General features: G+C 38.1%; 1 protein-coding gene across 3 annotated transcripts; it reads right to left on the reverse strand.

The window, feature by feature from the left end:
• Positions 1-33,864: 33,864 nt before the first annotated feature.
• LOC132621419 (katanin p80 WD40 repeat-containing subunit B1 homolog KTN80.4-like) lies at positions 33,865-58,494 on the reverse strand. 3 transcript variants are annotated; one of them, XR_009575509.1, is made up of 19 exons: positions 58,072-58,493; positions 57,373-57,503; positions 56,956-57,073; positions 56,625-56,851; positions 55,979-56,081; positions 54,834-54,904; positions 54,617-54,691; positions 54,385-54,528; positions 54,055-54,283; positions 53,357-53,884; positions 52,360-52,416; positions 52,157-52,278; positions 46,227-46,352; positions 35,253-35,327; positions 34,972-35,084; positions 34,770-34,886; positions 34,615-34,683; positions 34,349-34,511; positions 33,865-34,245 (listed from the first exon to the last, which is right to left on the reverse strand). XR_009575509.1 is itself a non-coding variant. In XM_060335680.1 (18 exons), the coding sequence occupies exons 1-18, from the start codon at positions 58,100-58,102 to the stop codon at positions 34,448-34,450; spliced, it is 2,397 nt and encodes a 798-aa protein (XP_060191663.1). In that variant the 5' UTR covers positions 58,103-58,494; the 3' UTR covers positions 33,865-34,447. The 3 variants fall into 3 exon arrangements, 2 of the variants coding, with proteins under 2 accessions (XP_060191663.1, XP_060191662.1); XM_060335680.1 differs by having other exon boundaries at positions 33,865-34,508; positions 58,072-58,494; XM_060335679.1 differs by having other exon boundaries at positions 33,865-34,511.
• Between the last annotated feature and the right edge of the window lie 7,702 nt (positions 58,495-66,196).

Genomic DNA, 66,196 nt, shown 5'->3' on the forward strand with positions numbered 1-66,196 from the left:
AGTTGTTGTTGGAGCAAGGAAAGTTCAAAATCATACAAGTTGCCAAGAGTAGACAAGTGAAGAAGTTGAGGAAGAAAGGTGAGTTTCAATCTTGTTTATGGGTTCTATATGGTTTATATGTGTTGTAGTATGCTTAAATAGATGAAATCCATGAAGTAGAGGAATATAATATATAGCCGTGTGCATGTATATAGTTGTAGGGGTTATGTTTCAATTATTTTGCCTAGTAGTTGGTTGTTGTTGTTGTGAATACTATATTGAGATGTGGAAAATGAAAGTTGAATGAATTTGGAAAAATTGTGGTATACATGCATGTTGGCCGTGTGTTGTAAGTGTGTGTATGACCGTGCATGTGTGTGTAAGGTGTGGCCGTGAGCTTGTGGTAGGGTATGGAAGGGAATTAGTCAATTTTATGTAGCGTATTGGTTGTGGTTATGTTGCGGGTTCTGTGTTGTTAATGAATGCATAATGACTCTAGTGAAGTTGTTGTAATTAGGGACTTGTTTAGGAGCTATGTGAATGGAACGGGATGTCTCTTTGTATGTATGAATGACAATAACGTTAGTATGGTGTTATCGGAATGTATATTATGAGGTTGATATTGTATTCATTGAAGTTGTAAAGTTTTGAGGGAGGTAGCAAATCGATATTATGTGCCTTGATTAGAATATGTGAAGCGCTAGTGTAATTGTCGAATTATGTTAACCGTTTGGCCGGGTTTGAATTCCCGGGTTGTGTTTGATGAAAATTTGACGAAATTGAATGTTGAGGAGGGTATATTTACAGAGGAAATGCTGCCGAAATTTCGGTAGCAAAGTGCTTCCTTAAGATTCTAACTCAAAATGTACTAATGAAAGTTTTGGTAAAAATGACCAATTCGCAGATTTCGACGAGATTGTGATGTGAATTTGGAGTAGCTAAAGGAGCGGAAAGAGGTATGTAAGGCTTCGCCCTTCGTTCTATGGCATGTCTTAGATATAATGAGTCGGGCACGAGCCTCGGGGACAACCCGGTTCCCCGGAATCCGTACCTAAAGTTTTCAACTTTTCGTTCAATTGAATTGAAGTAGAAAGTGTGCAAAATGATGAAAAGACCTCCTAGACCCCTATAACTTGCCTAAGTGGGACCCGATTACCCTAAGACTCATACAAGTAACTCTATGACACGTAATATGGGTAAATTGTATACGCTACCTCGTCCGGCCCGAGGTGGGCCCGATACTCTCGGATGTTCCTATAGTCTTGGTTAACGTACTTGAAGTGAATCTAAAGGGGGCCTTTGATCCCGATTCCGTCACCAAGTAATAAGTGCTATGACTACCCCAACGGGAGTGCCCCTATGATGATAATGATAATGACAATGTCGGGCAAGAGAATGTAGCTATGATAAATACGACCGGAACGACCCTATGACTAAGCCAAGTACCTTATGTAAACATTAAATTGATAAACTAATTTTCTAAATCGTATTTATACCTTCTAGTTATAATCTTATTTTCTAAGATTCCAAAACCTATGACTGTCACCTAAAATGCCTGCAATTTCATTTTTGGTTACTGTAACACTATTCTCCGTTAATAATCTCACTTTAAAATACTTGTTCCTTCTAGGTGAGACAAAGCTATCACTAGCATTTCGTACTGTAATCGGAGGTTACCGACCTTACGTCACTCCGATGGATACATGATTTTCCTTGGCTCTCTTGTGTGCTTATAGGATATATGTATATAAAGCGAGTAAACGTGTATGGATATGTATGTATATTAGATAAAGAAATTGTATATGAGACATGTATATGCATAAAAGAGGAGTAAGCGCATATGTATGTGTATATGGGGAAAAAGGGAAGGGCCACTGCTATATCACCACCTGATTCAGTTGGATTCCATCCTGGACGCGGGATGCCCGGACGCGGGATATGGGATGAGCCGTACGCGGCGTCTGTATATATATATATATAATGTGTGATACATGTGTGATGTAATATGTTGGGTTATCGTTGGGGAGGGGATTGGGGGAGCCGATTGTATTCGGCGTCTGTAAATGTAAGCAAAAGATACCGTTACTGAAACGTACTGTTTTATTTCTGTACACGAGAATAAGTAAGATGAAAACGTTGAGTCCTATGCCTATGAAAAGAAACGTTTCAAGGATGGAAAGGCAAGTCTACATGACAGCCGGCCCGAAAAGGGGCCTCCCTACTTACAGGTTACGTTCTTGCCTCGTTATACGCGCTATGACTCTGTGATATTATTATTGATCGTACTTTATGTTACTGCTTGAACTGTTTTCCATGCCTTACATACTCGGTACATTATTCGTACTGACGTCCCTTCTTGTGGACGCTGCGTTTCATGCCGCGCAGGTTAGCAGGTATACGGACCAGATTCCTAGTGCCCTATCAGCAGCATTCGACAGCGCTCCAGTTGTTCCGGAGCCTTATTTCACCGGTACTATTTTGTGTATGTATTTTCGGGCGCGACAGTACTCGGCCCTTTCTCTGTATAAATGTACTATGTCTAGAGGCTCGTAGACAGATATACACAGTCAGCTATGTACAGTTTAATGTATTTTATTCCGAATGGTCCGCGTTCTGGTGTAACGCGATATTAGAAAGTTTACTGCAAATGTTAATGTTTAGAGAAAAAAAAATATATGGCACTGCTTATACAGGATAGATAAGGGGTGCTCGGTACAAGTATCGGGTACTCGTCACGGCCCCTAGTTGGGTCGTGACAGAAGTGGTATCAGAGCAGTTCGGTCCTAGGGTTTGTCTACGAGCCGTGTCCAGTAGAGTCTTGTCTATGGGTGTGTAGCGCGCCACACTTATAGACGGGAGGCTACAGGGCATTTAGGAAATGTGACCTTCTTTGTATTCTGAAATCGTGCGATAGAGCTATGTTACCAGGCTTCCATGCTCCTTTTCTAAAACCGATGTTATGGTTTCAGTAATGCCGCCGAAGAGAAAGGCTACGACGGCCGAGAAAGCCAAGGGGGTGGCGGCCCGCAGAGTTGAACAGGAGCTAGACGAAGAAGAATCTCACAATGAAGCTCCCCCTCAGACTGTTCCTGCACCCCCTGCACCGGCAGAGCAGGGAAGAGCTCCAGCTCCAGCCCCCGCACCTCCAGTTCCACCGCCAGCAGCTCCGGGCCAGCAGATGGCAGAGGCCATCCAGTTATTGACCCAGCTAGTCGCCGCACAAGCTCAGCGGCAAGATGTGGACACAGGCGGCAGGGCGGTAAGCGCAAGGGCCCGAGACTTTATTACCCTGAAGCCGCCAGAGTTCTATGGATCGAAGCCAGAGGAGGACCCGCAGGGTTTTATAGACGAGATGCTGAGGACTCTGAGGATCATACATGCTTCTGATACGGAGTCCGTAGAGTTGGCTTCATACAGGCTGCGGGATGTGGCAGTTCTGTGGTACGGTAACTGGATATCATCGAGGGGAGCAAATGCACCCCCTCCGGTTTGGCAGGAGTTCACTGAGGCATTCCTACGACATTTCCTACCGCCAGAGGTTCGACGGGCTCGAGCCGATATGTTCTTGAACCTGAGACAGGGAAATATGAGCGTTCGAGAATACAGCCTCCGTTTTAACTCATTAGCCAGGTATGCCCCAGCCATGATAGCTGATAGGGGAGACCATGTGCACCGGTTTGTAAGTGGGCTAGGGCCATATTTGGCTAAGGAGTGTTTGACGGCCTCACTCCAGGACGGGATGACTATTACCCGCATCCAGGCCCACGCCCAAAATCTGGAAGAGCAGTATCAGCCACGGAGAGAGGAGAGCTATCCAGAAAGGGGTTCCAGAAAAAGAGGCAGATTTTCCAGGGCTAGAAGCGAGTATAGAGGGGGGCAAGCACAAGAGCAATCCAGGTATTCAGGCCAATCAGCGGCCAGTGCCCCACCTCGATTTGTGGATAGGGGATTTGATCGCCCTACTTATTCAGGACCAGGTTAGGGTGCCAGAGCTTCGGATTCCCAGTACAGAATTGATTCCGGCAGGACGGGGATTCCCCCACCACGATGTGCTCGGTGTGGCAAGCCACACTCTGGGCAGTGCTACTTAGACACCGGTGGTTGTTTTTCCTGTGGTCGGACTGACCATTTTGTACGTGATTGCCCGCTAAAGGATGGAGGAGGCCAAACTCAGCCAGCCGGATCAGCGATCGGTTCGACGTCGACCGTGCGCCCTCGTGGACAGACTTCTCAGGCTCCAGCAGGCCGCGGCCGAGGTAGGGGAGGAGCACCTAGTTCAGCCGGTCCTCCGCACCGCCTATATGCACTGACAGGACGACAGGACCCTGAGCCTTCCGCAGACGCGGCCACAGGTAATTTTTCAGTATTTTCTGTGATAGACGTGTGTTAATTAACTCAAATTTTATTTTTCCCTATACTGTCCTCTGTATTACTGAACACACTGAGAATTTGGACGAAAAATGGTCATACGCATAGGTAAAAAGGCGAATACGGGAAATTGCGAAGGTCAGAACCGTAAATGAAGGAAAAGACGTGTGACGCGGACGTTTCGAAAACTGCCGAGACCTCAACTTGTTCCATATTATGTGACATAAGTAGTACGGGGAAGCGGAAGTAAAAATATTGACGCCGAGATATCGGAATGCATTAAAGTTCCAAGGTTAAGCGTGCTCAGGTGGGAGTAATTCCATGATGGGTGACCCCCTGGGAAATATGCTGAAAATTTCATAAATGAGGAAACAAGAGACGAGTGTAAAATTAGGCAGCCCAGAGTAAGTTGGGGTGTGGAAAGTGGTTAGAAACCCCATATGAGCCATATAGGTTGAGACGGATGAAGCTAACAGAAAAAGAAAAGCCATGACAACAGAAAGCCTTGGGAATGAAGGAGAAAAGTACAGGTGTCGCAGGGTGGGACCAATATTGAGTCCACACTGTCTAAGGCAAGGAATTCCGAATATGGCGACATACAGTAACATGTTTAGTGAGGGGATAGACGCAGCAGACGCCACAAGAAAGAAGCACGACTGTAAAGATCGCAAGTGGGCAACCTAAGCCTCTAAGGTGGACATGCTAAGCGACATAAGGTGTCTACAAAGGAGACCTCCCCGAAGTACTATACTGTGTTATGAGGCCAGTTTAACATTCGAGGACGAATGTTCTAAAGGGGGGGAGGATGTTATATCCCGCATTTTATGCAATTGGATAATTCAAGACAATCGCGGGAAGACGACAAGCAAGGCCCCATTTTATGATTTCTTGGCACATGAGTTGGTTATGAAAAATTTAGAAGTGAAGACAATGAGAATGGTTAAGAGCATAAAGGGGAATTCGCGACATGACTCGTGGAAATACGAAGGAAGACGTAGGGCAAATTGGAAGTCGGAAAAATTGTTTTCAAGAATTGCAAGAATTAGCCAAAAGACAAAGAGGGCTTGACATTTTTTTTAAGGGAAAATCATAAGCCCAACCGTCCATATTGATGGGCTAGGCCCAAAAATTGAATATATTGTGAAATAAATAAGATGAATAAGTCATCTTTATCACCTTACTCTCTAGAACTTTCAAGAAAAGAAGAACAATAGAAAGGAAGGGCAAAAACCCCAAGGCATTCGGCCATAAGGAAAATTCCAAGAAAAAAATTGTAAAATTCCTCCAAAAATTGTATTCAACTAATTAGAGGGTACACAACAAAGTGGAGTTGTTGTTGGAGCAAGGAAAGTTCAAAATCATACAAGTTGCCAAGAGTAGACAAGTGAAGAAGTTGAGGAAGAAAGGTGAGTTTCAATCTTGTTTATGGGTTCTATATGGTTTATATGTGTTGTAGTATGCTTAAATAGATGAAATCCATGAAGTAGAGGAATATAATATATAGCCGTGTGCATGTATATAGTTGTAGGGGTTATGTTTCAATTATTTTGCCTAGTAGTTGGTTGTTGTTGTTGTGAATACTATATTGAGATGTGGAAAATGAAAGTTGAATGAATTTGGAAAAATTGTGGTATACATGCATGTTGGCCGTGTGTTGTAAGTGTGTGTATGACCGTGCATGTGTGTGTAAGGTGTGGCCGTGAGCTTGTGGTAGGGTATGGAAGGGAATTAGTCAATTTTATGTAGCGTATTGGTTGTGGTTATGTTGCGGGTTCTGTGTTGTTAATGAATGCATAATGACTCTAGTGAAGTTGTTGTAATTAGGGACTTGTTTAGGAGCTATGTGAATGGAACGGGATGTCTCTTTGTATGTATGAATGACAATAACGTTAGTATGGTGTTATCGGAATGTATATTATGAGGTTGATATTGTATTCATTGAAGTTGTAAAGTTTTGAGGGAGGTAGCAAATCGATATTATGTGCCTTGATTGGAATATGTGAAGCGCTAGTGTAATTGTCGAATTATGTTAACCGTTTGGCCGGGTTTGAATTCCCGGGTTGTGTTTGATGAAAATTTGACGAAATTGAATGTTGAGGAGGGTATATTTACAGAGGAAATGCTGCCGAAATTTCGGTAGCAAAGTGCTTCCTTAAGATTCTAACTCAAAATGTACTAATGAAAGTTTTGGTAAAAATGACCAATTCGCAGATTTCGACGAGATTGTGATGTGAATTTGGAGTAGCTAAAGGAGCGGAAAGAGGTATGTAAGGCTTCGCCCTTCGTTCTATGGCATGTCTTAGATATAATGAGTCGGGCACGAGCCTCGGGGACAACCCGGTTCCCCGGAATCCGTACCTAAAGTTTTCAACTTTTCGTTCAATTGAATTGAAGTAGAAAGTGTGCAAAATGATGAAAAGACCTCCTAGACCCCTATAACTTGCCTAAGTGGGACCCGATTACCCTAAGACTCATACAAGTAACTCTATGACACGTAATATGGGTAAATTGTATACGCTACCTCGTCCGGCCCGAGGTGGGCCCGATACTCTCGGATGTTCCTATAGTCTTGGTTAACGTACTTGAAGTGAATCTAAAGGGGGCCTTTGATCCCGATTCCGTCACCAAGTAATAAGTGCTATGACTACCCCAACGGGAGTGCCCCTATGATGATAATTATAATGACAATGTCGGGCAAGAGAATGTAGCTATGATAAATACGACCGGAACGACCCTATGACTAAGCCAAGTACCTTATGTAAACATTAAATTGATAAACTAATTTTCTAAATCGTATTTATACCTTCTAGTTATAATCTTATTTTCTAAGATTCCAAAACCTATGACTGTCACCTAAAATGCCTGCAATTTCATTTTTGGTTACTGTAACACTATTCTCCGTTAATAATCTCACTTTAAAATACTTGTTCCTTCTAGGTGAGACAAAGCTATCACTAGCATTTCGTACTGTAATCGGAGGTTACCGACCTTACGTCACTCCGATGGATACATGATTTTCCTTGGCTCTCTTGTGTGCTTATAGGATATATGTATATAAAGCGAGTAAACGTGTATGGATATGTATGTATATTAGATAAAGAAATTGTATATGAGACATGTATATGCATAAAAGAGGAGTAAGCGCATATGTATGTGTATATGGGGAAAAAGGGAAGGGCCACTGCTATATCACCACCTGATTCAGTTGGATTCCATCCTGGACGCGGGATGCCCGGACGCGGGATATGGGATGAGCCGTACGCGGCGTCTGTATATATATATATATAATGTGTGATACATGTGTGATGTAATATGTTGGGTTATCGTTGGGGAGGGGATTGGGGGAGCCGATTGTATTCGGCGTCTGTAAATGTAAGCAAAAGATACCGTTACTGAAACGTACTGTTTTATTTCTGTACACGAGAATAAGTAAGATGAAAACGTTGAGTCCTATGCCTATGAAAAGAAACGTTTCAAGGATGGAAAGGCAAGTCTACATGACAGCCGGCCCGAAAAGGGGCCTCCCTACTTACAGGTTACGTTCTTGCCTCGTTATACGCGCTATGACTCTGTGATATTATTATTGATCGTACTTTATGTTACTGCTTGAACTGTTTTCCATGCCTTACATACTCGGTACATTATTCGTACTGACGTCCCTTCTTGTGGACGCTGCGTTTCATGCCGCGCAGGTTAGCAGGTATACGGACCAGATTCCTAGTGCCCTATCAGCAGCATTCGACAGCGCTCCAGTTGTTCCGGAGCCTTATTTCACCGGTACTATTTTGTGTATGTATTTTCGGGCGCGACAGTACTCGGCCCTTTCTCTGTATAAATGTACTATGTCTAGAGGCTCGTAGACAGATATACACAGTCAGCTATGTACAGTTTAATGTATTTTATTCCGAATGGTCCGCGTTCTGGTGTAACGCGATATTAGAAAGTTTACTGCAAATGTTAATGTTTAGAGAAAAAAAAATATATGGCACTGCTTATACAGGATAGATAAGGGGTGCTCGGTACAAGTATCGGGTACTCGTCACGGCCCCTAGTTGGGTCGTGACAGTTTCAAGCTATGAACAGTAGCCGCGAATTTGGTGAATATCTATAGCTTATTGATCATACAAGCCTCAATTAGATGTAGAATGATTCTTTGAAGCGTGGAGCTTACGTTTAACATATTTTTAACGGATTTAAGGTATGTCTCTTTTGAACATACTCTTTCGATCGGTTTTTATGAACTCTTTGGTTGTGATTTGTATGTCTCTTTTCAAAAACTGTTTTTGACTACGAAGGTGATTTGTATGTTTCTTTTAAAAATCCTTTTTGACTATGAAGGTGATTTGTATGTTTCTTTTGAAAACCTTATTTTGGATGTATATCTTCTTTTCAAAAGTTCTTTATTGAATAAAAAGGTGAACTTTTCACACTTTAAAACCCTATTTCATGCTTTGATTGTGGTTGATGTGCGTGAGGGGACAAGCCCATATTAAACCTTTATTGTATTATCCTCTATATATATATGTGAAATCATAATCGTTTTCTTCTATAATAGATGGTCAATAAGGATGGCTAAGGGTTGGTAACAATGTTTTCATATTGAACTATGACATTGAAATCTTGGTTAAAGAAGTGTAAACATTTTCAAGACGTTTTTGAAATGGTTTATCTTTACGATATGGCATAATGAACTTTAATGCTAATTGATGGTGTGACTACTTTGAGACAAATTGTGAATCGGCTTCTATGCTATGAACTTTATTATTGTGTTTGGCCTAGCTACTCGGGAGGAAGGGCAGCTACTATGGATCCCAGTGTGGTAATTGCCTAGCCATTCGGGAGGAAGAGTGGCCACTGAAAAGTTCACTACCCGGAGTGCGGTTTATGCCTACCTATTTAGGAGGAAGGATAGCCACCGAGAATTACATATTCCGGTGTGGTGCGCTGTGTTTAGGGAACCTCTACGGTCATCCCTTCGATGTGATTGATTCTTGGGCCTGTATTGGCATGTGTGATATTCTTATTCTTTCATGGAACTGTTGTTGATAATCGTGATCAATTTGAAAGGCATATTTGAAAGTTGTAACTTGACAAGAGGTTTCTTAATCGGTTTTGATAGTCCTTACCGAGATATACAAGTTGAATAACTGTTTTTACATTGATTTTACATGGTTTTCAGGACTGATTTCTTTAAGCATTATTGTACTCTATTTTTGTATTACTTGTTTTCCCCGAGGCACTCACTGAGTACGAAGTACTCAGGCATACCATTGTTGTTTTTTATGGTATGTTAGGTAACGGGGAAGAGCAGGTTCTTGATATTTCAAGCGCGTAGAAAGGACTTGCTGTTGCTGCTGACTTGGTGAGGCCACATGTTCATTCGTGGGACACCCTCATTATATTTATTCATTATTTTAGCATTTTAGCGGGCTGCATCCCGATGTATCAGACTATTATTCTTTATCTTAGAAGCTCCATAGTATACATTCCTGTGGGTAGTTGTTGAGTTGTTTAACTCTTGGGCACGTGTCACGTTTTGATTAAGCTTTATAATATTAAAGAATTTCGCTGATTGAATTCATATATCATGATTCGTTTGAATTTATTTTATAAACTATTGGAGGTGAATATTGAACCTGGCGGGTTCAAGTGTTATTATTGCATCTTTTAGGTTCTTCCGATATTGTTCATGACGTCAGATGCTGGTCACGTCTAGGGTGGGTTTTGGGGCGTGACAGTTTGCTCACGCTTCTATTGCTTACGCGATGCGCACGACGATCTTGGTTTGGCTCGAACGGTTTCTAGGATGGGAATAGGTGGAGACACTATTAAGGGTCATAGTTGTCGTCTTCCTTTGAATTTCACAGTAACGACGAAACGGTTCATTACATATATAAGTTGGTGCTAGTTATAACTGTGTTATCTCCATTGAAAAATGTGGAATAATAACTAAAAGTTATAAACTAGTGTTGAATGTTTTTGTAGAGGGTTGTTTGGACTGTTCTTGTGTTATTAAAGGGTTCAACATGTTATTGTTGGTTGTTAATGATGTTTTGTGTGTTGTTGGGATGTTATGAACTTAGAAATATGTATTGAGTATGTAAGGCATGAGGAGCAACATAATAATGACATGAAGGTAACATGAGATAAAAGAGAGTCAACCTGTACATCTGAATGCCTCTGAGGGCATATGACATGCATGCTTTCTTTTAAAACATATACATATATATAAGCCACACTGTGGGACTACATCATCATCATTAAGTCGCTCTTTGGGGCTATCATCATCATACCGTACCTAACTACAGTGGTGTGCACAATAGGTGTTATACCCAGCCGTCTAGCGCAGCTTGGTGTCATAAAATATATACTTATATATACATAATGCATGAATGATAAGAAGACAATCTGAATCTATCGGAGTGACGTAAGATCGTTGCACCTCCAATTAACATTATGGAGCTACATCATCAACATACATACTCTGGAAGATCCGTGAACATGAGACACGATTAATACCATCATAAGGAAGTCAATAACATAAGCTGCCAACATGTCTAAGAGTAGAGTCATTATGAATGGCGTTCATTTATGTTCGTTGCATCTAGATCATGCCAAAAGAAGGAAGAAAACAGTCGTAGCATAACTGTACCATAAGCTTACAACTCAACCGTCTATCCTTCGATCCCTTTTCAATCTACAACATGGGCAAAGAACCATGATTAACTATAAATTCACTTCAAAACTCAACTTTAAGCTAGTAGGTGAACTACCGAAATTTGGGCAGCATTTCCCCTATAATATTGAATTCCATCCAAATCCAAATTTAGTCCACAACAACCATACAATATTAGCAACAAGATATACACATGTTAATCCATCAAAACAGTACCAAAATATTCCATAATCCTTATCAAATACAGTCTGTAAGTGTACCATCTTAGCTTCACTTTCTAGCTTCAAGTCAGTTATGCTTTCTCTATCAATTTCTTTTATAGACTTATGAGCATCCATAACAACATCATGATCATGTTTCTATTATTTTCCATGATTTCCAGCCACAGCAATATTCATATATCCTCCCAAAACAGTCCAACAACACAAGTAATGCAACAATCAACTTCCACAAGCTACCTTGTACTTCTTATTATCCAAACAACCAATCCAACACTTGTAAAAGCTTAAGCACAACAAGGGGAGTGATTAGCTTACCATATATAGCACCCGCAAACTTTAATCTAGGCTGCCCATATCTCACAACAACCCTCAACATCATCACAACATCGTAGAAGTGTTGTTCTTCACCACACCTAACTTTTGATGTTGAAACATGGTTAAATCACTTTGGAATCACCCTTGAACCTTTGCAATATGTTTTGGAAGTGGAGTTTAGGGACAAAATTGGGTCAAAAAATGAGCAAGAATGGTCGTCCAAATCGTTTTTAAAATGAAGTAGGTCGGCCCCCACCTAAGTGAGTCCCAAAAGGGGTTGCCTGTGCAGTCTCGCGAAAACGCAAATATCTCTCTACTCCAATGTCGCATCGATGAATGGTTTAATGTGTTGGAAATTAGCCTCATAGATCTTCAATTTTATGGGTGGATCACTCCATAACTCCAAGTAAATTGGGAGAAAATCTCAGTCACATTGTAGCCAAATTTTAGCAAAAATATGAACACTACTTGCAGTAACTTTTGCCGACTTTTGTTTTACAAATCTTTGTGGATTTCCTAGCTCAATTAAGTAGACCATCATTTTATTGTTTTGACAGCAAGTTATGTCCCTTCAGGACATCCAAATAAACGGCAAGATATTCTCGAGTCAAACCAAAAGTATTTCTATGAAAATGAGGAAATATTAGCGAGAAAGTCACCTAACTATGCAATGTTAAAATAAACATAGCAGAATTTTACCATAAGAATGAATATATCAATTATAACCAAGTAAAATTTATCTTCTTAGCAAAAGCCTGCCAAAAATGGATTTTCCCTCCTCAGCCTAAAATCTCGCAAATGCATTAGCAGATACCCATAATAAAACACTCCACCGTTTTTGACCGCATATGTCTCTGCCATATCAAAAAGTTAATCCATTTCTTCCATCATTAAAGAATCATATTTAATTTGTATATTAAAATAAAAGCAAAAGCTTATTACTTTTTTAGTAGTAGTAAATAAAAATAATACACATATTGTTAAAGGTGTTTTCCAAAAATATAATAGTTGGGTATTATACTTTTATATAAATTTAATATTATTGCATATTATTGGCATTTGTCATATTCACTGAAATACTATTGGTATACAAATATTTAAAATGTTGCATACTCTATTATATTATTTAAAAAACATAACGTGCATTAAATTGTTAATTGTGATATAATTAAAATATATTTTAAATTAGGTTTGGAGCTTTTTAGCAAAGTTTTGAGCCAAATATATATAAATGTACATATTGTGTAATGTGCTTATAAATAATATATATTTTTCGACTTTTTGTCATTTATAAACAACTAGTATAAGTACCCGCGTGATGCGCGGAATATTTTAAAAAAACAAAGAGATTTATAGATATAAATTTATATGAACCATGTGTGACATATTGCAGATTTTATATTTTTTTATTTTTTTTTTGGGATCAGTCTTATTATAGATTAAGATTTTCTATGATATAGATACTCTGTTATTGCCAGTTAAGCTTAACAAACTCTCAAAATGTCATGAAAATACTTATCTTATCTCTTTATTTATAAAAAAAAATTACAAAGATAAAAAATAGAAATAAAATAGTATCATTTTGTTGAACAAATATTTTAGACTCTTTTATATTAGCTGCAACCTCTGTTTGAAATGCCAAATAATGTACATTTAACGGTGGAATAAGAAATGGATAAATATACTTTTTTTTTTAAAAAAAAACATTATAGAAAAAATTACACATTTTAGAAAATAAATACCCAAATCTACCTGTTATTTCTTATTACATTGCCTTCACCAATTGTCCATCATGAACAATTGCCTCAGCATATTTCCTCTTATCGACATTACTTTTACCACTTTTTTTTTCGATCCCGGTCCATTTTGATTCATAGTTCAACCTAAGAATCCTCACATACGCAAGATGATAAATTTTCATGAAACTCACCTCTCCCTGGCATCACCCCCTTGGCCCCATCATTCCCTATTTGAAATGTACAAACTTAGATGTAAATTCCCACATATGACTTATTTCTGTTTTGAAGAGAGGATGTTAATATCTTAATATTTGACCGAATGATAGGTTTATGACCAACTATCTCATGCAACCCAGCAGTAAAAATGATATACCCAAAATCTATATACAAATCGCAAAACATATTGCAATGCCAAAAACAGAAGCACCAGACCTTTTTCATGCAAACTTTTTTTGCCATGTTTCCGTTGTTATTCATGAAAATTGTATCACTTTCATCACCAAAATATGAAGTCAAGAGCGGCCATTCTAGAAGAAAAAGTGATTCCGCCCTTGATGACAATAGCTTCATTGTAGAAGAAGTTTGGAAAGAGGGTCTTTAACGGAGTTGATGTCTCTTCACATCTGTATACTTACCAGATGGCACGTAAAGATGAACATCTTTGCCTTATTCAAGTGATCGTAACATCAAGCCAACGAAGATACTCAACAACTTACTTTCTATTATTTTGACTAAAATGGCTTGAGTTGCATGTAAATTCACTTTCGATTTCTTATTGCATTAGCCGTTCTCACAATAAAACTATGTCATCACTACATGGTATCTCATCGACCAATCAAACATCTATTTCGTCTAGAGACATAACAAAAATAGCTTATAAGATAAATAGGTATTCATAAACAGTATCCTTAGTGACAGATTGATAAAAATGTTTCGTTTTCCTCTTCCACTAAGAAGGGAACACTATTGTTATAGGAGTACTAAATAATAACGTTCAGCTTTAAATCTTTCGTGATCATCGTACTCTTCATGGAGGAGTACCTAGCGTCTAAAAATTCTAATTTTTTAAGATTAATAAGAAGACTTGATCCGATGTGTAATATTTTCTATTCCCTCCATAATTATCTTTGGCATCCCGCAGCAAAACCATACAAAATTCCAATAAAGAATCCTCAAAAGGCACTCATATATATAGTTAAAATCAAGTGATTTTCTCCGGTTGCACAAAGCCATAATTGCGATATGCTTAAAAGAAATATAAAACATAAATAAACCATTATCATCACCTTAAGATATGCCCTGTACAGTTTGAAAAATATACCATTTCAAAATGTGCATTTGCTTGCTGCATTTTTTGTTAATTGCAAATCTATTAGATAGATGCAAGAAATAAATACTTAGGAGAAATAGTAACTTTAATTTTTTACCTCAATGATGATTCCAAAAAACTACCACATGTCTTTATAATCCATATAGAACTTTTTCGGAACGAAAGATTCATAAAAAAGGTTACACACTGATAATCACAAATTCATGTATATATATAACACAGATTCATGTTCATATCCATATAAAGTTGGCACCATAATTACCTAGAACCCGCACACGGTGCAGATAATATTTGATGATATTAATTATATGAAATTGTGGCCTTGTTAAACTTGAATGATTTAAGTGTAAAATTTAGGATAATTAGTTTCATATTCGGTGACTCATTCAACATTGCTTAAATGACAATAATAGAATTGTAGAACCTTGAAACATTATAAGAAAATTACATTACTATTGTATGAGATTGTTCAGGAGTCGTGATAAGTGAGAGAGAGTTGGTTGTAGCACAAGTACTTCCAACATCCGGTTGTACATGTTCAACCTTTCTCTTCTTATCTGTTTTGAAACAACATATCCTAAAATGTTATGATATGTGTTGTGTACTAATATATGTTATCGGATCAAAGTCCCAATTTTTGGCAGCTTTGATCGCAAATACGAAAAATTATAGATAATTATTACACTAAAGGTGAGTCAAACACTTAGACGGTTTCTTCATTAGGTTAACATTTACATATGTATGTGAACAATTAGAGAGGATACAAATTAAAGAGACCAAATTACAAAAGAGAATTAAGCAAGAATACACAAAATAAATAATAAATTATAAAATAAATGAATAATAACGCAACCGGGAGGCCTTGACTTACATGTCTATTTGAGATGAAAACTCCTAGAGTCATTTGGATGTACATGAATTTAAATCAGTTCTCACCTTCTCTCCCTGCAAGGAAGGTAATTAAACATACATAAATCTTAGGAAACAAATTCTCTTATCAACGTACATATTTTTTTATCTAGTCAAAAACTAAAAATTTTATACAAATTGACAAATGATAAATACTTATCTTTAGCTTGCAGTGGCTATTTTCATAATGCTCTCAGCATTCTGCATCAACCTTCTTAGTTTCCGTTGATGCCTGCAACAATCATTCAAAATAACCATTTCGTTCAAGATTCTGCCTAAACGTAACCCTTCTCCCTTAGTTCCAGCATCTTCATCAACTCAGTTATGTAAGATATCGTATAATAAATTGATGTTATAGCATTAGTGCATTAAAACATAAAACAGTTGAGTTAGAGGTGGTAATGGAAAATGGGTAGGGAAATGGGAAACGTGGGTAAGTGTTTGAGGTTGGTTTAGGTATAAGAAGTTATATTAATTTTAAAAAACTGAATGGTAAAAAATGTTCAAATTTTTAAACTGGTTATTCCTTATGTGACGGAAATTGTTCAAAAAGTTAAATTTCATGTTTTGCTCGAGATAATATCTCCTAACTTATAGCAATAAAATTTATCCATTTGTTAAACGTGTGGAGAAGTTTAAATTAGTTTCAAATCTATTATTTATCTATTTTTCTTTTGACAAATCATTAATACAATTCCAGTACTTACAACTGCTCATTGTGGTTTCTCCTACAAAATGTAGTCATTCTTACTACACGTAGATAAATGTAAAAATTGAAAATCTAATTCGTAAAATTCCTATTTTAAAATTTTGAACGAAAGATGGTAAGAAAAATTACAGAATTGAAAATCTAATATATAAAATTTCTATTTTAAAATTTTGAAGGAAACACGTAAAAGAAATTACAGGGAAAAAATTTGACTCTCCTTTTAAAAAATGTGGATAATATCTAACGTAACTTAAAAAGAAAGGAAAAACACATGCTATAAAACATTTTTTTTCAAGTAATCAAATAAGAAAGTAAATACACATTAGCAATAATTATTTGAAAAAAAAAAAAAAAAAACAAAGAAGAACAACAATATAGAACGTGCTCACCCCATTATAGGATGATTGTGGGTTTGCTTGGCTCTAATATTCTGGAGCACATCCTTTTTTATCTAATATTTTTTAATTGTAAATCAGTATATTTATATCAAAATTAAAAATTAACTAATTATTAACTATAATTAACTAATTGTTGTCCTAAAACTAACACATGGCATTCTCCTGCACTGCCACTTATCCAAATTCTATTGCAAACTATCCTCTTTTTAATAATATATAGATACATACAACAGTGTATATAGACTGATATACATTCATCTCTTCTCTTTCTCCTCCATTAAAACCACCAAGCAACTAAATTTGTAATTATCAGCGTATATTAAAAGTTTGTAATTCATATATTTTTATTGGATACTTTATTCGATTCATATATATATACACACATACCAGTTTCTCAATGCGTGCGTTGCACGAGAAGCATTTACTTTTTTTATCTTTAAATAAGTCATTAACCAAAACTTTCACCTCTTGTGGGAGTGAGAGAGTTGGCACGACTCCTACCTCGTTTGTTAATGAGCAAAAGCTACAAGAAGGAAGACATAAACCTTTATCTCCAAAGAAAGTTATAAAAAAGACACTAATCGAAAGTAATGGGGATTTCCCTTTTTCAGTTCATGTTCAGAAAAAAGGTTCACTGAACATAATCAGATTTCAATTAGAAAGTCCTCATTTGTTCATTAACGTCAGTCAATTCTCTTCTTTTGTGTTCTGATTCTAAAGTTTGCAAAGCTTGCTTTGTCCGTTTTGTATGCTCGTCTTGCCATTTTGGGAAGTTCTTCAAACTTGGAATAGACACTTGAGGCGTTTGTGATTGATATCCTACTTTAGCAAGTCATTTGTTTCCATATTATCTTCTTGGTATTATTAATGAGTAGCTTCACCATGTATAGTAGCTAAATTACTTCGGATCTTTGAAATCCATTCCTGTAATTTCCATGAGGATTATTGTAGCGGTTCGATATTTTTTTCGATTCGTATTTGCACTTAACTCATTTAAAAAGGGAAGTGTCCTGGGGAAGTACGGTTGTCAATCGTACCGGAAAAAAGAAAAAAAATACCTCTACGTAATGGTACTCTAAATGAACTTTATTTTAGAGTCGCCACCTAATTTTTAGGAAATTAGGAAAACCAGTTCGAAAAGGGTTCATTCAAAACAGTTAAATTTTAAAAGAATCCTAATTTAACCAAAGTTCATGTACGGGTTCTGGTGATCCCCGGGGAAGGTGTTAGGCACCCAGTATTAAAGATTCATAAAATACGGTTGACCTACGGGTTCTAATAGTATGCCTTTGTAGATATAAATTACTTGCGATAAAAACACTTTTTTGTTTCATATTTCCGTAAATAGAAATTAGTCATTCATGTCAAAAACACTCCTTTTCAAGAAATGAAAAATGGTAGAGTTTTGCCCAAAATTGGACATTTTTTGAATTTCGGACTAGAACACCTAGGTTAAAACCTGAAGGCGTTAACCCAGGTAGAACACTACGTAAGTCCACCCGAGTTTAAAAAAAGGTTTTTTTAGAAAAAATATTATTAAGTATAGAAAATAGTTTTTTAAAATGGTTTTTATAGGCATACTAATATACTCCATAGGTTAGCCATATTTTTAGAACTTTTATCTAATTCTTGGTTTTAATCTTTACAAAAAGTCTCAAAGTTAACTCATTAGCCTTTTTAATAGTCAAAACAGTTCACCCAAAATGATAATCCAAGTTTACAAAACATCTTTTCCAACTCAAGTTTCAAATCAATCATAGTAGTCCTAAGGTTTGTCTATAAGTTCAAAATCATATTAAAGGTATCCAAAATCCTCAAAATCATCCACAATCCTAAATTTGCCTAAACGGTTTTTTTTTTTTTTAATTTTGAAAATCAATTTTTTAGCAACTCTTAGGCGTGATAATCTCATTCAGGGTTCCAATTTATATACAAGCATACATATATATAATCAAGTAAATAATATAAAGAGAGTAGGGAATTGGGCCGACCAAGCCCAATAGAAAAATGCATAAATAAATATTTCCGCTCCAAATTATGTTCCAATGCCTTAGTCCTTCCATGATAGGGATTGACTCTATCTAGAAATGTTAGTGGGCCTCGAAAGATCCACCAACAAATTGGGGAGGTCACAAAAAATAAGTGTACAAAACATTAATAATAGGCCGAGGTCAATTATTTAATTTACAAAGCCAAAAAGATGAATTACAATACTTTTAAACTAAGCCCATAATTATCATACTTGTAAATAAAAGGACAATTTATGCAAAAGGCCCAATAGTTGCTATGAATTAGTAACAAACTCACAAGAACTAAGGTTTTTGTTTTGTATATATATCAAAAGTTAACAAGAATGAATAAAGCACACTAAACCTATCAACACAATGTCAAAATTCTAACTTAAGCTACTATTTTTCTTATTTTTATCAATTTTAATTAACCTAAAATCACTTAACATTGTCAAAAATAGTAATAAATCCATAGGATACTCACTTAATCATGTAAACAAAATTAGGCTAGCACATAGTCCTTTTCAACTACACAAGCATCATAAATAACATATAATCATAACTTAAAATGAAATAAGGGATGGAATCTCTTTTTCTTATTTTTATTTAACTAACCTAAAATCACTTAACGTTGTCTAAATCAACTTCTAATTTATTTTCATTTTTTCAAATAGTAATAAATTCATAGGATACTCACTTAATCATGTAAATAAAGTTAGGCTAGCACCTAATCCTTTTCAAGTACACAAGCATCATGAACAATATATAATCATAACTTAAAATGAAATAAAGGATGAAATGTTTCTTATTTTTTATCAATTTAACTAACCTAAAATCACTTAACATTGTTTAAATCAAACTTCTAATTTATTTTCATTTTCTCAAATGGTATCAAATTCACATAATATCCACTTAATCATCAAGCAAGACTAAGCTAGCAAAGAATTACTTTTAATAAATATATAATCATAATTAGAAATGAAATGAAATGAAGTATATCAATTTAACTAACCTAAAATCACTTAATATTGTCTAAATCAAACTTCTAATTTTTTTTCATTTTTTCAAATGGTATCAAATTCACATGATATCCACTTAATCACCAAACAAGACTAAGCTATCAAAGAATTATTTTTAACTAACACAAATATCATAATAAATATATACTAGAAATGAAATAAAGGATAGAATGAGAGGTTACCTTTTGATGGGGAAACCTAAAGATCAAAATGAGGATTGGTTCAATCTACTTCAAGCACCAAACACTTCACAAATCTTTAAACCCCTCTTTCTTTTAATTTTTTTTTTCTTTCTCTATATGTATATCTTATATTTGTATCTTTTATTGCAAAGCTTTGAATATATAAATCAAACTTTAGTTTTTAGGATGCCAAATTTGAACTTTTTTTTTCATTTTTCTCTTTTTTTTTTTCTCTTTTTTTTCTTCTCTTTTCCCCAAAAATACAAAAAGAATATTCCCTTCTTTTTTTTTTCTCTCAAAAACGCCCCCCCCCCCCCCCCCCCCCCAAAAAAATATTTCCCTTTTCTTAATGTTCGTCCCTTCTATTTGTAGGCAAGCCAATTTAGAATTTCATGGACAAAAATAGGTCATGTGGCCATGGCTTTTCCCCTCAAAATCCTTATTCAAATTTTCAAAAATCGTCCAACTAAGCAATTAGAATTCTATGGACAAAAATAGGCCACTTGGCCGTACTTTTCCCCCCAAATTTCTTATTCAAATTTCCAAAATCATCCAACTAAACATTTAGAATTCTATGGACAAAAATAGTTGGTCGTACTCCCCCCCCCCCCCCCCCCCCCAAAAAAAGACTTTATCCAAATAGTACCAACAAAGGTACAAATGGATAAAATCCCCTTCTTATTTTTTATAAAAATGTAGCGTAGCTTTTATACAGTTTTAGGTTAATTAGTCTAATACGCCCCTCGTAAAATAAAAATAATAGTTTGACGAAATAAAAATTATAATACGTCGTTTTAAAATACGAGCTTCAAAACGAGCCCAATATTGATATACTTCCGAGCAATATTTAAAAATGTGAAAAAATGCGGTCAAAATGAGCCGTTATTCATACATCATTTTTAATTAACAAATTTCCCGAGTTAGACAGAGTGGGATATGTATCTTCTTTTCAAATCACATTTGTGAAAGTAAATAACTCGTAATTTCTTGTAATTGTTAATTTTTATGAAAATAATAATTAAACGTCAATTTTTCTAATTTTTTCGAGATTTTCAAATTTTTAATTTTTTAAGGGCATCCTTACTCCTTCTTGGACTCGGGAAATTTAAAAATTAAAATACGCGTTTTATGAGGTGAAAATTAGGTGTCAACAAGTATTATTTGCGGTGATCATATCAACTATGATCTTGGAGTCCATCCCAAAATCACGAGATGATATCTAAGATGGCCATTCAACTTACGGTGGTTTACTCAGAAAGTCACTCAACTTTGTTTTCTAATCCAAAAGTCACTCAACTAAGGGTAGTTGACTCACAAAGTCACTCAACTAAGGATAGTTAACTCACAAAGTCACTCAACTTTATTTTTTTAACCCAAAATCACTCAACTAAGGGCAAGGCCGGCCAGAGAGCCAACCAACTAAAGCGGGGGCTTTAGGCCCCAAAATCTTGGGGGCCCCATTTTTTTCCATCCAGTGTTCGATACTTGTATTGAATTTTTCGATTAATTCAATTTCAAGACACGCAAGGCCTGTTAAAGAGAGAAGCACTCCCTAGCAAGATTTTTTTATTCTGAGGCTCGAACCCAAGACCTCTAGTTAAGGGAGGATGAGGCCTAATTTTTTCCTACAATAGATTTATAGGTTAATTTTTCTTTTAAAAAATATTTAGCAGAAAAATAAGGCCTCCCGTTAAAGTTAGATTTAGGCCACCAATCTTATTGAGCCACCCCTGACTAATTTTAGTTCATTCAAAAAGTCACTCAACTTTTTTTTTCTTGCTTCAGGAGCTCGTCGCTCTTTGATTGCTTGACGATAGTGTTGGTATAGCTGTAGTGTTAGGTTGGGCTATAGTTATGTTGATATTAGCCCCATTTTAACAGGTTAGACATCTATCGAAAGGATTGGCTCATTGTAGTCATTCAAAGATGGATTTGAGGTATGTAAGGCTACTCTTTCTTTCATCGCTATGGCACGACTTTCGTTTATTGTTTCTCTAAATGAGCTATCAAGTCTTTTTATGAATGCATATCGACTCCATGTTATAGGTTTCATTAGTAGAATAAGAGATACGTTATATGTTTACGAGTTGAATTAGAGCGATATCACGTAGTACGAGTAGACACTTCTTACAGTTATTCCATTCCTAGACTAGAGTTTCTAGATTACATAGATATGGTTATAGTAAGTTACGTAAGATGAATCATATCAATAGTTTAAGGATTACCGTCATGAGGTTAGAGTATCCTACTTAAGATTAACTATATTGATGGCTTCCAAAGTACCGTAAAGGATTATAGATCATTAATTAAGATTAATTTTATTGATGGCTTCTAAAGTATTGTTGAGGGGTTATAGATCGTTATGTAAGAGGAATTATGCTGATAGCTTCCAGGTATTCATTGATGGGTTGTAGTTCCTGTTTCAGATAAATCGTGTTGAGAGTTTATGAATTACCATTAATAGGCCATGTCGTAGGGTGAATCATTTCGATATGGTTGTTCCTAGCCTTCCGTGAGAGTAAGATCATTCTGGTGATGTACTGAAAAGTTCATAGGATCTATTTATACTCTTGATTACGGATGAGTCTCCAGATTGTACAGAACGAAAGTAGAATCTCCTTGAGTTGCCCGTGACATTTTTCCCTTCATTTATGAGATTAAATGGAAAGAAACATCACGGGTCTTCTATTCGTATACTTAATGTTCAGCTGTCCTTTTCATGCGATGTAATTCTTATCATATCGAGCTTCCATATGGTCTTGTAGGACTCATCATCTAGTCCAGAATGTCAGGTTTAGTTACATGAGAAATCCATATGTCAGATTTGACTGAATACATCAAATCCATAAGTGACAAGTGTGACGACTTCATAAGAATCATGTGTAATGGCTTTATAAATTAATGAACCGGAATCTCCACAATCTTATAGATGTATTGTTATGTATATATGATATATATTATATGACATATAGAAGGTCGTGCCTCGCATGGGGCCCAATGAGGTCTATGTACGTATGATATATTTACCACTGGGCTCTGTTTATATACAGTATACCGAAGGTTTTTCCTCGCATGGTGCTCACTAGAGCCTATTTATGTAACGATCCGATTGGTCGTTATGTGCGTTTTGACCATTTTACCCTCGTTGACCTTTCCTCTAGCCCCGTTAGTGATTTTTGACCCACGGGGATGGACGACACGGTTCCCAAGGTCATCGGGTGAGTTTTGATAGGATTTCAGGAAGTTAGAACCTTAAAGTGAAAAATATTTGATCGATAGTTGACTTCTGGGTAAACGGACTTTTTCGGACTTTCGTCGATTCTGTGAGGTCTGAAGGGTTGTTTATGACTTGGTGGGATGTTTGGTTCGGTTCCTGAGGCATTCGGGAGAGTTTTGTACCCTTGTTTGGAAACTTGGCTTTGGCCGTTTGGGGGTTGACCGGGTTAAGGTGACCTCCGTTGGGAATTCTGAAGCCACGGTTGAGTTCGTAGCGCGTTTTTAAATGTGTATGCATGTTTGGTTTGTATCCTGGAGGTCTTGAATGAATGTCGGGATTTTGGGTAAAACTTGGTGATTTTTCTGGTTTTTTGATGTCCCACTTCTGCGGGTGTGTTTCCCTCTCTGTGGGTTCACGCATGCGGGACTTGGCCCGCAGACGCGAGAAGCTGAGTCATTAATGAGGTCCGCCTCAGCAGACGATTATTCGCCGAGGCGGGAGCGCGTAAGCGGATCCTTGCTCCGCGTGAGCGGAGATCGCTGAACAGAACTCCCTTATACTTTCCCAATTTGAACCATTCCTTTTCCTTTCACCAAATTGAAACCTAGAGAGTTCTAAAGGAAATTTGAGAAGCAATTAAAGTTGAATCTTCATTCTGTAAGTTTCCTTTCACTCCCTTGTGTTTTATTTAATGATGAAGCTTGGATTTTAACGTGAAGTTAAGGGTTTTAATGAGGAAGAAAGGTTGTAGACTTTAAGTCTAATTTCTTGTATCATATGCTTTGGAAATGGGTTTTGTTGGTAAATCTTGTTTAATCTAGTCATGAATTACTTGGAATAAATAGATACTAAGTTGAATCTATCTAAATTTCATGGATTATAATTATGGAAGTTAGGGTTTCTTTCTAAATTAGGGATTTTTTATTAAAGGGTGAAATGATGATTTATTGAGTTGAATTAGTCATTGAGGGATATTATTGGACTTCCTAATCGTTGATTAATCGATTTTTACTTTAAATTCCCATTTTGCACTTGTGGGCCCGATTTTCCTCTTAAAAAAGGGTTGTTTTCGATTCGACTAGTATTATAGCTATATGGGTGTCGTTGGTTTCCATTTCTAATATCGAGTATGTTGATTAATAGACTTCGATCTTTCCAAAGCTGTTCGGAAGCACAAGGTTCGTGTTGGATAGTTCGTGGCACCAGCTCGGCATCGACGTAGATTATGGTTTACCTTTCGGTTAGACTCCAATTAGTGAAGCATATGTAGGAGTTAGATATTGATGAGGAAATCATGCTAGGCCTTCGGGTATGGAGTTGAGGTGAAATTCTATTAGGTTGGTTGTTGTTGTTTGTAGGCTTGTCGCCTTGTTGTTGTGATTGGGCATGTCGCCTTATTTTGTTATGTTGTGACTTGTGTATGCATTCATCTCTCTCTTGTTATGTCACTTATCATCGAAAGGAGGAAGAATAATGAGATTAGGGTTGAATTGTGATGTGTGCTTATGATAAGACACGGATGAGATCTTGATTATGCTTTATTGTTGATTATGATATCTTGCATGGCATACACACTCATTTCATATGATGTATTAATATAAACTGTGACTTGGTACTAATGATGATAAGTAAGACAAAGGAACATCCGAGGTCTTTGCCGGATTGTGTAAAAGAGAGATGAGAATTTGTGACCGAGGTTGTTACCGAAGTGGAATGTATTATACTCGCTGCCCGAAGTTCTTGCCTGGATGATGGTGTATCTGGACTTCGCCGGTCCCCCATGGGTCATGACATTGAGACGTGGAGGTTTCCGTATGTAACATATGTGCACAGGTTTGAGGTATTTGGCCAGTGCATTGCATCGCATGTGCATTCACTCTTACATCCATACTTCATTGTTGATTTTGTACATGGCATTAACATTGAGTTGATCTTATGTTGATTTGTTCGTGAACGTGCTTGATTGCTTACATGTCTACTTGTTGATTTCTTTCTTCATATATGTGAACTAATTGTTGTCGGCCTATGATACCTACCAGTACATAGTGTTTGTACTAATACTATCATGTTGTACTCTTTTCTGAGTGTAGAGTTTGCTTTAGGATCCACGCCAGCCCCTCGTGAGTGATTCCCGAGGCTTCTAGTACTAGTTTCCAGGGTGAGCCATGTTCCAGATCCGCAGCCCGAGAAGAGTATAATATATGTCCTTCTGTTCCAAGACAGTGTTTCAAACTCTTATGTATTTGTTATATTCAGACTTATGTAGTTATAGTGTCTCTTGTACTATGACTTGACCAGATTCGTGGGGTTTCGTTTGTACTTCCGTACTTAGACATTTATGATATGATATTGAGACTGCTTAAATAATTCTATTTTCTTTTCGTATGTTTAAAATGAATGTTGAATAAGGGAAGGGTTCACCCACCAAGAGGGTTAGCGTGGGTGCCCGCTCATTTCACTAGTTGGGTCGTGACAATTTATATATGTATATATTAAATGAAAGGACGTGCCTCGCACTGAGCCCAACAGGGTCTATTTATATATTATATGAAAGGTTGTGCCTCACACGAGGCTCGTTAGGGTCTATGTTTATATTTGTATACAGGAATACGCTTTTTTCACGTGTTGCATGCTCATATGGCTTATATGTTCTAAAATGAAGTAAAGAAGGAATCTAAAGTACGACTATCCAAAGTATTCCAGTGAACGATCCCAGAAAATTGCTCCATATAGTAGTAACTCAAAAGTATTATCAAAAAGATTCAGAAGACATTCACAATGTCTTAAGTATAGTAAGACTTAACATGTAATGACCCGTTTGGCCGTTACGGTCCTTTTGACCTTGTTGACCTTTTTACGAGCTTCATTAGCTTATATTAGACCTACGAGGATGGGTGGTACGATTTCCGAGTTCATCGGGTCAATCTGATATAAGCCTTAAAGGGAAAAATATTTAACCCAAAGTTGGCTTTTGGGTAAACAGACCTTTTCCAGGAATCCATAGATTTCGAGAGGTCCGGATAGTCATTTGTAACTTCGGTGTAGGTTCAGTTCGGTCCCCAATGCATTCGGGTACATTTTGGGACTCGGGTTGGAAAGTTGGTTTTGGGCTATTGGGGGTTGACTTGGTCAATGAGACCCCTGTTGGGAATTCCAAGACCACGAGTGTGTCCCTAGTGTGTTTTTATGTAAGTGTGCATATTTGATTTGTGTGTGCGAGTCCTCGAGTAATTAGTCGGATTTTGGGTTGAGTCTTGTGATGTTGAGTGAAAATATGGTGTCTGATGCATCGCCATGGCGACACCAGTACTGCGGCAGTAGTATTTCGCCACGGTAATGGCCCTGCGCTATAGTGGTGTAGTGCGAATGTGAGTGACCACCGTAGCGGTCAAGTCACCGTGGCTACAGTTCTGCCGTAGCAGACTGCAGCTCGCTGTAGCGGTCGACAGGGACTTAAATGACTTAAGTCCTAATTAAAACCTTATCACTCCTCATTCATTACATTCGGTTCTACAGCATCTTTGAGAGCAAAATAAGAGATTCTTAGGCAACTCTTCATTGGGGTAAGTTAAGCTAACCTTATTTTTCATCTATGATTCATAACCCACCTTAGAAACTCCCTAATTAATGCTAGAATCTTCCATTAACATAAGGATTAAAGAGGGTTTTTGGGGTTTCTTTCTTGAATGAACTTTTGATTATCAAACCTTGTTTTGTTGATGGAATAAGCTTTTATTAGTATGGAATTGATGGGTAATAGCTATATAAACATGAATCCTTCATTATTAGTAACCAATTTATGAATTTGAGAGTTAGGGTTTATACCCAAAATTGGGGGTTTCACTTTAGATGCGTATTTAGCTTAACATTGAGTTAATTTGGGAATTGATTAGTGAGTTTTGATCATGTAGAATTGAATTGCATGTTTCACTTTTAAATTTCCCATTTTTCCCTTGTAGACCCATTTCCCCCAATTCCATAGGCTTAAGTTGACAAATTAGAAGCCTACGCAATATGGGTATTGTTCTTCATGATTTGTAATCTATATTACGTTATAAATAGACTTTGAGTATTCGGAGGCATTAAGAAAAGGCAAGGCGCTCGCGTAAATTGTTTTGGGGATTCCTGTTCAGCACTCTAGGTAGGTTATGGCTTACCTTTTTGGTTAGACTCCGATTAGCGACTCGTATGTAGTACTAGGGAATTGTTAGAGACATCATGTGAACCTTCGAGTATGAAGCTTGGGATGAAATTCTTAGGTTGGTACTGTTGTGTGACTTGTGTGTTCGGGCTCGTGGCCTGTAGAATCTCTAGGTTTATGCTTGGATTTTCTTATATGAATTGGTGGTTCCTATATGTATTATGGGAGACTGGTTGGAAGGAATGGATTCATGTGATACTTGTACTATAATGGTTGTCCTTATATGAATTGACTGGAATTCCTATGTTATTTATGATATTCTCATTGCATGACATACTTTCTCATAACCATGATATATCTGTCTTGATCTTGATATTGGAAGATGGTGATGACGGAGGTAATCATGATTCATGCGACATTACTATAATTGCATAGTCATCTCTATGTTGTGTGATACGGAGTGGTTAGTAATGATATTGGATGGAGGAGTCATTCTAGGTTGTATGATACGGAATGATGGTACATGGACTTAGCAGTTCCCCATGGGTGGTGACTGTCGAGAGGTGGACATCGTCCCCCCAGAGCATGTGTGTATCATTGCATTGCATTCCATTTGCATACATATATATTTTCTTATTATCATTTTGGATTGATATTGATCTTCAGTGATATTTGAGCTATTAGGTGATTACTGGGTTATGTTTGGATTCGTGAAATATTTGACACATCGTTGGTAATTGATTGTACTACTTGGACTTGTTGACTTGTATCTGTCTGTGAGCATGATTATCCTTCCATCTTCTTATTTGCATATGTGATCTAACTGTTGTCGGCCTATGATGCTTACCCAGTACCGTGTTTTGTACTGATGCTACCTTGTTGTACTCTTTTTATGCGTGTAGAGTACGCTGTTAGAGAGACTTCCATCCCTCGTGACTGATCCTGAGGCCTGATTCACTAGCATCCAGGGTGAGCACTTGGCAGATCTGCAGCCCGGATGGCTACTCTTTCATTACTTGTCTTATTTCTATCCTTGAGACAGTATTTATCTATGAGACTATGTATTCAGACTTACTATGTATTCAAACTTTATCTATGTAGTAGCTCTTGTACGACTTAGACCAGATTCATTTGGGCATGTATTGTTCCGCACTTATTATTACTTTTATGTCAAACTTATTATATTATTGTTGGGAGTTGCTTTCATTTCTTTGTTCGGGTGTTGGTTAAGGGACGGTTTGCCTACCGAGGTGGGAAAATGATAGGTGCCAGCACATTTCCCGAGTTGAGGCGTGACAAGTTGGTATCGGAGCCCTAGGTTACCCGGTCTATAAGTACAAGAGCAAGTCTAGTAGAGTCTTGTGGATCGGCACGAAGAGCTCTGTACCTATCTGCGAGAGGCTGCAGGACTTTAGGAAATTTCCCTTTTTTCATTCCTTCGTGCAACCTTATTCTAATTGGTATCTGATTCAAATTTTGTTCTCTCACAGATGGTGAGGACTCGAGCTACAATAGCGAGGGATGAGGTACCAGAGCCCGCTCCTGGGGCAGGCTCTAAAGGGCGAGGAACAGCAAGAAGTTGCGACCGAGCCAGAGGCTTTGGAGTCGTACTAGCTAAGGGTGGAGCCCCTATAGCTGGACAGAGCCGAGAACGCTCAGCCTCTCCAGAGCAACAGCTGGAGGCAGCACCGGCAGTCAGGGGTGGTACAGGACCAGCTTAGACCCAACCCGATACTGTGTCTGACCTTATGTTTCAGGATATCATGTCCCGGGTACTTCTTCATCTGGACGGCCAGCATGCTGTAGGGGGTGCCACTACTCCAGGTGGCGGCTCTTAGACTCGAGTGGGGGTATGGACTCCCGAGCAGGGACAGACCACGGGCATGCAACCTGCCGTAGCCATGGCCCCGCGTATTGGTATTGTTTAGATTCCCGAGGGTGCTCCTAGGCCTGTTACTGCGCAGATTATGACTGTTGGTGATCAGGATCTGGTTTGGAGGTTTCTGAAGATGAAGTCGCCCAAGTTCTTTGGCTTACGTATCGAGGATGCTTATGAGTTTCTTGTGGAGATGCATGAGCATCTCTACAAGATGGGTATAGTTGAGACTCATGGCATGGACTACGTGTCATTCCAGTTTTGCGGCGACACGAAGACTTGGTGGAGGGCATTCATTAATAACAGGGCAGTTGGTGCGCCCCCTCTTTCTTTGACTCAGTTTTATCAGGCCTTCTTGGATAAGTACGTGTCGCGTACTTTGAGGGATGCACGCAAGGATGAGTTTCTCCATTTGCTATAACTTGGGTTGTCTCTTTCTAAGTACGAGGACAGATTTATGTTCTTGGCCCGATATGCTGCCCAGATGATTCCCTCGGAGGAGGAGAGAGTCCGTAGATTTGTGAATGGACTTGTGTACCCGATTCATGTTGCTTGTCTTCAGTTGGTGACCATGGGGTCTTCTTTCCAGGCTATTGTTGATCATGCCGTGGGTCTCGAGTCTGCTAAGGCTCGATCTCTAGGAGAGGTTAGTGAGAGAAGCCACGTCATTATGGTAGTTGCAGTGGATCCAGTTACAGGGGCGAGGGACAGTCATCCAGGCCCTATCAATCAGCCCCCAGCCGCCCTGTCCAGTCAGCACTACAGGCTTCTTCGAGTGGTCCTACTAGACCCAATGGCTTTGGAGCTAGGTAGTCTTATGGTGGATCTTACTCCAGTACAGTGGACTGTGCCGGTCCCTCCAGTTCATCAGCTTCCGTGCATCGACCTCCAGCTCCTAGAGCATGCTATGCGTGTGGCGACCCCAGTCACTTTATGAGAGATTTCCCCAGGCCAGTGCAGAGTGGGTCCCAACAGGTTCCAGGTTCCAGACTCCGAGGGACCCAGTACCTTCTAGTGGCAGGGGTGGCTCATCAGTTAGAGGCGGTGCTCAGTCAGGCCACGGTGGCTCTTATCAGACCAGAGGTGCGAACCAGTCAGGTAGAGGTGGTCTGCAGGCTTCTAGAGGTGGCCATGGTGGCGGTCTATGCTATTCCTTCCTGGGTAGGCCCGAGGCGAAGGCCTCTGATGCTGTGATCTCAGGTAATATTTCTGTTCGGCATCAACATGCTTCGGTATTGTTTGATCGGGGATCTACTTATTCCTATGTGTATGTCTATCATGCTGTTGATTGGGATTTGTGTTGTGATTGTATTGGTGTGCCAATCTGTGTATATACTCCGATCGGAGATTCTGTTATTGTCGATCGAGTCTTTCGGTCTTGTTTAGTTACTTTCATGGGGGATGATACGTGGGTAGACTTGATGATATTGGATATGATCAACTTCGACATTATTTTGGGTAGGACCTGGTTATCTCCCTACCATGCTATCTTGGACTGTCACGTTAAGACAATCATTTTAGCTATGCCTGGCATTCCTCGATTAGAGAGTCAACCCCCAGCCGCCCTGTCCAATCAGCACTACAGGCTTCTTCGAGTGGTCCTACTAGACCCAGTGGCTATGGAGCTGGGAAGGCTTATGATGGATCTTACTCCCGTACAGTGGACCGTGTCGACCCCTCCAGTTCATCAGCTTCCATGCATCTCCAGCTCCTAGAGCATGCTATGCGTGTGGCGACCCCAGTCACTTTATGAGAGATTGCCCCAGGACAGTGCAGAGTGGGTCCCAGCAGGGTTCCAAGTTCCAGACTCTGAGGGCCTCAGTACCTTCTAGTGGCAAAGGTGGATCATCAGTTAGAGGAGGTGCTCAGTCCGGCTGAGTGGCTCTTATCAAAACAGAGGTGGGCACCGGTCAGGTAGAGGTGGTCCGCAGGCTTCTAGAGGTGTCCATGGTGGTGGTCTGTGCTATTCTTTTCGGGGTAGGCCCGAGGCGGAAGCCTCTGATGCTCTAATCTCAAGTAATATTTTTGTTCGGCATCAACATGATTCGGTATTGTTTGATCCGGGGTCTACTTATTCCTATGTGTCTGTCTATCATGTTGTTAATTGGGATTTGTGTTGTGATTGTATTGGTGTGCCTATCCGTGTATCTACTCTGGTCGGAGATTCTGTTATTGTCGATCGAGTCTTTCAGTCTTGTTTAGTTACTTTCATGAGGTATCATACGTGGGTATACTTGATGATATTTGATATAGTAGACTTCGACATTATTTTGGGTAGGACCTGGTTATCTCCCTTCCATGCAATCTTGGACTGTCACGCTAAGACAGTCACTTTAGCTATGCTTGGCATTCCTCGATTAGAGTGGAGGGGTACCCTGAGTCCCGCTTCGAAGAAGATCATCTCCTATGTCCGTGCGAAGAAGTTAGTGGCGAATGGGTGTTTGGCTTATTTAGCCCATGTTTGCGATACTAGTGTTGATTCTCCGCCCCTTGAGTCTGTGCCTATTGTGAGTGAGTTTGTCGAGATCTTCCTTTCTGATTTGACGGGTCTGCTGCCCAACCGCTGACATTGATTTCTATATCGACTTGGAGCTGAGCACGCGTCCTATTTCCATTCCTTCTTATAGGATGGCGCCCGCTGAGTTGTCGTACCTCTTGCTTCGGATTCATAAGCATCTGCATAAGGTCTCATGTAGGTGGTTCGCTCAGTTAAGTTAAGGCACTGAGTGTTGGCCAGCCTCACCAAGGTTTTGGGACGTGACAACTTGATAGCTAACTAACTGACTCTAACAACTTGGAAACTGTCAACTAACAACCCAGCTAGCTAACTAATTTCCTGAACTCCAACTAACTTTTAAACTCCGACTTCTGAGCTGCATCTTGTGATATCAAAGGGAGATTCACTAAAAGTAGGAGGAACCATTACAGAAGAAGAAACCTTAAACCTCTTGCTTCTTGATCCTTCATTGCTTCCGGTGCTAATAATATCTGGACTACTAATCCTTCAAAGTTCATAATGTGCTCTCGCTTAATTGATGTGGCTCCTTTAAATCATGGTATTGTTTAGAGCTTTGATGAATGACTTTTCAAGTATTAGTTAATTTAAAAGCAATCAAATTTAGAGTGTTAGTTTGAGGGGTATTATTGAGAAAAAAAATAAGTTGGGAGTATTTTTAAACAAATTAAGGAAGGGTATTTCTGAGCCATTTTTCATATGTTAGGGGTACTTTTGGCTCTTTTCGGTTTAAATTTTTACCCCTAAAACTCTTCTTATAGTGTTGGATTTTTGTGGTCAAAGAAATAAGAAAAGTGCTACTTTGACTTGTTAAGTAGGTGTTGTATTCTAGACACAGAATTTCTATTTAACCATCTGCACCGTTTGATGAAAAATAATCTTATAGATAGTTTCCTAAAAATGTTTTGCATATACTTATTTCATTACTTTTATATAAAACTCTGACATGATTTCACTTTTAAATACTCGTCCGTCCCATTTTATATGAAAGTGTTCAACAACGCTTAGTTAAATGCAGTATTTTTTGAAGTACCGTAACACTCTCATTGTGTAATCATTACAAGAACTTTGGTAAAAGAAATAAGACCCCCATTAAAGAGTTAAATAATGGAATTGTCTTGAAGTAAATTGGGCAATTCGCAGGGAATGCCCTTATTTTGGGGCGGTCTTTAATTTTCATCCCTCAAATGGGTGGTCTTTAATTTTTGCTCTTCGCCTAATATTCGCCCTTGCCTTTTCTCCGATTTTTAAGATTTCTTCCTCTGAAAATTCTCCCCATACGTATGGTTTCTTATCTTGCTTGGTGACATACCCAATCAAGTTTGCAAATCCTTTGTGAAAGGTTACGTTACACTGTCTTCCTTCGAACTGTTTAAAGGCTTCTCTTATTTTTCTGGTTGCATTGTTTTTTGAAGCAGTGGAGTTCTTTATTGCGACGTGTATATGCCATCCTTCGAACAAAGAAGCAGCCCGGTGTATTGCAACCTACTAGAAATTTTGGAGTTGACTCCCGGCATGTTCAATAGTGATCTTTTGGCCATTGAAAGGGCACCCAACGGTAAACCATGGTTTACTGACATCAGGGAATATATTGAAGACCAAACGTATCCCAAACATGCAACGGAAAATGATAAGAAGACAATCAGGAGGTTGGCAATGCAATTCGTTGCGCGGGGATGCGATTCGCCAAGCTGGGGCAAATCTTTCCTCTATCTCTAAAGGGGCGTTCAGCCACTTGCCTCGTTGGAAAGGGGTTCGACTCAATACTCTTGGAGTTCGAACCCCGACTTAGTCAAAACAAAAAATCACAAGGCAAAATTTTACAGCAAGCTTATTCGGGCCAAAGTTAGGCCTGCAAGCAAAATTTTGTCTGCTTCAAACAGAATTTTGGGCAAAACTCTACCTTAAAGCACAATTTTGAAGGAGCGGAATTTTCCCTTCAGGCAAAATTCTACCTTATGAATTCAAACCTCTATTTTGCCTTGTGAATTCAAACCTCTAGCTTGCGAAATTCCTTCTTTTTTACTGAGCTGGGATTCGAACTCAGAACCTCAGGGTATTAGACGAAAGGAAAAATTAAAGACCACCAATTTGAGGGGCAAAAATTAAAGACCACCCCAAAACAAGGCCAATCCACGCACAAAACTGAAGTAAATTCAGGTCTTAGTATCTTTTGAAATTATAACTCTTGCTCGTGCGTGCACATTCACTTGTAACTAATCCGACCAGCAGCTAATTAATTAGTTGACACAGTTAGAACGTAAACAAATAGAAAACAAGAATTTATAACCAACACTAAGAAATCTAATTTGCAGTTTGTTTTTTTTCAAATACAACATAGTTGTAACGTAGATTTCACACCAACCTTCGTGCCATGCCCTAGATTGCTGATTAAGAAATGCTATATGTCAAATTATCGAGGCTGACAAGATTTTCCAGATTTCACGCAGCTTAGACACCCTTCTATTGATACAGAAATTATCATATGGATAGATGACCTTACTCAAGCCTACCGTTACAAATCGACATGTGAATATCAGTTATTCAGGGTTAGATGAGAATAAATACGATGGATCCTCCACCATGCACGTTCAATCGCCAAACATTTGGAGGAGCAGCAGCAGTGTAGATCAAGGTGTCACCTAGCACTCAGTAATCAGTTAATAAGAGAATCAGTTGTCAATGGTTTCATCTTGGCAGGAATATACATACACGATGCTAGCTCTGCAAGGTAAAAGAGCATACAGCGCAGGCAGCTCCAGAGCTCCAAAAGCCGCTCACTATGAACATCACGGCTACCGCCCAAATATAACTCTTACTAATCCATGCAATACTGCATTTAACTCACGAAACCTCTTGAAGTGCTAGACTTAGCTCCTGAGCAGACTTAGCAATGGACCCTCCCCTTCTGAATGAAAAAATGAATAAGACAAAAGAGAAAGGAAAAAAAAAAAAAGCAAATTTAGTTGTGTAACATTGGTCCAAGAGTGGACGAAGATGCACAGACGCACCTGGTAAGAGCGGACAGCCAATTTTTTACTTTTTCAAGCTCAACAAAGCAAAGCTTGTAGCGTTCCATCCTTTGTTATCATTAAGGAAGAAAACATTCAAATTAGATATACCAAATAACGGGAACTCGGAAGTATAAGAAAGTATGAGATAGTACCTTAGCTCTGCCTCAATATCAACACCAACTGATGCTGGCGCAGACATTGAAGAATAAATCACTGAACCAAATACTCTAACAAGTTTGAGCAGCATATTCAATGAAATATCTTGATGCCTAAGGAATGTCCACCAAAAGCCAAACTCAGAATCAGACTACATAATTACAGCAAAGACGAAAATAATCAAGCTCAGATTTGTACCTATCCAAGTTGCTCTCAAGCAACCCCCCAAGGAGTGGTAGAAGGCATGTGCAAATCTCTAATGTAATAATGTCATTTTTCTCTGTTAAAAAGCTAATTACATCAGCAAGCACCTGTATCATGCATCAGAAAGTCCACGTCGTGTTAAAAACGTACTATCAAGATCAAGAATAGGCCATAGAAAGGAGAGACAGCAGGATCTGCCATATTCTCCATTACCACATCTTGTAAAAAGGGTAATTTTTAAGATTGAGAATCGGGCACAGAAAAGAAAGACTTACAGAAGGATCTGCCATCTTCTCCATTGCATTAAGTGCCCCTTTAATGTCGTGTCTTTGCCAGTATTGATAGACAACCTGTGAGAAAAAGAATATGTTAAATGTTTGCTTTGAGGAATGCAAGTAACCTGTTTTTTTAATTTTCACCAGATCTTTTAGATAAGTCTTTCCTAGTCAAATTGGTATCCTATTCTATAGGAAACTGTTAGCTTTTTTGCTGATATTCAGGATAGTGAATAGGATTACTTTGTTTCGTATATTTACCTACTTTCAGTTTGTATGTCAGCAATTTATATCAGGAGGTGATGATTCAATAAATTAAGCTATTTACTGATGCATCAAATCTTCTGCTATTATATTCTCTCAATTCCTTTTCGCGGTTGTATTTTTGTATTCTCTTGCTTTGCTATTTCTATTGATTCTTTTTTTTTTTTTTTGATGACATGGGAACCCGCAGCCGCTAGCTCCTGTGCAATAGCTCGCAAACCACACAGAAGAGGTAACCTGCACTAGGCAAAGCCCAGTGCAATGAGCTCGACCCAGAAGGCAAATCCCCTGATGTCGTAGGCAGGGGGTTTCGAACTTGAGACCTCCATTATGAAAGCCCCATGCTCCATGCTCAACCAACTGAACCACCCTTGCAGGTTCTATTGATTCTGTCCTTTATGTTTTGATAAACTTTCAACTGGTATCAAAGCTTTTCTATTCTTAAGGGATTTGTAAGTGCGAGTGTGATGGAGACACTGAAACCCATTTTTCCCAAATAGCTCCTCATATCTTCGATGGTGACAATTACCAACTTTGACCGGTAAGAACAGAGACTTACCTTGTCGCTTTGGATTTTCAGGAGACTGTGGAAGAGGATTATGAAAATTTTCAACTGCCAACTCCCACCATTGCCGAGATCAAAAGTCGTAAGGAAAAGAAAACGAGGAAATTCACGGCTAAAGTAACTCCATTTGTTGTTTCGACAACCGTTTTTATGAGAATTATGTCATGAATCAGCAAAAGTCTGGATTATCTCTAAGAAGAATACGCAAGAGATGAAAGCATGCAAGGCATGTAGGTGCTAAATTTAATAAAAGAACTTCGAGTTGCAGAAATTGAAAGAGTCTGAAAAAAACAAAGAGCACTCAGACAAATCGCTTAGCACAGTCAAGAAGGTAAGGTTGTTGAGCACCCAATTCTTGATTCGAGAATTGTTGAAAAAATTGTTGTGACGATGCCAGAAAGATATGAAGCATCTATAACCACCTTGGAAAACACAAAAGATCTGTCCAAGAATATCTTTGCAGAATTATTAAATGCTCTACAGGCTCGAGAGCATAGAAAGCTTATGGGCAAGATCGTCTTGTTGAAGGAGCTTTGACATCCAACCAGGAAGCACAAAAGAGCAAGAAGAAAAATGACAGAAAAATCAAACACCGTGCACTGTGAATTCTACAGACAACCAGACTCAAAGCGAGGGTAGAAATTCAAAGAAAAATTAGTAAATTACCCACCTTGTCAGCACAGCGGAAAAAAAGGTCATTCACCAACCAAAATGTTGGAAAAGACCAGATGCAACGTGTAACAAATGCAATCAGCTTGGACATAAAGCCATGATTAGCAAAACCAACTTTCAGAAGCACGAAGATGAGAAAGTAGTTGATCAAGATGAAGAAAACTAGATGTTTGTAGCAATGTGTTTTTCAACAAGGTCTTCAGAAAGATGGTTGATTGATAATGGTAATACAAACAGCATGACTTATGAGAAAAGTCTTTTAAGGATTTGAAGCCTGCAAGAGTCATGAGGTCAGAATAGGAAGTGGTGAATATATTCCTGCAAAGGGGAAAGGAACCGTTGCAATTACAACAAGCTCGTGTACAAAAACAATCCCAGATGTTACCTGAAATTAACCAAAATTTGTTGAGTGTAGGACCTGTGGGTCAGCTCTTAGAAAAAGAATTCAAAATATTCTTTGAAGATAGGCATTGTCTTATTTACAAAGCTGCCGGGAAAGAGATTCTACGAGTCAAAATGAGAGGTAAAAGCTTCTTGAAGGAGCAGCAGTACTTATTACACTAGGTTAACACCACGACAATCTAGCACAAAGTCCTTGGCCACTATCATCTTCAAAGAATGTTAAAATTGAAGAAGAATGACATGACGAGAAGATTGTCGACAGTTGACGAGCATTTTCCAAATTGTAATGTGTTTCATTTCGGTAAACAAAATAGGATGTCATTTCCCACATCAACTTGGAGGGTTTCCCAGAGGTTGCAACTAATCCACACAGATGTAGAATCTCAAAGAACGTCATCATTACAAGGTAGTCTTTTCTACATTCTTTTCTGATGATTTCACAAGAATGTACTGGATTTTTTCTTGAAATTCAAGTCAGAAGTGATAGGATTATTTTGCTTCAAGAAGATTGTAGAAAATCAAAGTGGCTGCACAACTCAGGTATTGAGGTCTGATAATAGGAAGGATTATACTTCACCTAAATTTAATTTGTTTTGTGAAGATGGCATCTGAACATCAGCTTATTGTTCCATACACTCAAGAACAAAATGAAGTTAGTGAAAGGAGGAACCAATTGGTAATGGAGATGGTAAGATGTATGTTACATGAAGAGTTGCCTGGACAATTGGGGCTGAGGCAGCCAACACAACAATTTTTCTGCAAAATCAAATTACAATGAAGGCTTGGAAGACAAAACTCTATTTGAAGCTTGTTATGGGTATAAACCTTCACTAAGCTTTGATTCCGTATGTTTTGTTTATGTTCCACAGGTTAAGCGTGACAAACTTGACAAGAACGCGATTCTAGGCACTTTTATGGGCTATTGTTCTGTTTCTATAGCCTACAAGGTGTATCATCCATAAACTGAAAAGATGGCGATCAATAGAGACGTGCATTTCAATGAGAATGAGCAGTCGGACTAGAAGACTTCGCCAAAAGAAAGGTCTCTTACAAAACTACAAGACAATTCTTTTTTTCTTTTTGAAAAAGGTAACAAATGTTATAAATTTCAGCACAACGGCAATGCTGGAAGCCAAATTTGCAAAAACACAAGACTAGTCCGGTGCATCCTTGATTCTTCTTACAAGGATTCTAAAGCTTCTAAGATAGATACTGAATCACCTGTATAAGTTTCTGAATTCCAAAAATGAAAGCAGAATGCAATTCATCTTCATCTTCGATTGAACTATATCTATGTTCAAAGCATCATGAGTTTTTTTCCTTCCAGATAGTCTACCATATACATGCAGGGATTAGTTTCCATCTGCTTTTGTGTTTGACAAATCCACCCAAACTATACCAACCTGCCAACAACTCCCTAGTCGACCTTGGCATTATCCATTTAATGCATGCCTATCATGTTTAGGAAAAGCTGGCAAAGTTGATCAATGATTCCACAATGCAACAACAAATGGTTGTTGCTCTCTAGCTCCTTAACACACAAATAACATTTTGACCATAGATTAATCCCTTCTCTTTTAATAGAAATTTTCCACCTCCGGCAAGCTTCTTTTGCTACCAGCCACACAAAACAAGCCACCTTATAAGGAAATTTTGCTTCCAAATATGTTTTCAAGGCCATAAATTAGCCTACTGGCCAATATGGATCAAAGCATCATATGCAGATTTGAATGTGAAGATTCCTTTACTGTGTTTCCAGCAAACAAGTTTTATCCTCTCGAGTCTTGATCATCAATGCTTTTGAACTGCTCCGAGACTCAAAAAGACTCAGCAACTCTATTAATTTCCCAATCATGTAGCACTCTCCTAAAGTTCCGATTCCAGCCCTGTTGGCTCCAAATCTCATTTATTCTTGCAAGTTGCTGTAAATTTAAACTAAATGTCTGGATAAGAAAATTTAGAGACCTCTAGCCTAACCACTTTTCCTTCCAGAATGATGTTCTTCCATTTCCCACTTTGATACTGACATTTGGTTGGAAATGCAGACAAAGACCTCTGATGGTTCTCCAAATACTTGAGCCACAGGCTGTATTTATCCCATATGGAACCCATTGCATTCCATTCCCATACTTCTCACTGATGACCCTCCTCCATAGATGATAGAACTAGTCTTTTATGCCATACCTCCATAGTCATTTCATAAGTAAACTTAAGTTATGTTGCTATATGTTTCTTATAACCAAGCCCCCTTCCTTTTTATTAATGATAAGGGTGTTCCAGTTCACAAGATGAAAGTACCTCTTATTTTTATTTCCTTGCCATATAAAATTCCTTCTCAAAGCATCAATCTTCTTTTCAATCTTTCCTGGTAGAGGAATAAGGACATAATATATGTTGGTAATGAGTCCAGGACACTGAAGGATTTGGTCCAGGGAGACGCTATCGCGCTGAAGGGCCACAGCAGGCCAGCGCCATCGCGCACGCTAGGTGCATTTGCGCTGAAGGCAGGCCACACACAGGGGCACTATCGCGCGCAACAGGTGCTATCGCGCATTTCCGGCGCCATATCGCTAAGCAATTTCTTCCACCTCAGCTGCGATCGTGCTGAGGTAGCGAGATGGCGCTAAAGCCTGTTACAGGTATTATAACAACAAACAGAAACGGAATTTTTTTAGTTATTTCACCATTGTTAAGACTTGGGAGTTCGGATAAGCTCAATGCAAAGAGGAATTTCGTCTACAAGCTTGGGCAAGTGATCTGAACTTGATTTTGGTTAAGTATCGCGTTTACCCGTTGAAATTCATGCCTAGTTTATGAATCTTAGAAGTAGAAATTTGGGGGATTTGCCCTAGTTCAAGAGAGTGAAAAATTGATGATTTGAGTATCGATTCGAGATCGGATTTGAAATCCAAGCATAATTTTAACATGTAGGGTTATGGGTAACCCGAAAACGTAGTCAATTTGGGTTTTGAACACAGGGCTTGAGTTGACTTTTGGGTGGACTTTGACTTTGACCTAATCTAAAATTTCAAATCATTGGATTGGTGTAACTGTAGAATATTCTTTTGAATAAATCGAGCTCTGGGACGAGGCAAGGCGGTTTGAGAAGGCTAGGGTTGCTTTAAACCGAGGTAAGTTAAGGCTTTGACCTCAAATAAGGGGATTTTTCCCAAATTGACTTGTTTGTGATATACTACGTATATAGGGGTAGCATATATGTGAGGTGACAAGCATATATGCGGATACCGTGGGCTACATGTTGGGGCTTTATGACATATAACGTCTGTGAGAAATTATGAGAGAACATATTATTATTGAATTGTATATCTACATTATTACATTGAGCCCTATTTAAAGACACGACATCCTAATCCTTTTCCATGTAGGGTAATATATACAAATCCTATTCCTAATCCTATTCTAACACTCCCCCTAAAGCTGGTGCATACAAGTCACATGTACCGAGCTTGTTGCAGATGTATCTACTACTAGGACGACTAAGTGACTTGGTGAAAACATCCGCAAGCTGATCACTCGACTTCACAAATTTAGTAACAATATCTCCGAAGAGTATCTTTTCCCTAACGTCAATGTGCTTAGTCCTCTCATGAAATACCGGATTTGATGCGATATGAAGGGCCGCTTTGTTATCACACACAAGTTCCATTTGACTGATTTCTCCAAATTTTAGTTCTCTGAGCAACTGCTTAATCCAAACTAGCTCACAAGTTGCTACAGCCATTGCTCGATATTCTGATTCAGCACTAGATCGAGCAACGACACTCTGTTTCTTACTCTTCCAGGACACCAAATTACCTCCTATTAACACACAATATCCGGATGTAGAACGTCTATCAGAGGGTGATCCTACATAATCAGCATTTGTATATCCAACGATCTGCTCATGGCCTCGATCTTCGAAAAGCAGTCCTTTACCTGGAGCTGACTTAATATATCGCAGAATGCGGACAACTGCATCCCAATGACTATCACAGGGAGAATCCATAGACCGACTTACAACACTCATAGGAAACGAAATGTCAAGTCTAGTCAGGTCTACATCCCATCATTCCTGTCTCCTCAAGAATGTCTAAGGCATACTTGTGTTGCGAAATAACAATACCTGACGTGGATTGGGCAACCTCAATACCTAGAAAATACTTCAATCTGCCAAGATCTTTAGTTTGAAATGCTAAAAGAGATGTTGCTTTAAATTAGTGATACCATCTTGATCATTGCCAGTTATAACGATATTGTCAACATAAACCACCAAATAAATACTCAAATCTGGAGCAGAATGTCAATAAAACATAGAATGATCTGCTTCACTGCGAGTCATGCCAAACTCCTAAATTACTGTGCTGAATTTACCAAACCAAGCTCGAGGAGACTGTTTTAGACCATAATGTGACCGACACACCAGATTAGACTCCCCCCGGTGGTTGCTCCATATAAACTTCCTCCTCAAGATCACCATGGAGAAAAGCATTCTTAGTGTCCAACTAATAAAGAGGCCAATGGCGGACAGCAGCCATGGATAGAAAAAGTCACAGATGCTATTTTAGCCACGGGGGAGAAAGTATCACTGCAATCAAACCCAAATATTTGTGTATACCCCTTCGCAAAAAAGCAAGCCTTAAGCCGATCAACTTGACCGTCCGGACCAACTTTGATTGCATAAACCCAACGACAACCAACAGTAGATTTACCTGAAGGAAGAGGAGCAAGCTTCCAAGTACCACTCGTGTTTAAAGCAGACATCTCGTCAATTATAGCCTGTCGCCATCTGGGATGAGAAAGGGCTTCACCTGTAGACTTAGGAATGGGGACAGAGGACAATGATGATACAAAGGCATAATGGGATAATGATAGACGATGATAACTTAAAAGGGTATAATGTGGGTTAGTATTACGAGTGGACCGTTTACCTTTCCGAAGTGCAATCGGCTGAGCAGGAGGAGACAAGTCCGCAGTAGGTGCAGGATCCGATGCATGACATGAATCATCTGGACCTGATGTTGGGTCTGATGCTGGACGCGGTCGACGATGATAAGTCAGAAGTGGTGGCACTGTGACTGGAGATGTAGTAGTACTGTAGATTCCTCAAAGGTCGGTGTAGGTAAAACCTGAGGTATAGGTAAGACCTCAGAGATATCAGGATGATCAGAAGGAGACCTAAAGTAAGGTTGAGACTCAAAAAATGCGACATCAGCAGACATAAGATATCGACAGAGATCAAGTGAGAAGCAACGATACCCCTTTTGAACCCGAGAATAACCAAGAAAGACAAATTTAAGAGAGCGAGGGGCTAATTTATTTGTCCCCGGAGCTAGGTTATGCACAAAACATGCGCTTACAAAAACACGAGAAGGAAGAGTATAGAGATGACTGAGGATATACTATGGAATATGGAATCTGATTTTGAATAGAAGATGAGGGCATTCGATTAATTAAATGGCAAGACGTGAGGACTACATCGCCCCAAAAAACACAGCAGAACATGGGATTCAATGAGAAGAGTGCGAGCAGTCTCAATGAGATGTCTATTCTTCCTTTCTGCTACCCCATTCTGCTGAGGGGTGTAGGGACCATATGTTTGATGAATAATTCCTTGGCGAGTCATAAACTGCTGAAACTGGGAGAATTTGTATTCTAAGGCATTATCACTACGAAAAGTACGAATAGAAACACCAAATTGATTCTGTATTTCAGCACAAAAACTCTTGAATATAGAGAATAACTCAAAACGATCTTTCATTAAGAATAGCCAAGTACATCTGGAAAAATCGTCAATGAAACTAAACAAATAACGAAATCCTAAAGGTGAACTGACTCTACTAGGACCCCAAATATCATAATGAACTATTGAAAAAATAGACTCTGCACGACTCTCAGCACTACGTGGAAAGGTAGTGCGAGTGTGTTTCCCAAGTTGACACGACTCACAATCTAATTTGGACAGACTAGACAAACTAGGCACCATCTTTTGTAGCTTGAACAGACTCGGATGTAATCGTTTATGGATCAAGTCTGGAGGATCCGTAACGGAGCATGCTGTGGAGGAATTAGGAAAGGTAAGTGTTAGATAGTAGAGGCCTTGTGATTCATATCCTGTACAAATCACTTGTCCCGTACTGCGGCTCTACATAACAAAAGAATCATCAAGAAATATTATGGCACAATTTAGGGCACGTGTCAAACAACTGACAGATGCAAGATTAAAAGGACAACCAGGGACATAAAGAACAGAGTTTAGAGTGACAAAAGATAGGAGAATAGCTTGTCCAACCCCTTTTGGTTTTGTTAGGATCCCATTGGCTAAAGTAATAGCGGGAAGAGACGGTGAATAATCAATATTCGACAAAAGCAATTTATCACCAGAAATATGATCAAAAGCGCCGGAGTCTACAACCCACGATCCAGCGGTATTAGATTGTGCGACTAAGGCTACTTGTGGAGATGTCTGCTTACGTGCTCGATATTGAAGGTACTCATTATATTCTTCTTTGGATAAATAAACCCGTTGATTACCAGTAGTGGCAGTCTGAGCAACATGAGCATTCGTGGGTGGTCGACCATGCAGAGAATAACATACTTCACGAGTGTGTCCAAACCTATTACAATAACTACACTTGGGTCGAGATCTGCATACTACACGAGTGTGTCCAAATCTATTACAATCCAAGTTGCACGGACTCTTCACTTTCGATGCCGCACCCGTGTCAGATTCTCCAAAAACACACTACTTTTAGAGTATCCGACACGCACCCGTTGACATTTTTGAAGAGTTTGAGCAACATAGATTACAATAACTACACTTAGGTCGAGATCTTCCAAAGCGGTCTCTTCGTCGATTCTTCATAGACTGGGATATTTGAATTTCCAATCTCCTTTGAAGGGTTCTGGATCAATAGGACTAGAATTTCCAACTTCCATACTTTTGGAATTAGAAAAACCTAGAAACATGATTGGATTGAGGTGAGGCCCCGCTTATCAGATGCTTGAAGCAACCTGGAAAGAGTGAATACTCGGCTGAAACAGTGACGAATGTCGAGAAAAAACAACTGTAATGCCGGAAAATACTGTTCTGATGGCTGTAATACTGCTCCGGTGACTGTTTTCAAGCAATATCACTGTGGGTGGGGTAGAACTAGCCAGGCGACCACTGTAGATGAAGAATCTGTCTCGAAACATGCCAAAAAAATCAGATTTCCCCGGAAAAAGGCAATCTGACACGCCGGAACCCTAATCCGGCGACTGAAATCTGAAAAAGAGTGGATAGCTTGGCTCGGAATATCTGCGAGAGCCTGACAGGAAAAGAAATTTCTCGAAAAAGTCACCGGTAAATGGCTCACGCACCCGGAGCGTGGAGTAGATCTCGCCGGAGTTCTGCCTCTGCTTGGCTCGTGAGAGGGACTTTTCCGGCAAGGTTTTGTGGGTTTTTGTCGCGAGATGATGATGAACGCGATAGTGTTACCGGATTTTGCACAGCAACTGTGGAGACCAGAATCTGGTCGTCTGACAGTGCCGGAGGGTAATCGTCAATCACTGAAAAGATGCACAGTGATGATATTTTAGGATGGCTCTGATACCATGTGAGAAATTATGAGAGAAAATATTATCATTCAATTGTATATCTACATTATTACATTGAGCCCTATTTATAGACACGACATCCTAATCCTTTTCCATGTAGGATACTATATACAAATCCAATTCCTAATCCTATTGTAACAACGTCTACTTTCAGGTTTTACTTATTGCATGACTACTTCACCACACTTTCATGCTAGAGATAATGTTAGAAGCACCGCTTCCATGCTAGTTTAACATTTTTGAGCTATGCGCATGTTAGATTACATGAGCTACTAGTCATGCACTGCTTGTATGTTTTGTAATTGCATACTCGATTTCACCCCTTGATGATATTTTAGGATGGCTCTGATACCATGTGAGAAATTATGAGAGAAAATATTATCATTCAATTGTATATCTACATTATTACATTGAGCCCTATTTATAGACACGACATCCTAATCCTTTTCCATGTAGGATACTATATACAAATCCAATTCCTAATCCTATTGTAACAACGTCTACTTTCAGGTTTTACTTATTGCATGACTACTTCACCACACTTTCATGCTAGAGATAATGTTAGAAGCACCGCTTCCATGCTAGTTTAACATTTTTGAGCTATGCGCATGTTAGATTACATGAGCTACTAGTCATGCACTGCTTGTATGTTTTGTAATTGCATACTCGATTTCACCCCTTGATATGGTTGACACGTGAGCTGTCCGTGTGAGTTATGATTTGGCACGTTAGATGTTCGTACAGCGTGTGGATATGGATCCGCCCCTCATGAGTCACTGCATAGCCCGGGCCTCCCAGGCGGAGTACACGCAGGATTATCACACTGGGAGTGTCATAATTGAGTACAAATTAGAAAGATGATTCTATTGACCAGTGGGGTTCTTACCTTTCCAAATCCAGATTGATAAAGGAGTTAATTGAAGACATCAGTCAATCAATCAAATATGCCTCAATTCCAAACTAGTTGGGGAAAGGGATTTCAGTGAGGTCCTACCTTTTCTGGAAAGAGAGTGGTTAAAAACAGAGATTCAAGTATAATAATGAAATAGGCATCCAAATAAATTTGTAGTAGACATAACAACGATGTCTATCTTTTAGCAATGAGTCTGTTCGAGACCTCTACAACTAGTTTCAGCGCATGAGAAGATTTCTATGCGGACCTGTTTGCATATTTATCGAGCACGCTTGCAATTGAACTTTTTTCTACTTCACTAATTCTGAGAACATTGAAATGCTCAAAACAAGATGGATTGTGCTGCAAGTCAATGACCCTAACCCTAAATGCAGATCCATTAAACCTCCAAAGCTCATTATCCATAAGGACAACTTTTGACTTCTTAATAGTAAGTCATAAAGCAGCACAAGCAAAGATTAAAAATCATAGCACAAAGAGTGTACTTACATTGACATCACAAATTAGAGCATCTAAAAAACATCATTAGGAAGTATTTTTGCTTCTGTTGTATTATTGTTACCTGTAATTTGGCCAAACGAGATTGCATTGAGCCAACAAATTGGTCATGCTGTTCCATCAAGTCAGCAATGGCATCCTCATCTGTAGCAGAAACTGTTACACTTTCAGCTGATGAAGGGAGCCCTCTCTATTTTTCATACAATCAGAAAAGAACGAAAGATGAGTTAAAATCTGTATTAGGATAGTGATATAGAATTATACATGACTTCACATCAACGGAGAGGTAACACAAAACTTATTAACATAACTTCACATCAATGGCTGTTTATCCTATTGACAAATTTTAAACCAACTAAAGTACATAATGTGGAAGACTTTCAAAGAACTAGCTGTTTCATTGGGGATCTACAAATTGTGACCTTATGTATTGTCTATGGGGCCATTGAAAGGCTCGTCTATCTAGAAAGTCTTGCAGTGACAACAGTGACATTTTTTCATAAACTGGCAGTACCTTTAATCTCTTCCTTGGGTCATAAAAGATTAGGTAGGTTATAGCAGAAGAAAGGACGATATGGCAAGTCATCTTAATACATGTGCTTGAATTTATAACAATGGGATTGATATTTCTACCATCTTTTTCTCCAAGTTATTTTTTTCCTTCTACATTTCACATATTTAAAGCCTTATACTAGAATGATCAGAATTCTCTACAATTTTTTCTATCTAGTTCTAATTTTTCAAAAATGTAATATTACTGTTTACTTGTACTGATTTTAATATTGTATCATTGCAAAGACTTACTACTCCATCCGTCTCAATTTATATGTCATACTTTTCTTTTTCTGTTTCAAAAAGAATATCAGCTTTCTATTTTTAGTAAGTTACTAATTCCAACACTCTTATCCTTAATGATACTTTCCTTTTAAAAATGACATAGCATGTTTAAGACCACAAGATTCAAAGGGTACTTTTGGTACAATATACATAGCTTTGGTTTAAAACAAGATTTAATAGTCTTCTTTACATCTTAAATTTCGTGCCTCGTCAAACTGAGACGCATAAAACGAAAGAGGTAGTATTAGTTTAATGCATGTTGGTTAAGAAATTAGAACATTAGTATAGTGTTTACCTAATGAAGATAGAATTAATAGCAATTTCTTTTGGCCAAATACACATATAGCCCCTAAAAGTTGGCACTAAATGTTAGTTAGATACCTCAACTTTAGTACCGACCAGATAGACACCTTAATTTGGCAAGAATGTGTCCCATGGATACACAAAGCTGATATGGAAATTTGCATGTTCAGCCCTCGTGAGTGTGTGTAATGATTAAATATCAGAAAAATCATCTTTGCACCTTCTCTCTTCTCTCCCTATTTCTCTTCACTTCTTTTTCAACCAAAAACTCCATAAACAAAGTTTGCCACAACTCAGTGGAAGAAGATAATGAAGAAATATTCATCTATTAAATCAATCAGCTTAAAGTATGAAGCTATGAGCAGCATTATGGATTTGATCCAATGAGTCCTAAGTGCTAACACGGTCTCTTCACTTTTCACACTGTATAGCCATTATCCACCACCGTTGAAGTCTAGTGAAGCTCTTCTTGTTTCCTGCTCTAAGAGCTTAATGGAGAAGTTCCCAATTGTGATCTGCAAGAAACACTTCCTTTCATTGTTAAATCTTTAACTAATACTTCTACCTTCTGATCTACTACATTGATCCATCCTCGCTTTAAACATCTATCTTGTCAAAAACAGTGTATTTATAGCAGAGTATGTGAAGGTTGCTACTTTCTGTTCCCTGCTAATCTATTAAAAACGCTAGCTTCTTTATTCTTCCTCTATATTTGTACTTTTCTGCATAAAGGAAGGTGAGATAGGGGATGGAAGCAGGGTAGTGCTAACTCTGCATTTGCGGCTATTTTAGTTTGGTTTGTGTTGTAGTGATCGAAAATTTCTTTAATTTCAGTTTTTTTATCATCAAGTTTTTCTGGACCCAATTGCTTTCTTTAACTCTGGAACAATCGATATGATCTTCTTTGAAAATGTTTTCCAGTTTCCAAGATATGTATTTGTGATTCTTTTTTTTTTTTTTTTGAAAAGGTAACACTTGTATATTTATCCAAAAATCAGACCTGCCACAAACGGTTACAGGCCTCATAGTTACAAAGGAGTATTCAAAAGATCTTCAATCCTATAACAAAAACTTATATAGAACCTAAGACATCTATAAATGATTCTAGATCTTCCATATACTCCTGTTTACACCAAAAGTAGAATAAAGCAAGACAGTTCATTTTCATCTTCTGTCTCGAGAATTCGTTTTAAATCTCTGTTAATCACTAGATGAACATTCTGTTTTATCTTCGAAGTTGTTAGATTTCCATTTTCTCGACTTCTTTTTAGTTTTCAAGCATAAGTCAGAATAATGATGATCAAGTCTTTCCCAAGTTCTTTGATTATATATTGACTTCATTGTGACACGTAACATGTTATAAATAGTATGAAGACACACTGAGTACTTGGCGTTTGTTCTTGTTATTTGATCAAGTTTTCATTCTTGTACCCCTTTGTTTTCTTTAAGTTTGTAGATCAATGGGTATGATTTTCTTTGAAAGGTTTATTTTCAATTTCCAAGTGTATCTAGTAATTTCTTGTTTCAGAGTATTCAGCTAATTACTTTTGTGGGAGAGAGATTGGATCTTCTTCTCTCGAAAGATAGGGTTTTGATGACAGGGAAAGAGATGAAACAAAAAAGGGGCAGCCCGGTGCACTAAAGCTCCCGCTATGCGCGGGGTCCGGGGAAGGGCCGGACCACAAGGGTCTTTTCTACGCAGCCTTACCTTGCATTTCTGCAAGAGGCTGTTTCCACGGCTCGAACCCGTGGAAGATGAAACAAATTCATAAAAAAAAATAAAAAAAAAAAAAAAAAGAGAGAAAAATTCAATAATTTTTCGTTTTTGACATGTCATTTCTTATTCTCCGTTTGACACATCAAACCGTGGTTGAAAGTCACGTGTGCTTGGGTCTTATGGACTCATGTGTTCACGAATCAAAGCTTTAAGTTCTATCTGGTCACTAACAAAATTTTAGTGTTCAACTGGCATAGCATACCAACTCTGAGGGGCTATCTGTGCATTTGGCCTTCTTTTATCAGTTAATGAAGGTAGAATTACGAACATTGAGGTTTGATGGATAATTTCACAAACAAAAGGTTGCTAATTATAATATGTTTACACAAAACGTTCATCCAGACAATTGCTTTATTACAAATACGGCAGATACAAAACAACCATAGATTGGAACGCATAGGTCGGTGCAAAGGGACCGCATTACTTACAGTGTAAGGCTTGCTTAGGGAGGGTAAATAGAAAAATAAAGATTTGTGGCAACCGATTGCTAGGAAATTTGAGAAAAGATTGAAGTGAATGGAAGAGACTATCTAAGGAGGAAAGATAACATTACTAAAGTTGAATCCCCTAACATAGCCACCTAATTTATGTCTTTATCCCGTATTCATATAGGTGTTACAAACATGGGGAGGAGAAGTGATTTTGGATGGGAAGGAAAGGAGGGAGAAAAGAAATATAATTTAATAGAGTGTAAAAAGATTGCAATCCCCATGGTGAAAGGGAATTTGGAGTCACTTCTAACACTGCAATGTCGGAAAAATAGTTGTAAAGATTCGCTCGAAAGGAGAATGCGTTATTGAGAGAAGTCATCTACTAAATATGGTATTATTAACAATTGATGGATTTTTTGGTGGGGGGTAACTACGTATGGAGCAAGTATGTGGAAAGGGATTATAAAGGGGGTGGGTAATGGCTCATTGTCAAAAAAGGGGGTGGGTAATGGCTCTAGGGTAAGGTTTTGGAAGAATGTATGGTGTGAGGGGATATCCATGGAGAATTCATATCCCACAAATTTTCAAATCAGTTAACGAGAAAAATGCTATGGTAGTTGATTACACTGGATGAGCCTGTAATGGGGTCATACGAGATATAAATTTTAGCAAGGCTATTCAAGATTGGGAATGGGATGCAGTTGAGGATTTCTTTTATTAAAAAAATAACTATAAAATGGGGAATGAGGAGGGAGATAAGATGATAGGGAGGAGGTGGGGCAAAATCTTTTACGACTAAATCTTATTATTTGGAATTGTTGGGGAAGGGATCTAAGAGGGAGGTAACAGGAAAGTTTAGAACACCAAGTATCCAGTGAAAGTAGCTTTCTTTGACTGGAATGCAGTGCAGAATGCTATTTTTTAAATTTTTTTATTTTGATGAAGCAAGTTGTTTCATTACTGGCATCAAGAAGATGAAATGTATATAAAAGAGATATTGTTAGCTCCATTATATCTGTCTATGCTAGTTGCTAGAGCAGGGAGCTAACAAAGTACCTAGGGTCAAAGGCAGAACAAAGCTAAGAGACTAAGATAATATAGATAAAGTGCTAGCTCCAGATGATCAAAAAAAACCAGTCTATGTGTAGGGAGCTAACAAAATAGCATTGCGGGATGCTAATTTAATTGAGGAAAATCTAAAAGGGGAATTCTGTGAGTTCAAGTTCCATATGCAAAGAATCTGGAGAAGTTACTAATCATACCTTGTTGTATTGCAAGTGGGCTCAGCAACTGTAGACCCTTGTGCCCTCATTGTTTAGTATCTCGTGGGTGTTACTAAGGACCGTATTGAAAGCAATCATGTGTTTGAGATTACATAGGATTGGCTAAGAAAGGAAACCAACATGGACGAAGGCCCCATATCTCTTTTGGAAAGTACAGAATGAAAGTTATAGAAGACTACAACAACATACCCAGAGTAGTCCCACAAGTGGGGTCTGGGGGAAAGTTATAGAAGACTATTTCACAATATTAATGATGTTGAAAGCATTAAGAGATCCCTCTTATTCCATTTGCATATTGATGTAAGGGGAAAAAAACCTTGTTGTGTAGATGGTAAAAACATGGAAATTGCAATCTGAAGAAATAAGTTGGAGACAGAAATCTAGATGACATCCACATGCTTTTGGAAAACATGGAAGCATATCATCATTTACAATAGGCCAAAGTCATAGATGGACCCCTGAACTTGTTCTGATTTTCCATTTAGACCCCCCAATCTGAAATGTTGACCATTTGAACCCTCGAACATAAGATAAACTGTGCCATTTGAACACCTCGTGCCAGCTTGGCACATGCGTGCAGTACACTTGCTGTGACATGGAAAATAAACCAATAAAAATAAGCCATGTCAACAAAAAAAAAAAAAAAAAAATTAAAATCTATTTAAATAATTTTTAAAAAATCTGAAAAACCCAACCGATCCTCTCCGATAGCCCACTTCGCCGCCGCCACTGCCGCTGCTGCCTCCGCCGCCCCCACCGCCGCTTCAAAATCTATTTAAATAATTAAAAAAATGGTGCCGTTTTTCGTCGGAGATTTGTTTAAATAGATTTTGAAGTGGAGCAGCGGCGGAGGTGGCGGCGGCAGTTACGGCGGAGGCAGCGGCGGCGACGAAGTGGGCTATCGGAGAGGATGGGTTGGGTTTTTCAATTTTTTTAATTATTTAAATAGATTTTAAAATAGAGTTTTTGTTAAAATTAATTTTTAATGATTAAAAATTTTAAAAAAGAAAAAATTTGGTCTCTCACGCTCTGTTTAAAGCAGTGTACTGCACGCGTGTGCCCAGCTGGCACGAGGAGTTCAAATGGCACAGTTTATCTTATGTTCGAGGGTCCAGATGGTCAACGTTTCAGTTAAGGGATCTAAATGGAAAATCAGGACAAGTTCAGGGGTCCATCTATGACTTTGGCCTTTACAATATCAACAGACATCATTAATATATATATATGAATAACAAAAACAATATACAAACATATATGTATGTGTGTGTGCACACGAGAGAGAGAGAGCTCTAAACAGCTCTTAACATAGTATTAAAGGATATGTTAGAACAACTAAAGAAGAAACCTCAGATTAGATTAATACCAAATTTGGAGGAAGCATATTCATAGCAGGTACTGTCCCGACAACATTGCTGGGAGCAAGACACTCCTGATATTGAATCCTCTCTCTCTTCTCCCAATTTGCAACAATAGACCGTGTCCTTGCTAATTTAACAAAAACAGTGCATCAAGTAACCTTCATAGGAATGTGCAGACAGAGATTCAAGACTAAAGTGAAAATTGTACCTCTTCTTTGACCTTCCATAGGATTAACACTCCTAACAACATTTCCACGTGCTTCATCTGGAACAAATTGCAAGGTTTGACGAATTGCATCAACTCCATGTTATTCAAGAAAAGAAAAAGGAATAAAGAAATTTCATCTGTTAATTACAACAACAATGCCTCGATCTCATACTAGTTTGGGTCAGCTAAATAAATCCCTATATTCATTCTGCTCCACTTCGGTCCATAACTCCATTTTGATCCAATAGGTAAAAGGTCCAACAAACGATGACAATTACCTTCCAAGAAATTCCACGAATACAAGAAAACAATAAAGTGCGGAGAAAAGAAAATCATAAAGTGTGGTGAAAAGAAAAACATAAATAAAAAACTCATAGAAAAGAAGTATCTTCTCCTTCTACTGCAATGATGGAGGGGGGCACCAAAACAGAAGGAAAACTGAGAAACCAATCCAAGCACCATATTTTGTTCCAGGAGATAAGTAAATATAAGCAAGAACAATGAAAATATCAATCTGTCTAGACAAGGCAGACGTTAACATACAAGTACAAGGCAGCACGAAAATTTCTCAGTCACAAACATATACACACACGTGTGTAAATCAATGGCAGATGCAGGATTACTAGGGATGGGGCCATATTTTCTACATGGAAAGGGTAAAAAGAGTTGATGAAATTTGAACAGTGAAATGCATGTTATGAAAAGATCACGGGGCTGTCCTGTATACAACCATAATATATATTTCCACTAGCAGCTAATATTATTATTCATTTATTGTACTAGTGAAAGAGTCTAATTGGCAACAGAAAGAAGGAAATGAAAAGGGAAAACGAGACGTTGTCCCTCAGACAATGGATACTATTGCATCACCACTGTTGCTAACAAGATAAACGATATTTCATAGAACAAACATAGCAGGCAACAAAAGGATAGAAGAAAGTAGTCACTAAATATCAGCATTTGCAGAAAAGAAAATGGCTGGCAAATAAATACGCACAATTTTCGTTTTGGTTTCTGGAAAGTAACTCGGGTGCTGCATGCGCTTCAGGTTTTGTTGAGACCAGACTATTGTCATCCTTCACATTCCTCTCAGTTGCTGCAGCTCCAAGGTTTGAGCATTTAACTGAAGGGAAGTTGTTCTTCTCTGCTATACTGCTGAATTCAATAGCCTTAGGGACTTCAATGTCAGACTGTGACACAGCATTTGGCCTCCCAAGGTCTTCCTTGAGAGTTGGAAACTTCCGTATATCAGAGACTTTTGTCTGCAATGACTGCTGCATTGCCCTTGTTGCGATTCCTTCTTTCCTGGGTTCAGATGCTTGCTCCATTCTGTCATTATTTCTGGGAACAATAACAGGTATGACCTCTGACCTATTGACCATGGAAGAATTAGCTGCTGATTGGGCTTTAGCCGAATTCCTCTTTAGACCAGTTGTATGAGGAACTGCTGTTGTGTTAATTGGAGGTGCTTTCACGCTAACATTCAGATTTATTCTTTGAGGAGTGCCAGGTGCATTTGCAGTAGCTTCATTGAGAAGATTAGTGAAGACTGTCAGAACTTTCTGGGAGCCAAACTTAGATAAGAGAAACAAATAAAAATGCTACCAAAACGGGGGGGAAGAAAAGAATTTCGAGACAAGGTACCAAGCTAACAAATCATCACGAATGGAAAAAAAAAAGGGAAGAAACACATACTAGTAAGAGTCCTAGAATCCCTTTGAAGATCCAAGTTTTGTGATACTGAAAGTCTTCCAAAAGATTTGGTCTCTTTAACAGGATCAGAATTTTGAGAAATTGAGAGTCTACCCAAATTGGCTTTGCTAGCATCCTCAGCCAGATTGGATAAAGTCCCACTCGAATTTGATTTTAAATCAGAATGACCATTTAATCTGGTAGTATTGCCCATTGCATATGGTTCAAGACGCTGCATGATAAAAGCATGAAACAAATTAAACCTAACTTAAAATCATAAGACGAAGTATATCATCCAAGATAACTCCAACCGAAAGAAAAGACAACTTTTACCGAAATATCTACAACCCACACTCCAACACAGCTTTGATTGTAAGAGCATCCAAGGAGTTTCCCTTCATGAATATTAAGATCCGACAATCGAGACCATCCAACATCTACTGTATCATGACATCTAATTGGTTCCCACGAGCAAACCTGCAAAGGAAAATTTTTAAGGGAACAACATATATGCCACGATACATGGAACACTATTTCTCAAGGAACAGAAAATAGCCAAGACTACCTTCAAACTCTCATGCAAACCGCAGAGAAGGGTTCTTCCATCGGGATTGAAGGTCATACAGCGCACCCCTGATGTCTAGAATTGAGATAAACAAATAGTTAAGTTTTTAATAATCTCAAGACATATCCAAGAAACATGAGAAGCACTCAGCAGTGCATTGTACCGAATATGAAAACTGAGATAAAAAAGAAGATACAAGGACGATGAAAACATTAACCTCGGGTCCAGAAGAACCTATGAGCTCAAAAGTTTCAAGGTCCCAGAATTTTACAGTTCTGTCAGCAGAACCTGGTGAAGATAAAGAACAAGAAAGAAAGTAATGAGCATCTGATTGCTATGATGATGATGATCAGAGATTAATGCAACATCCAACAAAGACCTCTTTTTATTCATTTGATCCTCCCACCACCACCATCCCACAATCCCTGCTTTTATGGGATTGTCAGCATTACCATGCAAACTTCAAATAGATAGAACCTTTTAGTTCCTAGAAAGTCGAAACTTCATACATTGCCCACATTTCCCCATCAACATTCCCCCTTCTCTGAACTGTCATTTCAATCATGACAAAGAAACATCCAAAAAAACTCAGTATCAACTAGTTATATGAAAAGATTTAGGCCTCATAATATGGTGGATTATTAGTCCATTTTCACACAAGACTCTGCGAAAAAAGAAAAAAAACACACAATCACTGGTTTCCATCATACTCGCTCTATCTTAAAATTTTTGCAAGATTTGACTTTCAATGGCCAGATTGGGCGTCAAAGCCATTCTAGACTACACTTCAATTTATTTTACAATCACACGATAAATATTATCATGGGAGAGCTAGAATTTTCTTAACCTGCATAAATTTAAAAAAAGAACACCATTACAGAAGTTCAATTTTACTTCTGAAAAGTTGGCATGGACAATTTCTGGGATCGATGGGTATTCTACAGAGGTGATTGGTGAGGGAAGTCTTTTCCTTAGAGCATTGTGAGATCAAAAACTTCATTGTTAAAAATTTTGAATTAAGGAAAAAAGCCTCAAACTGAAAAACATTTAGAACACTACGAGTTGGCAGGCATAAATTGTCGAATCTAGTCCATATAATCTGTATACACTCACCGTTTGTCAGTTCAAATATTCAGTTATCTTATCAGGTAACACAGCCTACAGCATTAGGAAAGAGTTAGGTTGCCAACAAGTTTAAATTTTACACAGAACACATAGCATGCAGTAAAAATCTTGTTGAGTACAACTAAAGTTAATGGAGCCAGCAGAACACAGCAAGCAATAAGACTGGCATTTGAATACCAGATTGACCCTTGTGAGAAAACAGACAATGTAACACTACGTCAAAGCTTTTAATCACACCTGTTGCAAGTAGAAACTCATGGGGGTGAAAGTCTATGGACTGAATCTGCCCTTCATGAGATTTGAAATCGTGTAAAAGCTTTCCTGCGGTTAAATCCCAAAGCTGCCACAAAATTGAAGTATTATCAAAATATTAGAATAATGACAAAAGTGCTCAAAACCTCATGCATTTAATTGATATAATATCCACCACTAAATATCATAGAAGAAGACTAGATGTACATGAAGGGGACTATTCAAAACATGAGGCGGTTTTTCCTGTCATGGACATGGCTATTTGTTTTTCTTTTTCTTTATTTTGACATGGAAATGGGTAAAATACAAAGATTAACCAAAAATTATGTTTTCATCATCCATTCACCACGTTAAGCTAGCAATACACTTATCTATAGCAAAATAGTTTCAGTAGGATGCAGCAAGTTTGAAGTCAACAAACATAAAGTGAATGTTTCATTAAGTTAGAGTATGTTGATAATGGTCAGTGAGTTACTTCGAATTCTGCAGTGTAGGCATACTCCAAAATATTTCAGAGCTTTGAAAGCGACATACCCAACATAAAAGGCGGTTCAACGTGGAATATTTCTTCAAGCTCTTTCTAATTGAATAAATTATTGAATACGTGGAATATAAAAGTGAGGAATCTGACCTTGACAGTATTGTCTTCCCCACCAGATACAACCCATCGGCCATCTGGAGTGAACCTGATGGCATTGACACCTCTGCTGTGACCTTTGTACGTGTGGATACACCCTTTGCGTCTGATATCCCAAATCTTTAGGTTTGTATCTAGAGACCCAGATGCAAAGAACTCACCAAAGGGATGAAAGTCCAATGATATACAGTTGGATCGGTGCCCAGTGAGTGTGCGAACAACTGAGAAAAAGTGTGCGAGAGAGGAGAGATACATTAATATATTCCGTTTTACACAACAGAAAATGATTTGAACTCCCCAACGAAAAGTATTATAAGAAGCATACTCTTGGCCTCCTCTAAATCCCAAAGCTTGATAGTACCACTTGCTGCACCTGCAGCTACCAACACCTCTGAAGAATCAAAACTAACTGAATCAATTCCGCTTGAATGACCTGATAAACTCTACACAAATACACAGAGAAGAACATGTGTTAATACAAAGTACATAGCCACCATATTTCATATTCACCAATGAAAAAAAGAACAACAAAATGTACAACACCCAACTAGAGGCCTCGACTAGGGAAACTGCCCCACCAGAAAAGGAAAAGACTGAAAAACTTAGAGCACATTCTTAAGTTCAGCCTTTTTATTCAAAAGCTTCTCTTTCAGTTCAAACTGAAAAGAATTTGATTTCAATGCAGATATAAACTAAAAGATGAAAAGAAATAACAGCAAAAGAAGAGACGAGAGAAACTGACCAAGATGGCATTGGGCTTTCCAATGGCCCAAAGGTTAACCTTGTGATCTTCTCCCCCGGTTAGAAGAACCCTGGATGACTTCCTTCCAATCTTCAAGCAGTTCACGCTTAAAGAATGAGCTACGAATTCCTCTAAGACACAGTATTATCAAGGATTGCCAAAATTTGGCTCGAGTTCTTTACTTTTTCCCTTTTTTACTGAAGATGAGCTAACTCAAAACATTAAGTAGGCAATTGGCCATAGATTCCAAATATTTTTCACTTTATTTGGAATTTATGGAGTTGCAGTTGTGTTTGGCTATACTTTTTGCAAAGAATATTTGGAATAATATTCATGTTTGAATGTACCTAAATACAACTTCAAAAGTGAAAAGTTAGTTGGAAATCAGGTTATACGATGCTTTCCAAATTTGACATACAAGTTCAAGTTGGATTTGGAATTTTCATGGCTAAACACTGATTTTCAAATGAACTGAAAAAAAGGTGAATAGTTTTATGGCGAAACGGGTCCTAAGACCCTAAATAAAAGCTTTTCAACTAGTAAGTCCACGAGAAGGAAAATGCTATACTTATTCTCCATCCACTAGATACAAGCATATGTCTCCACATTTTCCAGCAAAGCAAACAAATCATTGTACGAAAACACATTTTTCCAGCAATGCAAAACAATACATAAAGCAAAAGAAAGAGAAAAGGATACGTAGCTTATAAGCACGCTTAGTAGTTGTCATGGGAGAGAGTAAAGTCAAAATCCGGCTCCAAAATGGAAATGGCGACGGCAGAAGAAAACCCTAGCAAAGGAGAGAAATACAGACTCGACTCTCGTCATACTTCTACTGAATCTGAGAGCGATACACGCTCAAGATCCACATTTTCGCTCTCTTCCACTTCACCAACTACTACTACTACTACTACTACTCAAATCACATTCCTCCACACTCAAAATGTTTATTCCTTTTGTTTTAATATCGAGAGAGTTGAGGGACGAATTGGTTTAGCAATAATGGCTCTTCCTTCAGCAGCTTCTGATGGCGAAATACGCAAGGAAAGAGGGAAAACAGAAAAAATGGTGTTTTCAAGATCCCCTTTCACCATCCTAGGCACACAACAATAATACTAATGTTTAAACTTAAAAATTTTGAAAATTGTTTAAATTTTTTAAACTCAAAAAATAAAAAGGAATTAATAATTCCAATTTTTCCTGAATTTGCCAGTTTAACTCACAAACTGCACTTTTGATCCTCAATTATTGATATATTTGAATTTTAGTCCTTTGTGATAGTTTGCTAGACATATTTAATCTTCGATTAGTTTCTTGGGACATTCGTTGCATGTGTGTATCAAGTCAAAGAGTACACAATTGTGAAAATAATATATAAATTATTAAGTTTTGAGTAAATATTAATACATGAAAGAATACAGTACAAGTTGTTGTGTAACTAATCTTAATCGGCATATGATGACTTATTTGTCGAGATTAAGATGATAAAATATCATTTGAACCTAAAAAATAAATAACTGAAATTTAATTAGATACATGTTATTATTTACTTATTTTGATACAAAGGTGTAATGAAGCATATCTCATAGTACTTCCTTATACACGATATTTCTGATGCATATGTTCCTTTAATTTGTTTCGATTTTTCTATCATGATTGAGAATGTTGTTGTCGGCACTTGTTATTTTACTGCCACCAATATTTTAAAATAACCAGGTTCTTTCAATAATTAAGCAAGAAGGTAAAGTGTGGAAAAGTAAATCAATGTGAGAAATTTTATGTTACATCTCACACTGTCGTACGATAAGTTAATCATAAGATAGTCGACGAAAGTTTGTAAAACAAGATCATCTTTGGGATTTTAAGTGTTTATACTATGTTTAACTAGTGATAAGTAGGTGACGTGAAAACTAGAGTTTAACGAATCGAAGAGTATAAGTTTCATCAATATAACACCCAGACTTTCAAGCTATGGTTTGAAGCACTCGACATATATAAGTAGACCCGAGCCACAGAGAATTTTTGGTCATATTCGAGTATGCAAATAAAGAGCTTGTTATATAAGAAGATGAAGTCCCGAAATGATTTCAAATTTAAAAGTGGGACGATGATGGTTGGAAATAATATTTGGTGTGTGTATAAATAAGCTATGGACTAGAGTTATACCACATGATTATGATAATGAGTATATAAGGTGCGTTAAAAATGATTTTTATTAACTGAATTGTGATCAAAAAATTAATTATGTGTGTAATTGATTAAATGAAAAATTATATAGTGGAAGACAAGAAATTAATTAAGAATATTGGATAAATATTAAAGAACATAGTCCATGTGGCATGATGAGGTTGCAGCAAGTGGACACCTTGTACATGAGGTGGCGACACCATTAGTGGTGTACACTAAGGTGCACCAAATATTGCCACGTCTTTATAAGAGATATTTGGATCCTCTTTCAAGTGTTGCATTTCTCATAAAAAAAATTATGTATGTTGCAAATAATTTCTAGGACCTGAAACGTGAATTTCAGTTCCTAAACATCAACATGAGGTCCAATTCTTTTTGGGAGCAAAGTATCATTTTTCTCAATATCAACTTACAGGTTTTACGCACCGCTTCGATCTCGTTGTTACGTTTTGTCACATTGTTAAATTCAGGCTTTCTTCGAAATAAAGTAAGGTGGAAGAAAAGTAGTTCTTGACATATGAGGTAAGAGTTATCCTCTCTTATATAAATATATTTAAATTCGTCCGGGTTATAAATAAATTGTGGGATGAGAAATATGAAATTAATGGCGGGAAATTGTATAAGGTGTTGTTGTTGTCATATGGCTGTTTGGTGATTGTTCTAAGTTGTTGTGTGGCTGGATTTTTTATGTGGTTGTTGTTTTTGATAATTGAACTTGAGGGATGTGAAAGAATTAGGGGAAATACTGTCCGATTCTATCGCGACCCAACTGGAGGGCCGCGACGGGCACCCAGTGTTAGCCCACCCGGGCACCCCTTAACATACCTTTTCATTTACATCTAGGTGAGCCACATAATAAATCATGCTTTCTGCTTATCAATCGTACTAATCCCGTTAGACAATCAATACATTTATCTCATCATTTGCAACAATGCCCATATCAATGTACATAAGCCGACGAGGCTAACAAAATGATATCCAAACTATAGGCCGACAAGGCCAAACACATCTAACTATATACACATGTCTACGAGCCTCTAAGGGGAGTATGTCATATCATATAGGCGGGACAGGACCCCGCTATGCCCATAAGTATATATACACAAAAGAATAAGTACCAAAAGCTATAGCTCTGAATGAAGTGGAGCTCCGCTATGTAGTCCCTGAGAAATATAGCTATGGATCAAGCCTGTCTCCTTGGCCACCTGTGGGCATGATGCAGCGTCAACAAACAAAAGGACGTCAGTACGAAGAATGTACTGAGTATGTAAAACATGATCAATATCATTATAGAAGCATAATAAGCAACATAAGAGATAGCATAATATGGAAGAGAGTAGTATCATCGTCATAAGCACTTACTTGCCTTTCGTAGGTACTTTCCATTTCTAATACGTGATTGTGTACATACACCCATATCCGTATTCGTATTCATATCCGTACTCATTTACATTTCGTATTCATATACATATTTTTATTCGTATTCGTATCATATTCGTATTCATACTCATATCTATATCATATACATGTCCATATCATATACATATCATTTACATAGCATACCCGACCACGAAGGTTCGATGTCACGTACCCGACCATGATTAGGCTCGGTTACCATACATACCTGGCCAACCAAGGCTCAGTGTTACACATACCTGGCCCTACCAAGGCTCAGTGTTATCCGTACCCCAACTGCAGTGGTGCGCGCATATCATATACATATATATATATATATACTTATATTCTACCCGGCCATATAAGCTCAGGGTTTCGTAATAACCATACATAGGCACATATACGTAAAAGCTCATAGGCATCCTTAGCATCATTTCTATTATCATCGTCATCGTTATCATTATCACTATTATCGTCGTTCATTACCTCTATCTTTATAGAATTACTCGTCATATGAGGAAGCTAGTACAATCGTAACATATCGAGAATCATGAGCTTAGTAGCTTTTTGTCATGACCCGTCTAGAGGACCGCGACGAGCGCCCGGTGCTAGCCCACCCGGGCACCCCCTTGACTTACACTTATACTTACATCTAGGTGAGCCACATGATTAAACATACATTTCTATTCATCATTCATGCTAGTCCCATTGGACAACAATGCTTTTATATCATCATTGGCATTTATGCCACATCAATGTACATGAGCCGACAAGGCTATCCAAACGATATACAAAATATAGGCCGACTGGGCCAGACATATCTAACCATATACACATGTCTACGAGCCTCTAAGGAGAGTATGTCGTATCACATAAGCGGGACAGGACCCCGCTATGCCCATAATTATATACACAAAAGAATAAGTACCCAAAAGCTATAGCTCCGAATGAAGTGGAGCTCTGCTATGTAGTCTCTGAGAATGTAGCTACGGATCAAGTCTGTCTCCCTGTGCACCTGCGGGCATGACGCAACGTCCACAAACAAAAGGACGTCAGTACGAAGAATGTACTGAGTATGTAAATCATGATCAATATCAATATAGAAACATAATGAATCAACATGAGAAAATAGCACAAGATGGGGGACGGTAATATCATCGTCATAGGCACTTACTTGCCTCACATAGGACTTTCCATTTCCAATGCGTATTTGTGTGCTTACCTCCAAATCGTATTCGTTCCATATTTGTACTCATTTTCGTATACATACCCTTATTCACGTTCATATCATATCATATTCGTATTCATACTCGTATCCATATCATATATATAATCATATTATATACATAGCATTTACATGGCATACCCGACCATGCAGTGTCACGACCCAACCCCGTAGGCCGCGACTAAGTACCCGAACTGGGCACTCGTATACACATCCGTTAGCTACATGTTCCGTTCACAATAAACACCATATGGAAACTTATAACGACCAAACCTTGGTCTCAGGACTGTCGCATAATTATTCATAAAAAGGTAAGCCGACAAGGCTGCTACCACAACATGATAATATATGCAAGCCGGCGAGGCTGCCACAACGATAGAACACACATACTGATAATACACACACAACTGATCACGTCTGAACACGACCCACACACATGTCCACAGACCTCTAAGAGTTTCAACAATAAAATATAACGGGACAGGGCCCCGTCGTACCCTTAAACAACATTTGAATATATTTAGATCAAGAAGGATCTATACCAAAGTCTGGGCTCCGGAACAACGGAACTTTCCAAGATAGCAGAAGGGAAGTCTTAAATCGGCGGTTCACCAAAGCGTGTATCTGTACCTGCGGGCATGAAACGCAGCCCCCCGAAGAAAGGGGGTCAGTACGGAATATGTACTGAGCATATAAAGAGTGAAATACAGTAAAAGGATCATAATTGGAATATGGAGTACAGTAAATGTGTACAATATCCAGAATACCAAAACACTTGCCTTTGTAACATAATCATATTTGTCAATATCATATATCATATGCATATTCATATATCGTACCCGGCCCTTTAATGAGGGACTCGGTGAATAAGATCATCATATGCCTTCCTGGCCGCCATAACATGTCATCATATCATTATATCATCATATCGTCATATCATCATATCATCATATACATATATACCGTACCCAGCCCTTTAGTGAGGGACTCGGTGAACAATGCAGTGAAGATGTGCACGATAACATACCCGGCCCGGGACTCGATGAAAGATATATCGAGGTATGCACGAGTAGAGTAGTGAGAACCATATGCGATTAAAAACGTTTTTAAGGACTCAATAGAATAGTCAATGCGAATCATCGTTCGCAATTTCAATAATAGTCATATCATTTACCTTTCGGATGTCCCTGTGGATTATATCAAAATGGAACTTTAAAATGATGTGTACATATCAATATATATGAAGCAGAACATAAATTATGTGAATCAAGGTCAATAGCCATCCTAGTGGCTCTAGGAATAGGAATTTCCTTTGGAATCGTATATATGTCGTATATTCATTTCACAACGATCATGCCAAAAAGAAAGAAGGGTTAGCTTCACATACCTTTAGCGCTTATTTGTCACACAATATGTATACGCTGCCCAATAATACTTCAACCTATATTAAGACGCCAACAACTACGGTTAAGCTACGGGAATATTTAAAACGTATTCTAACGTTAGTAACTCCTCTCTAGATGTTTAGACAACGTTTTCTCTTGTAGTCAAACCAATTACATACAACCAATCCCACATCAATAATTATACGTTCAATACCAATACGGACAACCCACATAACATTCCAAACAGTCTGCATTCACAACATTCAATCGCGATTCACATACGGCTATTACATTCTCAAGTTATTCGTAATAGTTTGTAGCCTTAACGTTTGCATGGAACAACTTTATAACAGCCCATCCAACATACAACATAATGCATAACCTTAATTATCATTAATCTTCCAAGCTCAATAAGAACCACAATAATGTGTCAAAACAGTCCGTACATTACAACACCCAATAATAGTCTACATGCGATTATGACACGTCCAATTTATTCTTGTTAGTCTATAGTCATAACATTTCATCAGAACGATTCTATAACATCCCAACCACTATGACAACATGATGTATATTCTTAACTATAATTAGTTTTTCCAACTTATCCAAAACAACACGTCCAAAACAGTCCCTAACCAACAACACGTCCAAAACAGTCCCTAACCGACAACATAACAATGTTCGGAATTCTTGCAAACGTTTATGAACATACTAAGCAAACCACATATGATTCTTACACATTATTTCATGTCTTCTTTTCATATAATTTCAGTAAGTTATGACCAGCAATCACATGACAACTACATCATCAATTCATACGCAACTAAGCTACATCGTCATCTCTATAATCCTTACAACAACTCACAAACGACTTTAGTTCCAACTCCAACCATTAAACACCTTTATTTACATCATAAAATTCATGACAATAACAATCAAAATATCAAGTAAAATCAGTTTACTAACTTCCACACAAAACAGTCCACTACATGGCTTAACCATGCTTCAACATCACACACATAAAATCATGGATTCAATTATTTTCATACTAACACAACTTCACCTTTAACCTTCCAATTCCTTTCATTCTTTTTACCATGCAATATATGATAGCATCATCCATAATTACTAAAGAAAATCAGTCCACTATGGCCACTAAAACAGTCCCTACGGCCACATCAACATTCCAACACCAACATTCATGATCTTATGCATGCAATTCATGTTCATCAAGTTACAACCATACTTCAACATCAACATATATAAGTTCATGTCTACTATCATGTTCCAACATCAACACACATCATTTCATGCATGAAACTTATATTCACACATCTACATCACCCTTAACACATGTAAAAGAAAGTTAGATCTTACCTTGACAATCCGACTTTTCAACTTCGCTAAAGTTTGTGAATTGAAATGATAATGGTTCTTGTTGCTTCAAAGACTATCTTCACGTTTCTAGGGACCTTCTAAAGGGTTGAAATGCTTGAAGAAATATTTTTTTGATCAACACACAAGGAGCTCCAAAATCAGCCCTTTGGTCGTGAGCTCTCCCCTCTCTCCCTCTAGGTTTTCTTTCTTTGTTGTGAAGCTAAAAATGAATGTAATGGCTGATTCCTTAGTCATTATTTGGTTAAATTATGATGCCTACAAGTTGGACACAACACATGCTCCACTCATTACATTGAGCACTCAATTAACTTTACACAAAATTTCAATTTTTTTCCTCTAACTTTCGGCTGAACTTCCCCCTTTGTTCCCTTTCTTCTTCTTTCCATTTAATTGTTTACAAGACAATTGCATGTGTAGTGGATGATTCATACACTAACCTTTGTCCATTGCAATCATACAAAGATGAATGTCAATATTTAAGTGTGCAAGGATTCTTCCTAACATGTGTGTCTTCATAAAATAATGCATGCTTTTATAAAGTAATAGATGCCTTCCATATTCAAATGCATGCCTCACATGGATGTCTTCTTTTTTAGCCACCTTGGCCGAAATTCACATGTATTTTTCTTCCAATTTAGTTGTCCACAATATGATTAAAATGTTGTGGATGAATCTACATTTAAATGCATATTTGTATGTCTTCCATAATAGCCTTATTTTAGATGACTTTGAGTCATCTTTTGGACATGGCATGTTAATGTTCATATTGGCTCATTGTTGCCACTAATTTTTACTTAACACCACAATTAAGTAGTTCCTAATTTCCAACAACATTCTTATACTAAGTAAAATTTATAACCGATTAGTTCTAGTTTAGAAATTAAAAATCCGAGGTTTCTATCTCACGTCGATTCCTTCGCGAATAACTCGACGTATAAAATACGGGGTCTAACATGCAGGATCGGTGTTTCATACATACGTGGCCAACCAAGGCTCAAGGTTACTCATACCTGGCCCTACCAAGGCTTCAGGGTTACACCTACCTGGCCCTACCAAGGCGTCAGGGTTATCCGTACCATCTGCAGAGGTGTGCGCGCGTTACGTAATTATATACATACTTATTTACATATCTTACCCGGCCTCATAAGCTCGGGGTTCCACAATAGTCATACATAGGCACATATACACAATAGCTCATAAGCATCTTTACTATTTACATCATTATCATAATCGT

This window comes from Lycium barbarum, chromosome 12, assembly GCF_019175385.1.
Source record: "Lycium barbarum isolate Lr01 chromosome 12, ASM1917538v2, whole genome shotgun sequence".
NCBI classification, from domain to species: Eukaryota; Viridiplantae; Streptophyta; class Magnoliopsida; order Solanales; family Solanaceae; genus Lycium; species Lycium barbarum.

What these genes read in the sequence shown, in the direction of transcription:
- LOC132621419 (XM_060335679.1), bottom strand. Translation starts at nt 58,102, where the DNA reads ATGACAACTACTAAGCGTGCTTATAAGCTAC. An exon ending in TGAGTTTCTACTTGCAACAG is followed by an intron (nt 54,905 to 55,978) that starts GTGTGATTAAAA and finishes TATCTTCACCAG; the next exon opens with GTTCTGCTGACAGAACTGTA. An exon ending in ATATGCTTCCTCCAAATTTG is followed by an intron (nt 46,353 to 52,156) that starts GTATTAATCTAA and finishes TATGAAAAATAG; the next exon opens with AGAGGGCTCCCTTCATCAGC.